The sequence below is a fragment of the Nyctibius grandis genome, chromosome 31 (genome assembly GCF_013368605.1).
Source record: "Nyctibius grandis isolate bNycGra1 chromosome 31, bNycGra1.pri, whole genome shotgun sequence".
NCBI classification, from domain to species: Eukaryota; Metazoa; Chordata; class Aves; order Nyctibiiformes; family Nyctibiidae; genus Nyctibius; species Nyctibius grandis.
Window position 1 is genome coordinate 822,570 of NC_090688.1, and position 71,599 is coordinate 894,168.

The 71,599-nt window shown below is 46.9% G+C and overlaps 2 protein-coding genes across 2 annotated transcripts; both read right to left on the reverse strand.

Moving 5' to 3' along the window:
- Positions 1-701: 701 nt before the first annotated feature.
- Positions 702-24,116, reverse strand: LONP1 (lon peptidase 1, mitochondrial). Its single transcript, XM_068420679.1, has 18 exons — positions 23,924-24,116; positions 21,020-21,108; positions 20,479-20,598; positions 17,442-17,670; positions 16,844-16,905; positions 16,178-16,307; positions 15,707-15,790; positions 14,600-14,820; positions 12,890-13,028; positions 9,618-9,796; positions 8,386-8,473; positions 6,824-6,946; positions 5,943-6,059; positions 5,524-5,664; positions 5,273-5,438; positions 4,092-4,300; positions 2,643-2,807; positions 702-1,087 (listed from the first exon to the last, which is right to left on the reverse strand). Exons 1-18 carry the CDS (start codon positions 24,026-24,028, stop codon positions 923-925), a joined length of 2,532 nt encoding a protein of 843 aa, XP_068276780.1. The 5' UTR covers positions 24,029-24,116; the 3' UTR covers positions 702-922.
- A 4,235-nt stretch (positions 24,117-28,351) lies between these two features.
- LOC137674891 (excitatory amino acid transporter 4-like) lies at positions 28,352-46,649 on the reverse strand. Its single transcript, XM_068420687.1, is given in 13 exon segments — positions 28,352-28,383; positions 31,927-32,030; positions 33,440-33,574; positions 34,025-34,219; positions 35,210-35,443; positions 37,702-38,042; positions 38,649-38,691; positions 39,555-39,759; positions 40,584-40,721; positions 41,591-41,812; positions 41,815-41,848; positions 46,522-46,631; positions 46,634-46,649. Coding segments are annotated over 13 exon segments (1,809 nt in total).
- Positions 46,650-71,599: the final 24,950 nt, after the last annotated feature.

A 71,599-nucleotide genomic window follows, 5' to 3' on the forward strand; every position in this document is an offset into this window, starting at 1 on the left:
CCCCTCCGCTGGACTCTCTCCAGTAGCTCCTTGTCTTTCTTGAACTGGGAGGGGAGGGCAGGGGGCAGAACTGGACCCAGTAACTCCAGGTGTGGCATCACCAGGGCAGTGTAGAGGGGGAGGAGAATCTCCCTTGACCTGCTGCCCACACTCTTCCTCACGCACCCCAGGACACCATTGGCCTTCCTGGCCCCAAGGGCACCTTGTTGGCTCATGGTGAACATGTCCACCAGAACTCCCAGGTTCATGAGAGAGAATTAGACATAAGAGCTCCCTGAATTTCAGCAGGATGATTCTTCATTCTCCACTAAGGGCTACCTTGCTGTGAGACAGGACAAGTGCTGTTCTTCCTGCACAAAGAAATACAGTTCAGCTAGACTTCATGGAACTTCTCTTTCCCTATTTAAACCCATTTTTTTCTAGCATCTGCCACAAAACATAGTACTCCAGCTCTCTGGCCCAAGCCTGTGTTTATTGATGTACAACAGCTTGTAAGCCGACACAGGGAGAGGTTTCTGAGAGCTACTCGCCTACCAGTACATCCAGAACAGCGTATGTGTGATCATAGCCCCAGCTCTGCAGAGTTAAATGTTTCCATAAGCACTACTCAGAATTACAGTGAAATAACTAAAAAATCTTTAATTAGAAGAGACTAGACTAGCTCTACTGCTGGTGGCTGATAACGTACTCAATGCCTTAGGTAAAATTTCACAATTTTATTGGAAATACTTAACATGGATCATAATTCAATATTAAAGAGTGAGAAACACTTTATTCTACCAAAGCCATAATTCATTTCAGCAGCTGCGCAGCAGCAATAGCTCCATGTCCCACTTCAGGATTGCCCCCAGGTCCCCCCCTTTCTGGGCAGGGACTGAGCATCAAGGGACAGACCACCTTCCAGCCATCAGGTGGTTGAACATCATCCTCCAGCAGCATCCAGCTTTGAAAATGCTATATCAAATACCTCGTTGTAGTGCTCAACAAAATGCACTTCGAGTCCTTCTGTAATGAATCCAGCAAGGTCGTAATAATCCTTTTTATTCTCTGATGGCAGAATGATACAGGTAACACCTGCCCTCTTCGCCTGTGGGGAAAATAAATTTATGCAGTCTGTTGAGTCCTAGAAATCCATCAATCCACTAGAAATGCTCCCATTTTAGAAAGCAAGAACACAAACAGTTATTTAGAGGCATGATCTGGCTTTACTCTGTTCTTTGGAGAGCAGCAAGGGCATTACTTACAGAAGATGTCCCTAAGGATGGATCATGCTCTAGCTCTCCCCGAGCCCCCAAAACACACCCTCTCCAGTCCCACCTTCTCAGCTGCAGGGACAGCTGAAGTGGGAGGTATTTTAGGAGGTCTATGTCAGCACACTGGGGGATTGTTTAGACCAATTTATACTATTTTAGAGTTTAAAAACATCTGTTCCAGCTTGGGTGAGGATAAACCCTAGAATCGAAGGAAGAATTAGAAACAGCTTATCAGACCAACCCCCCACATCAATATGCACGACCCGTAGCACCATCCTACAGAACCGTTTGATAAGGACATCTGCATCGGAAGGAGCACAAAAGTGGAGCCCCCTCATCAAGTGGCAGGTTTGTGCCCACTCACTTTACGGGTGATCCTGCACTTACCCCTGTGTGGCTACTCACACTCCTGCAAGTGCAGCCAGTCACCAGTGCCACAGACATCCCTATCATATGCTAGTCCTTCTGCAATGACTACCACAAAACAAAATGCAAAATTACCCATTTTAAAGCCACGTGAGGAAAAGGAATCACGTTGCACACAGCTGTAGCCCAAACAGATTTGGGGACTGAACACTGACGTGAAGCCCCAGCTCAACAGGCTACCGAAAGAGCTAATACCGTTCTTGAAGACAGAAAAATGTGTGTGATGCAAGGCTGATGTAGGGAGGAGCTGTGCAGATGAAAAGTACAGAGAAAGAGTCAATGCTTGGAAAAGAATTCTGAAAACTGCAAAGGGCTGAAACCAGAACGGCAAGCACCACTATAAATCCAGTGCTTGCAAGTGTGTTTCAGAGAACTCTGTCTATATAGCTTATTATTAAAAAAAAAAAAAAAAGGGGTTAAGGAACTGGATTATGATGTACAAAGAAACTTCACAGGAGAAAATGCAAGACACTAAAAGTAAGTTCCATCTAAACCAGAAAAACATAGGGATATCTGTGTGAAATTTTGAGTCAAATTCAAGCTGGAACCAGGGAACAGAGCCTTAATGTTAAGGATTATACCTTACGGATACCATCAAATCTATACTGGATGCCCTCCTTAAACAGCACTTCAGCCCAGCACAGATTGCTGGACCATACCAGTCTGTGATAGAGAAGACATCTTTAACAGACAGACGATCTCTTCCACCCTTAATTCTGCCAGTCTAGTAACTAGATCAACACAGATGCCCTGGCACAAAGCCTGGGGTCCCAGCTCCTTCCTTCCAGCCAGAGACACAGGCAAGATCCCGATGTTCCCCCCGCAGGATTCTCCACAGTGTGTATTGAACCACTTGCCTCTCCCACTACAGGAGCACTCACTCTTCTCATCCCAGCCCCAGCTGAGCCGAATCCAGGGCTCTCTCCCACAGATGATGTACAGAGACAAGATAAGAGCTCTTACCGCAATAGTCTTCTCCTTGATTCCACCAACAGGAAGAATTTTTCCAGTTAATGACACCTCTCCAGTCATGGCCACGTTCTGCCTCACTGGGCAATTCATGGCCAGCGATAGCAAAGCCGTTACTATAGTACACCCTGCACTTGGTCCGTCCTTTGGTGTTGCTCCCTGTTTAAAAAAAAGCACAACCCCCCTGCCTTTAGCTCAAAGAGTAGCAAAGCCGGACAATACCTTTGTCATTGCTGTTTTAACACGGCCCCAATTTTAAGGGGTCTCAAAGGTTTTTGTGAACGTGCCACTGATGGAATCTTGCTGTTTGAATTGGTCCATCTATGAACAACAATGTCAGTCCTCATCTTATTAATGAGGAATAATCCATGAGTCTACAATTTGGTTTTTGGCCCGATGCCATGACAATACTCATCAGACTCAGGACTTTGAATAAACAACATGAGCAAAAACCAGAGCATGAATATTTGAAGCTTTTTGTTGACATAAGCCAACCATGGAAACAAGTAACAGAGGTCAGCATCGCAAGGGAAGAGAGCAGCAGGAGTCACAAAATACTGGGGGACAATACTGAAAATCATTCAAGGCAGAAAAGATCATTCAGTTTAGAAAGCCCAACAAAATCCAGGCCTAAACTAGTGACAGTCTGGATTTATCTGAGATCAAACAGATCTTTGAAGTAAGAGCAGAAGAAATGAATGTTTGAGAGGGAATAGAAGCAGAGATGTCTGCTGTTTTCTGATCCTCCAGGAAAGGAACACACAGATAACAAATACTTCAACAGACACAGAGCAAGCTGCAACAAGGAGACTGTGGACTGAGTTAAAGCATGCAATAGTTCAGCAGCAAAGCTTGGGTACAGTGACAGTACAAACTTTGTCTTCAGTAAAGCACCTACCCAAAACCTGTTACACAGCGTATGAGCCCCTCTGAGCATTGTTTGCATTTATTTTCAGTCCCAAACACTGGAAAATGCAACCACTGCCATTATATGGAGTAGGAACCATGGCACAGAGACCAGGAGTAGTGTTCTCAACTATGTATAAGTGACCTGAAGCCTTTATGAAGGTCTAGTAACAGAGAGACCTAAACTTTGGATTCCTTGTAGCTGCACACAAGCTTTTATCTAAATCACTTATCTCTATGCCATGGTTTCCCCACCGGCACAACAGGACCAACAGCTACAAAAGTCAAGGATTCCTGACAGCATTATCCAAGCCCCTGTATTCTCGCCACATGCCTGCTGCAGAAAGGAATGGAAACATAGCTCATAAGACGGCTTTCACAGGATCCTGAGGAACACACCTTCTTTTCTAGGTTTTACTGCTAAAAGAGGGCATTCTGCACAACATATGGACAAATGAAGTGCTTTCCAGCTTCACGTCTAGGGGAGCAAACCAGCCTAGCTGCTATGCATGCTCTGTGAATTCTGCATCAGTTTACCTCTGGCACATGCAGGTGGATATGGGAAGCCATGAGAAAGTCGTTGCTGGGGTCCTTCTGCATCAGAAAGGCTCTTGCAAATGTGTAAGCTATTTTGGCACTCTCTTTCATTACATCTCCCAGTTGCCCTGTTACTTCAAGGGACCCATCCTTGTTCTCCTTGTCTTTGGGTCGCCTCAGGGATGTTTCAACAAACAGAGTGGAACCTCCTAAGAAAGAAAAGAAAAACAACATCCTGAGAAAAGTTAAAGGAAAATCAAGCCAGGAGGTTTGAGTGATGCAGAAATAATGTCAGGAATTTGGAAGTGGGGCTCTCTGATGACACGAGCTCTTAGGTAAAGAGCAGTAGAAACCTGCTCTCCAAATCCCTTCAGGAAAGGCAGCTAGAAATCTCAACAGCACTGCACTGACAGTCTCCATTCATTGCTTCTTTGGACTTCACACTCCACCAATATGGATGGAACCCCTAGTTAGTGGAAATAATCAGTTTTTATAATGGTTTCAGGCTCCTCGTAGCCAAAAAGTAAGAGAACTCATACCACAAACACACTTCTACCCACTTCAGCTTTCCAGTGTCAGACATCTATTCACCTTCTCCAACATACTGATCATTTCCCTCTTAACTACTTCAATTCTGCCCAAGGTCAATCAGAGTACGCAGGGGTCACACCCTTTGCTGTATTTCCACACTGTGGTGCAAGCCCACAAGTTACTAGGGGAGTAATCCAATGAATGGTAACCAGCCAACTGCACCCATCCCAACAGAGTGCTAGAACACCTGTATCTGCCCTTGACACTGAAGAGATGCAGCATGCCTCAGCTGTGCTGTAAGTCAGAACGGCACCTCCTGCTTTTAAGGAAGCAGACAAGGTTTTGTCCTCTCTGAAAATGCTTATGCTTTTAGTCACTGCTGTTCCTAATATACGTGGTTCATATGGGATATGGAGCATAAAGAGAAAACATGCTGGCCTGAAGCTAAAATGAGCCTGGGTAAGGGAATAAAAAAGGGTCCCTTCTTCAGGGAAGAAGTAGTCAGGATCTAAAAGGCCACAGAAGTTAATTCTACTGGTGCCAGTACAAGAACTTCACTGGACTCAGCAGCAAAAACTTAGTTTGACTATCACAATTTCTGAAAATTATATGGAAATGTAGATGTTAACCCAAAAGTCATTTTGTCTCACCCATAGCTGTCCAGGCCAGACCCATCACCACTCCTGGAGGGGTAGTTTCATACATGCGATCCACAGTGAAGATGGGCTTTCCTACAAAGTCTTGCAGGTTTTCAGGTGTTACTTGGACTGTCTCTGCTTCTCCACTCACAATTTTATAGGCAGATTTCCTCAATACCTGAGTGAGAGAGTAATTTGTTTCTGTAGAAAAACCTGAGACGGCCAAAGCACAGTCGTCACGGTTCCACACAACTTTCCCTCACCTTTTCTACTTGTTTCTGCAGATTCCTCACCCCACTCTCTCTGCAGTACTGCTTGATGAGAACAGTCAGGACATCTGATGTGATTTTGGCTTTGTTTTCATCCAAGCCACACAGAACTCGTGCTTGAGGGACCAAATACCTCTGAAAGAAATCATCCCCCACATCCTTCTGTTAGTATTTGGGACAGAAGCATGGTGGTTCCAATTCACTCAATTTCATTCTGCTATGAGCTCAATGCCATTTTCTGGAGGCCACAGCCTAGGGAACACTGGAGTTACTTTAACTGAGTGTTCAAATCAGAGGAACTCATGCCATGTGCCTAATTTTTTTGGACACAGTTAGATGTAAATATGTAAGCCTCAATGTGCCAAAACCATTTTATCAGATGTAATTCACAGCGCATCAGTGGTTTCTCTTACCTCTGCAATTGCAAGTTTCTCTTCTGCTACATATCCTGATACATTGATCACTTCCATTCTGTCCCGCAGTGGCTCTGGAATGGTCTCCGTTACATTGGCAGTACAAATAAAAAGTACCTAGAAATATTACAAGATCCTAATAAGCATTTTCATTAACCTGCTGCTTTACAAGCAATAGTTCCTCAGTTCTGTGTTTCTCTGTCTGAAGGGCTGGAGCAAGATCATCTTTGTGATATCTAGTTTTTATTACAGGAAAAGTTTTGGATTTTAGAACCCTGTAGTAGAATGTTCCCTACGCCCAAAATAAATGTTTAGAAATGCACATAGCCCAAACTGGGAAATTGGAATGGTCCAATATACACCAGGAAACTACTTGCCTGGCGAAATCTAGATCTCACTTCTAAGTTATTTTTACCTTCTACGAAGTTAACACAGAAATGAACAAATTATGTACATGTATTTCTTAACTATCAATTCTGCAATTAATGTAAGCTGCACAAAAAGTGCAACAGTGTGTGAAGACAACCAATTTCAAAAGCTTGACAGCAGCACGAGGCCACCTCACTTGATAGCAACTCTGCCAGTCATTACGTAGAAGAAAAACTCCTGCCTTTTCTAGCTGAGACAACACATCCTGCGTCCCCAGCTCTACAAGGAGTTAGGGCTATCGGACACATGCTGGCGATCGTGTTAATTATGTACAGCCACTTTGGTTAAAGCCAACTCCTGCAGAGACAGCCCTACACCGCTTGTGTCTCAATCCCATCTATCTGACTTTCCAACTGACTAAAACGTCAGTATCTTTTCATGGACAGGAAATCTCCTCACTGATACACATTCATACATTCCAGCTCTACAACCTCTGCAGAAGAGAGAAATACCTTTGATAAATCCACAGGAACATCAAGGTAATGATCCAAGAAGTTAGAATTCTGTTCTGGGTCCAACAGCTCTAGAAGGGCTGAGGATGGATCCCCTTGATATCCTCTTCCTATTTTATCCACCTATGGGAGAAAAACTTTAACTGCTCTAAGTGTCACCACAACAAATTCTCACACAAAGATTCTTTAAAGGCTCCATCTGAAAATCTTCATGTGTTTGTTCATAAACAGCCACTACCAGTCTCTCAGTTTTCTGTGCATTCACCCAAGTCCCCACTACCCTACTGCGTGAGCATGACACACCTGACAACACACAGGACCTCAACAGTGTTGTAAGAAGCACCATGAAGTCTCAGGGAGTGTGCATACAATCAAAAGCAAGTGAGTTATCATGGATTAGGGGGCTACTACTCGTTAAGCTAAGTTAAACAAAGCTATAGTCACAGATGAGAGTACTTACTCCACAGTGGTGGGGACTACAGGGTGCTAGCTTACACCATTTCCCTAATATGTAAGCTAAGACACTCCTTACTCTGCCTCAGGTGCAAAGTGCCTACACACAGCCACTCATGACAGCTCAGCCAGTGACCTTTGCTGCTTTCACAGAATCATAGACTGATTGAGGCTGGTAGGGACTTCGCGAGGTCATCTTGTCCAACCCCACTGGCTCAAGCAGGGCCACCTAGAACTGGCTGCCCAGGGCCATGTCCAAGGTTGTTGTCTCAGCATTGTTCATGTCCTCAGAAGAAGACGTCACAACAGGGCCGCTCTCCACTGCTTTTTCCCTTTAGAGAGTAGCGTTAACTAGATGGACATAATGCAATTTGCTGCTACAGCCAACACAAGTCTCCTCACCAACACCACTTAAGTGCCATGACCTACAGGTTTAATTACCTTTCAGATCAAGATAATCATTGGTTACATTACACTGCAACTCATTACCCAGTTTCTCGGTCCCCCATACCATTCCCAAGACATTTGCTGTTGGGTCTTTCCCAGGCATGGCACACAAGGAGGCTAGAGAGACCTTTAGCCTATGCTGAACTCCTGCTATTACATCCTGCCCTTATTTGCTTTTCCACAAAGCAGTAGCCTGGTAGCCCTGTCTCATTTATTCTCAAATCAGACCACAAATTGACTGTAAGCATCTTATTCCTTAGGGTCTTGCTTTAGACCTGCTGAGAGAGTGACTTTCTAATAATCATAGGGGCAACAGTGGTTTTGTGCACAATGATGTACCCACACCTAGGCAGGGAACACAAGAGCTGCTGAAGCCTCAGAATATCCAGCCAGCTCCATGAGGATCCTCATGATCCAAATAGCTGCAATTTAATGAGAAGTGCACAACTGAAATATTAAAGTTGAAGTCTGTTATAGGAAGAGAAAACAAAGGGTCTAAGATATCACTGTCACCCAAAGAGCTTGAGAGCCCACCCTCATTTAAATAAAAAAAAAAAACCCTGGGATTTTTAGAAGAGTTACTGCTTCACCTTTCCTATTGGGGTAAAGAATTGATATATGTTTTTCAGAGCAAAAACTAGAAGAAAGACCAGATACATCACCTCATCGATCAGTATAAGTGGATTCTCTGTCTTGGTCTTCTTCAGACACTGGATGATTTTTCCTGGCATTGCTCCAACATACGTCCTCCTGTTTTACCAGAGACTGTATTTAGGGAACCATTGTAAAGTACAGCACACATCACACAACATAGCACGCAGCTGACAGAACAGGTATATCCCGCTGGGAAACAAGTCTATATTTCTTCTACATCTATGAAAAGCATTCTCCATCATCATACTAAGCTCCAAGAGCCATCTAGTCTGTTTCTAGTAGAGATCAGACGTGGATTTTGGCAGAATACACCTGGACTTCTGTTTTTATCTTTAGTTTTAACCACTTTTAAATTAGAGGGAAGTAAGGCTGAGAACAGAGATGTCTGAATAGCTACTTCTTGGTTTTTTGGGTAAAGAAACATTAGAAAAGTGAATGTTTAATTCCCTCACTTGGTGGAAATCAAAAGATAGACTGAAGGAATAAACTGCTAAGAACAAAATAGAATCCTTCTGCTAGAGGGACTGGCATCCAGGAACACGCAGAAGCAGAGCAAGAGGGTAACAACAGAGTGAATGCCAAGAGGCACAGAGCAGAGAGCATCCTGGAAAGTATATAAAATATTTCTCTCTGCCTCTGGGGCAGAATCTCGCAGGTTCCAATTCACCCTGCAGGACAGATACTCTTACTGTGTTGAAAACACTGCTAGTTTTGTTTTCAGGTGTACGTGGAAGGAAAATAAACCCATGGCAGGGTCAGATTTACTGATTGTTGTATTCACATCTTCTTGTTCTCCCCATGAATACTCTTCTTCCCACGTTTGTCTCATGCAGCACCTCCCTCCTGGTTATTCAGAAACCAAGTCTCAATCACACCTGAACATGTGAAAGACCCTGTTCAAACTGTCACCATTCTCTAATGCTGGCATTTATAGACAGACATGAATTAGCATTTGGCATCAGTCCAACGCTTCTGGGCAGCTCCCACAGCTTTTCAAAGCTGTCCCATAAGCATACACAAGAAGCAGGGAGCGACTGCACTTAGAGACACAAAATACGACTATGCTCCACACTCTGCCCTTTGCTATCCTTCTCATCTCTTCCTATATCCCAACCCCCATCAGCAAGGGTTGGCAGAACAGAGACAGAAATTACACACATTGTCCAACTTCAGTTAGCTTCCTATTTTGACAACATTAGTAAGAACTAGCGGGTAGAGAAACTGCTCAAGTTACACTGACCTGTGTCCTTTTATTTCTGCTACATCAGTCATCCCTCCAACACTGAAGCGGAAATACTCTCTGTTCAGGGCTCTGGCAATGGAGCGGGCAATGCTGGTTTTGCCAACCCCAGGGGGGCCATAAAAACATAGGATCTTCCCCTGGGTGGATCCTCGCAGCTGGCTGACTGCTATAAATTCCTGCAGAACAGATGAAGCACCAGTAGTGAACAGAGGGCAACTGCAGCAACACCAACACATATTTGCTATCAGACAAAGCAATGATTACAAAATGAGCATCAAACACAAAACTGGTCCTCAAAGGAGTTTGGGAGGGCAAGGGGAGAAGCTAAGTAAGGATACTGGTGCACCTCTTTTCCCTCTGGTTATTGATACACTTGGTTGTCCCTGGGTTTTGTGTTCTGTACTCATCTCACTGGCAGCAGAAGTCTCTCCCTCCACTGTCTTGGAGTGGGAAGACAGACTTTGAGTTCTTCTCTCAGCTTCCCTAGTTCTCACCTGAGTCTCTCAAGCTACACATTAGCATCTCCTACTGTACCACTTCTTCCTTGATAAGGTAAACTTGCATCTTTTCACAATCCTATGCTAGGCACCCCTCAAATAACACTCAACAGTTAAAAAATCAAAAGATCACAGTTCAGAACTGAAGTCTCAACTGCTCACGTGCTTACAGTGGAGAAATCACTGAGCAAGTGGGCAGAGAGATGCGGTTCCCTGCAACAAGCCAGTTATTTAGCAAGGATGAGCCTTGAACTCTTCCACCTACAGCACTGAACTCCACAGCAATACTACCCAAGGACAATAGCACCAATCTAATTAAGGCTCAGACCTGTGTAGACATTTCTCAGTACCTTAAAATCATCAACCTCGCCTGCACTGCTACAACTGGGGAATCTCCTCTGCGTGGAATTAATCACATCAATAATCAAAGCCACAGACCTGTATGATGCAGATCAATCTATTTCTGTGTAAAGGCTGGGCCTAGTCAGCATGAATAGCGCTGACAAGCAACGTAAGAGACTGATACCTAAAAGGGATTATCTGCTTGCAAGTGTGCAACAACAGGCTTACCATAAAACATTCAAAATAATAAGTCAGATAGATTTAGTCACAAGTCTTGGGCACTACTAGGGAAAGAAGCCTGCTTCAGCTGTCAGCCAGGAGATACTTCATAACCTTTATCTTTTTCTAGAAGAGACTGAACAAAGCAATTTAATAAAAGCAAAATCCCAAGATGTCTAAGAATTTGCTATTCATTATATATAACGACCCCGTACTTTTAGCTGAGGAGGTGCCCGTACGGTTTCTACGCACAAAAATTACTGAGGTGGCCTAAGTACCGTCAGTGCTGTCCCCAAGGTAACACAAAGCTCTGCTATACACAGCACGAGGGAACAGTAAGAGAAACTGCCTTACTACACTCTTTGGAAGGAAATGGCCAAGTTGAAGGCTAACTCAACGGCTTCACCACATCTGCGAAGCTCTCACCACGATTTGTTAAGGCAAAGTCAGTATCTGCACCTGTCTCCCCTCCACTGGGCACTTTCATGCACTTGCCCAGTACAATACAAATCCTGCCAGCACTGGGATTGTCTTTCACTGCTTGACTGCATTGGCTGGCTACAAGGAGGAGCCTATTCCTGTCTCCTGGAAAGGAAGGCAGTTCCCACAGCAAGTTGTTGAAGTTGTTGCAACGTGTTGCAAGTATCTACTCTCACCTAAAACAGCTTTCCTTACCACAGCAAGCACAGGCAGGACACAGAATCACAGAATCGTTTTGGTTGGAAGGGACCTTTAAGATTGTCAAGGTTTCACTGGGATTTGGTTTCAGTTTGTGGCCAGCCATGGTGATCAAGGCCCTCAGCAGTTAAATGCAGGGCAGCTGGCCCTGGCTGGCCCAGAGGTGTGTTCTGTAGCATTGACATCGAGCTCACTATAAAAGGGAGGGCTGGCTGGGGAGACAGGGGCTGTTTTTGCTTTCCTTCTCATTGCCAACATTGGTATTCCTGGAACATGCTGAAACTCTGTAGCTAAGTATACTTTTGTGTGTTTTTGTGTTATTGCTGATACTGATTTCTTTATTTTATTAAATCTGTTCAATTTTAACCCATGAGCCTCCCTCCTTTTCCCAATTTCCTTCCTCAGCTGGGGAAGGGACATTGGGTGAGAGAAAAACTGTTATTGTTTAGCCCCAGGTGCGGGTAAATGAAGACAAAGATCATCAAGTCCAACCATTAACCCAGCACTGCCAAGGCCACCACTAACCCATGGCCCTCAGCACCACATCTATACGGCTTTTAAATCCCCCCAGGGATGGGGACTCCACCACTGCCCTGGGCAGCCTGTGCCAGTGCTTGACAACCCTTTGGGTGAAGAAATTGTCCCTGATCTCCAATCTAAACCTCCCCTGGCACAACTTGAGGCAGTTTCCTCTTGTCCTGTCACTTGTTACATGAGAGAAGAGGCCAACCCCCACCTCACTACACCCTCCTTTCAGGCAGTTGTAGAGAGCAAGAAGGTCTCCCCTCAGCCTCCTTTTCTCCAGACCAAACACCCCCAGGTCCCTCAGCTGCTCCTCATCACACTTGGTCTCCAGACCCTTCACCACCTTCGTTGCCCTTCTCTGGACTCGCTCCAGCACCTCAAGGTCTTTCTTGTAGTGAGGGGCCCAAAACTGAACACAGGATTCGAGGTGTGGCCTCACCAGTGCCCAGTACAGGGGGACAGCCTTAGGCAAAAGTGACAGAAGTTGTGGAACTAGGCAACACTGAAAACTACCCTGTCGGCTTATATGAGACCTGTATTGCACAGACTATAAACCCTTCAGCATCCAACACAACTCTGGGGATGGGTAAAGGTGTGAGGCAAACGTGCATATTAGCTAACTTCCCCCCGTCTTAATTTTAGAGGTGTGAGTAGAGGTTCAGTGTGTTTTGGACAGGCAGTAACTTTGCCGGTCAATCAGAAACATTTTAATAGTCTCTGAACAGACTGATTAAAATCCAGAGACTGCTTCCCCTGGACACTTATTCACTTGCTCAGCATTAAGTAGCAAACCAGTATATTGCTGTTTGAAATCAGAACATGGCATTCAACGCCACGAGTAATTAAACATATTAACTGATCACCACAACATTCTGTTCCTTGATTCAACTTTCTGTTTGATCCATGAATTAACACAAATCCAATGGGGAGCTGCAGTCTGAAACACAACCAAAACACCTGACACTAAGCAGAGTGTGAAATGGGACACACTGCCTGTTCCTGCCTTACCAGAATCCGCTTTTTGACATCATCCATTCCATAATGATCCTCCTCCAGAACTGCTTGGGCTCTGGTCAGCTCCAGGTTCTCCTCACTACACTTACCCCACGGGATGGATGTCAGCCAGTCCAAGTAGTTCCGTGTAACACTGACAGAAACACACAAATGAGAGCGATTTGACAACAACCAGTTCATGTCATCCTGTAGTGCCTTCCAAAATAATCTCATTCAGAACAAGTGGGATATAAACTCATGGAAGGGAGCCTATGAAAAGAAGATCATTATCTGGGCAGTCATTGCTAACCTTTCATCATGGTCTTCATTCCCTTGTCCCTTCCCACTCCGAAAAAATCAAAGATTTTTTCCACAGCTTTTGCTTTCCTGAGACAAAGAACCTCCAACATACCATGCCAAGACCTAGATTCCTGCACACAAATCCCCTGTATGATTTTTTGGTGTGGGGCTGGTTCCTGTCTGAAGACAAACAGGGTTGTTTGTAAGCTCTGCACTACTGTCCATTGTTTGGATCAGGTCACGAAACTTAGAAAACCAGTTTTCTCCGTTTCCCCAGTGGACCAAGACAAAGTAAAGAAGAAAGATTCCTGTCTCAGAAGCAAGGAAAACCAGCTGGATGTACCACATGACAGGGGAAGATTTAAGACTGGGAGATGAGGATGTTAGTGTGGAAGCTAACAGTAATCAGTTTAAACAGACTGCCACTGAGGAGAACACAAGTGTGTAAGAGCAGCACTCATCTGTTCTAAGACTCTGGGGGCTCAGATCACAGATTCAAATCTACAGGGAGGTCTGCAAGATGCAGTAAACTGCGTGCAGTCATGAACACGGAGAAGCACAGCCTTCCCATGCTGGGCTGGCTCGTCCCTGGATTCACTCTATGGCAATCTCCACATCAACAGAGCTCTGGCTTTTTCCTCCCAAGTACTTCCTTTGCAAACTTGCTACCGCTGCTGCTACTCTGAGGGAAAGGTACTATGCTGGCTGTGAAGCCCGGTGTGTCTTTCCTACCTTCCTCCCTCCTTCTCCTAGTATATGATTAACAAGATGTTTCTCATCCAAATGACAGGTCTGCCCTCAAACACTGTCTTTTACTCCATAAAACAGACTTTGTTTCAGAAGGAAAGATCCAGGACATTAAAATGCTGCTGAGTACACTGACTGCTGCACTGTAGAGTACACACTGCACCAACAGACAAGAAGTGTTCAAAGCAAGCTCAGTTTCTGACAATCCATGTCACGGATTATGTGGTAAAAATCTATTCACTCCTCTGCAATTCCAACCCTGTCCCAACACTTCAGGGACCACCTCAGGTAGCTCAGTCCATGTCATGTGTTAGCAACTAGCTTTTTTCCTCTCACATCTAATGAAAACACCTAAGTACAAGAGAGAAGAGCCAAAATTAAGGGCTGAAGGAATCACTGCACATTACACGAGGGGTAAGGAACTACACAGTTCTTATCCACAGCATTAGGCTGCAAGAGAAGACCTACAATGATCAAAAAAAGTAAATTACAGTAAAACATAAGAGATGTGGAGAACAATCCTATAGCTAGGATGTGATCATGTGCTACATTCAGGGAAAAAAGAACTATGACAAAAAGAGAAAATAAACTCTTAAGGTAAGAGCTTCACCAAATGGTATTGATTTCTCTCATTCTCCCAACTGACCCTGATAGCAGAGGACACAGCCATGCACTCACTTGAATTCTGAGGAGTGATTATCCAACAAGCCCAACTTGTTCAACTCTTCGTCAATCACATCCATGACATGTTTTGGCACTACCAGCTCCTTTAGTCGCTCACGGAATTTCTCTTCTATAGCATCCTTGTCCTCTTTTTCCAGACCTAGCTCTTTCTTAATGATCTTCAATTGCTCTTGGAGAAGATACTTGCGATGCGTTTGCTTGATCTTCTCCTCAACCTAGACACAGCAACAAATACAGTAACTGTTCTGTTCCTGGTACAACCCATCGAACATCCAATGCTTCCAAATACTTCTGTTATGACCTTCTCAGCAACTGAAAATGCTACTTAGAAATCATTTGTAGCATGTTCTAATATAAAAAGTGTCTCTATGACATACTCCAGCTCCCTCCACATCTTGGTGGCCTCTGCTGGCCATGATTCAGTACTTCAACATTTTCTTTATGCTGGGAAGACCAAAAGCTGGGCAGAGCAAGCCAGATGTAATCTCCCTAGTGCCAAACAGAGGGGAATAACCACTTCTCTTGACATGTTGTCTACACAACTGCAAATAGAGCCCAGTATGCAGCTGGCCTTCCTTGCCACAAGGACAGACTGCTAATTCATGGTCAGCTTCCTGTACATCAGGGCCTCAAAGTCCTTTTCTGCAAAGCTATTTTCTATCCATTTGGCACCCAGTCTGTCCTGCTGCACAGGGTTATTCCAACCCAGGTGTGGGACTATGAATTTCTCTTAGCTGAACTTGAGGAGGTTCTTACTGACTCCCTGAGGGACACTACTAGTAGCTAGCTGCAGTCAGACTTTATTAGTGCATTATGCTGTATATTGTTACAGTCCTCCAGGATTTACCTGCTTGCATGAAATTACAACTTGGACACATTTTAACAGCAGATGCCACAGCCTCACATCTTGTTACTTTTACAATGTGCATGAAAAACTGAGTTTCTAACAGAAGAAGAATATAAAATCTTAACTCTAAAATAGCCTCCCTTTAGAGTGCATACCATTGTCTTGCTTTAAAATTCTTCATTGGCCATGCTAAGCATCACAGTGGTGGACATGACATAAACCCATACAAGGTGTGTGTTACTCGAAAAACTGACCTCCCTTCCAAGCCGCTGCTGAAGTTTGCTCAGCTCATATTCCTTCTTTAGAAGAGAAAGGGCTTTGTAAAGTCGTTTGGGAATCTGGAAAAGACAGACACAAAATGAGTTTTCAGACACTGTACTCTTGGCAACTCCCTGTGAGAAAGGGAGAATAAAAAGCTCCAAGAGGTTGCCTGGGAGACCTCTCCAGCATCTGCAGATGTGAAGAGACAAACCGTGTAGCAATTCCACAGCACGCAACCAATGTGCAAAAGACAATTATTTGCCATCAAAATGCAGAGCATCCAGCCTTTCCCTGAAGGCAAGTTATTCATGAATTACCATATTCTTCAACAGAAACCTGGTCACTGATGTTAACCTATCATCAAAAACAGTACTGAGGTACTGAGGCTGGTAGAGAAACCATGACATATAACAGATGCACTTTTGACTCAGTTAGCACAGCTTTAGTTAAAAGCTTCATCTTACACTGGTTTCTTCCAAGATGTCTTGAAGTTCTTGCGACTCTGCCCCTGTTAGTGCTGCACCCATGTCACTCAGATAGATAGGGTTATCTACCACACGTTGTCCAGCCTGCATCATCTGAAGTACAGACTCTCTGAAAAAATGGTAAGAAAACCCAAAATGCTCAGTAAACTTTTACATTCATAAGGGATTATCCTTATAGACTTATTTACTTGTTATGACAGAGTAAAGAAATGAAACACAGCTCAGTTTCATAGCAAACTAATTTTTTTAAATTTGACCGAGCCAATACTCAGTAACAAACACAAAAATCACTTGATAAAAGGAATGATTGCTGCTAAATAAAACCAAACACAAGAAATGCTCTCTTAACAGTTATGAAAAATTTTTGCGTGCCAGTATGCTAAGACTCTTACTATGCTCATATTACATGGATCAGACCATGGTACTTACTGCAGTGAGCTTCACTTAGACCCAGATCACCTGCCATAGGACTTATTGTCCTACATCACATCTAAGTTTCACATCAGGTTTTCAAAACTTCCTCTCTGTTTCCAACAATGGAGGATAAAGCTTGCATACCCACAATTTAGTAAATATCTCTTCTTCATTACAGCAGGACAAGTGGAATGGAAAATCTCAGCGTACTCCAGCACGGGAAATACATACCTGTACAAGGGGTTCAAGGCAATGATGTCCCGGATTGTTTTCACAATTTCTGCAGTAAGTGCCTAAACACAACAAAGATTTAATCAACAAAAAGAGTGGAAAACGGACAGACAAGGCCAATGACATTCCCCAACCTCTTGAGCATGGGAACACAGAAATACAGCCCATCTGTAATGGTACTTGGCTTTAGGGCAGTTATTCCTCCTGGGGGGCAAGGAAAGGCAAGAAGGGCTATAGGCTGGCTTCCTGCATGCACAAAACTTAACTGGTTCTTGGCCAGACGATATGATCAGGTTGACCACTCAAGTCACCTTGGAGCAAAGACTCAGTTTGATAGAGGATATTACACAGATTTAAGCACAGCCCAACCTCTTCATTCAGCAACTTTTTGAAGTGACCAGTTCTAAGGAACTGAGCAGTTGTAATGAAAAAAAATCACTATTTTCATATAATCCCCTCATGCAGTGACTGTGAGAAGGAGAAACTGGTTTCTGAGGCCTGAAATTAAGAGCCTGAGTTTAGAACTCTTACTTTTAAGCAAGAAAAGTAGGTGCAACTCTACAGGACAAGTCCAGGCTTGCACGATTAATTCACTCACTTTAACCTCTTCTGTGATCTGAAAATCTTCATGAACCACGTTCTCCACTTCTACCATGAGAACTTCCTGCGAGGAAGCAGCTACAGGATCTAGTACCACTTCCACAGCTTGGTCCTTTGCTCCAGGCTCCTCTTCACTCTCTTTCTTAGAGCGCTTCTGTTTCCTTCTAACTTTCTGTTTGTTCTCAGGCTCCTCAGGCTCAACCTCTAGTTGCTTGTTTATACGAATCCTGAAAGCCAAAATAAAGCAGCTACAATCAGTTCTCCTCTGTTATATGGAATCATAGAATGTCCTGAGTTGGAAGGGACCCACAAGGATCATCAAGTCCAACTCCTGTCCCAGCAAAGGACAACCTCAGAATTCACATCATGTGTCTGAGGTCATTGTCCAAATCCTTCTTGAATGCCATCAGGCTTGGTGCCATGACTGCTTCCCTGGGGAGCCTGTTCCAGTGCTCCACCACCCTCTGCGTGAAGAACCTTTTCCTAATACCCAACCTAAACCTCCTAAATATGTGATTTCAGCTCTTCAGCATGAAAAGGGAAGAGTCTAAGTTGTACTTTGAGTAAACTAAAATTTCAAACTTTGACAAAGGTGACTGAGCGTACATGTTTTGACAAGATTTACCTTTTGGTTCATTTTGTCAAAATAAGGCTTGATTTAGTAAAACAGTAATAATCAAGTGGTAGACACTGATGGAACTTACTAAGTAAATTCACAGTAGGTAAACTGCCATACAAAAAAGTTACCTGACCACTGAATTAGCCTATTGGTTGTGTGAATGAGAGGTCAAGGGCACCTGACAGCACCTCTATCATAAACTGTGTTAGCTTAAACCAGTTGCAGAACTACAAAAACAGATTTCTAATGATTAAAAGAAAAATAATCTAAATAATGTTGGTGAACATACACATGCACACAAAGCTCAATATCACAGACTGTCTGACTTCTCAGTGACAAGTTGCAGCACATGAACAGAACTATTAATAAGGCATCATTGTTAGTATGTCTGCTTGGGAGCTAGTTTCTCCAGCTATGTGAACCAACAACTCTGATGTAGATTCATACCCTCTTTCTTGTCTCTCCTCAAAAGCAAGTTCACTGTTTCACTTCAATTCTGAATATAATGTTCTGCTTTTTCTGTTTTCTGATGCTCAGCAATGAATCCGTTACACGTGTGTAACGGACCTTGAAGTCATTCCATACCTCGACATTTGAAATTTTGGTCTATTGCACAAAGAGATTTCCTAGATTATTATCTTGAAAGAGATCAAACCCACAATATATTCCACAATAATTAATTATTAATCCCTAAAAGGGACAGGCTAGATCACATGGCATAACCACCTTCCAAAAAATTAGTTTCCCTGTTACTGGTTTTAAACTTTTCTGAATTTTGCCTGCTGTGCAACCTCACAACCTCACATCAGACATTTCCAATACAGATTATGACCACAGTTCTCCAGAAAGGGATCAAAATCTTGCCCTCCCAACTGACTTAAAAGGTTTCCCACTAAAGATGAGTGCTAGACAAACACTCAGGAACTGTAATAGTCTTTGACAGTCTTTGTCTTACTAGGCTGCATATATGGAGTCAAAGAAAAACCTTGTGGTGTAGCAGACTCCCAGCTCACGGGATAACTACCATTATGTGCATGGTGTAGGTCTTATTTTCCATGTGATCTCCTTCATAAAATAAGACCTCCTCACCTACTCTGACTGTCTGCCACTAGCAACTTTTGACTACTTCTGACTACTCTGGCCAAGAGAATAGAGTCACAGACAACTAAGTTAAAAAACATCTTCTGGAGGATGGGGTTGCTGCTGGTGGAAATCAGTTGCTGGGTAGAAGAACACCCCACCCCCTTGCAGGGCAACTGGAAAAGAGTTTGGCAGCAGCCAGCTGGCCAGTCAGCACGTAGATATCTCTGGATTGACTACAGAAGCTTCTGCCCTGACCCAGAAGGCATGCTAGAAGGGGTATGGTGAGAGTTAAGGGAGGGATTTAGAAATGAGAGGACCCACACTTGCAGGACACCACATTTCATTATTTTGGCTGCTGATACAAGAGTTTCCTTTTCTATATTTTTTCCCTGTAAATGCAGCGTGCTTCTCAGATCTGATATCCAGTGCGGTTCTTGTGGACGTGACTGACCAGTGCTCTGTGTCTCAATCAAATAAATAAAGACCAATTCCCCACACCTTCCAAGTTATAGAAAAATATTTCTATTTCAAGTAAACCAAAACCAATAGCTGCCTATTTCCAAACTCTAATCAAACAAGGTTGTGCTTTGATAATGCAGCAGATGTCCAAGACTTCATTTGGAAAGGAGCTGACTTGCAAACTCATGCAAATTCAGCTTCAAGAACTACTGCCCATTCTTTGCTGTCCAGAACAAATGCAACTGAAGCAAAGTGAGTGGGAGGAAAAGAGCAATGCTTCAAAGCAAAACCCACCCTGAATCTGTCTCCCCGCCATGTTTCTGTACTTGTATTTTCCCTTCTAATGGAAATGAATTATTTGGTGCTTTTAAAACCACATTTTTATATTGTCTTAGCTCAAAATACTTGGCACAAACAGCTAAACCTATGCTCCCAACAATAATCTTATTTTCTTCAATTCAGTTCTGGGACAAGATTATGCAGACAAGACACAACTACAATTCTGGACCACATTTTTTTTTTTTTAAGCAAAAATACTGGCTTGAATTAGTTCCAGAGAATTTCTTTCACCATTACTAAACTTTGTTGTACTTGTCAAAGAAACTGCTAAACTTCAGCTTAACGAATGCTTGCCTGCATCACATTACAGTTTACATAAGAATGACATGCACTAGCTCTTCCTTTTTGGGGCTAACCTGTCGCATTCTGTACACCGAATATTGGGACTGGAGCACTATCAGGACACGTTGTGGTAACAAAACTAAAGCTTGCCATACACTAGTTGTGTATGAAAATGCATATATGTAGCGAAAACAATAAAGGGATATATCTGTATACAAAGAAGTCTGGTGAGGTGCAGTGGAAATACAATTACCTTCGGTGCCCCATGACTATCATACGCAACTTGTCTCCAAGGTCCTGCATTTCATGAATCTGTACAAAAGTTCCCATCTGGTAGATCTCATTCAGATCCTCCACCACGTCAGATTCATTGCTATTAAGGAAAAAAATTGGAGTAGATATTCAGAATCTTGAGAAAGCAGGCAAGATTAAAAAAAAGAAATAAACAGTCACTGGCTGCAGAACTTTAAACTGGACTCAGGAGCAAAGACACTCCACTTTATCCCCACTGTTACCACCACGTAGCCCCTTTCCAAACCACCCAACTACCTGGATGATTCATCTCCCTCCCAAATAGTAACAGCCTTTTCTAAAGCAAGACTCAAGCTCCTAGCAGTGCTGGCAGTGGCAGTGAAAACTGTCAGAGTAAGAGGACGGTCCAAGCCTATACACTGATTTCTGTAATACTGTTCAAGGTAGGGAATTTCAGATCATAGCTTGTAATATAAATGCAGCCTAGTCACAGAAACAGTTTATTTTAAATTTTTTTTAAAGGATTAAGAGAAATGACTTACTTATCATCCTTTTTAAGAAAAACACCAGCATAAGGCTGGGCAAGACGAACTTTCCTCCTCAGCAGCTCAACCAGCTTCTTATTTTTTACCTAGGACAACAATAGGTATGAAGTCAGAGGTGGACTTTCCGTAAGCTTTGCACCCTCAGCGTGTAAGGCTAGGCATGAGGAAAAACTATGACTGAATGAAGTCTAATCTTGGAGTTTTCTAATCTTGCCCCCATTAGAGGACAGTAATATGGAAGAATATTAGAGAAACATGAAATCTGAGTATTTAAAACAAGTCACTTAGTACATGAGACAAACTCAAAGACAAGGGGAGAAGCTAGACCAAATCTGTACAAGTCTTACGAGCAAGAAACCTCTCAGTCACTTGAAAACACTTCGTAAGAGTTTCTGTTGCTATTACTGTTCCCTTCTCCTTCCATACCTGTATGTCCCAGTTCTCCACTCCCACTGGGGAACTAGTCCAACCTTCACCATCAATTGCTTGACTTCTGCCCACCCACCCAAGTTTAAATCCTCTTCTCCAAAGCCCTCTCTGTTCAATTGCTCTCCTACACCCACCAGCCTACCTGAGTCCCTGCTTTGAATCCCAGCCAGTATTTCTTCCTGCTTTACCTTCCTACTCCCCTCTGCTCTCTGGATGCCAAGCATCTGGCCCTGGCAGATCTCCCAGCACCACTGTAATTGTTATCACAGCAGGCTACAGCAGGCTGAACCCTCAGTGACCAAGAAAAATTCCTCCTCATGAATTTTGCTGTTGCATGAAGTCACACAGATGACCACTGAGTGTTCTTTCACAGTGACGGACACAACCTGCATTGCTTAATGCTTCTGACAATAAACAGCATGGTCTTGACAGAGCAGCATGAGCACCGCTGTTGGCCTATTCTAATCTTGGCACACCTATTCTAATTTTGTACAATGTCTAGCAAAACTATGCTTGCCAGTGTCACAGACACTAACAGAAAGAAGAAAACTAGTAACTCCATATTCACTGTAGAGACTTCACATTGTCAGGAAATAAAGTATTAAATGGCAGCACAATGAATTCGCAGGATAAGAGAAAGCATTTAACAATGTAAGACACTGTTGACCTATGCATTGAAACACAGAATCACAGAATGGTTGGGGTTGGAAGGGGCCTCTGGAGATCATCCAGCCCAACCCCTGCCCAAGCAATGTCATCCAGAGCACGTTGCACAGGGTTGTGTCCAGGCGGGTTTGAATATCTCCAGAGAAGGAGACTCCCCACCCTCCCTGGGCAGCCTGTCCCAGGGCTCTGGCACCCTCACAGCAAAGAAGTTTTTCCTCATTTTCAGATGGAACTTCCCGTGTTTCAGTTTGTGCCCATTGCCCCTTGTCCTGTCACTGGGCACCACTGAGAAGAGTCTGGCCCCATCCCCTTGACACCCACCCCTGAGGTATTTGTGAGCATTGATAAGATCCCCCCTCAGTCTGCTCTTCTCCAGCTGAACAGCCCCAGCTCCCTCAGCCTCTCCTCATAAGGGAGATGCTCCAGTCCTCTATGACTTATATGTATAAGTGTTATACGATTGTGTGCCTAAAGATCATAATAATATATAATCTTCTCCTTCCCCCAACACATCTAGAAAGACACTAAAAGTTGCACATATTAGATTTAGACATGCAGAAAAATAGTACAGTAGAAATAACATTATAATAAATAACACTAAAGGAACAGGAAACTATTGATTCAGTTATTGTTCAGGATGAGGGGGAACGGTTTTAAACTGAAAGAGGGGAGATTGAGATGAGATCTTAGGAAGAAATTCTTTGCTGTGAGGGTGGTGAGACCCTGGCCCAGGTTGCCCAGAGAGGCTGTGGCTGCCCCCTCCCTGGCAGTGTTCAAGGCCAGGTTGGATGGGGCTTGGAGCAATGTGGTCTGGTGGAAGGTGTCCCTGCCCGTGGCAGGGGGTTGGAACGAGATGGTCTTTAAGGTCCCTTCCAACCCAAACCATTCTATGGTTCACTCCAAAATCAGATTGGTAAAATACTAGTGAGGAGGAAAAATCTGAGTGCTTGTTCCACAAGGGTTGCATTTCAGGATGAAAAAGTATTTCTGACCTGTGAGCACAAGTCACATATCAAAGATCAAATTTATGGCTCTTAAAAATACATATAGAGGTGCAGAGGGGAAAGATCACACTCTGACATGCTGCGATTACCATGCCCATCTCTCAGCACCCTCTCCCACCATAGCAGTGTTGCTCGATACTGAATTCACGCTTTTCTTCTTGCAGCTCACAGTTTTCTGCCTTCACAAATATTGTTCGTGCTGCTACAACACAAGCCCACGAAGCTAAACCAAGGACACAGTTGCTTAACCTTCAGAAAAAGAACACGGAGAAGACAGCACACTCTGAAAGAGTTGCCGTGTAAATCACTGACCTTCCCTGTCAGAAGCAGCGTTACTGACTCTGATGCAACACTTATGAAACCCGAGGTCCGTGACTACCCCAAAAGCAACCCCTATTCCAACAGGGTCGGGCTGTACAGATAGAAATAAGCGCTAAGCAGCAGAAGGCCGTAGAGTGTTACACACCTTGCTACCCTCCACGGTACTCTACAATTAAAAGAAACCTGTAAAGACAAAGAGCACGGCTTTGAGGAGAAAAGCACTCCTGGTGTTACCAGCGCTGCGAGACAAGCTCACGCCCCTGCGCGCACGGACAAGGACGGCTGCACCGCCCACCGCACAGCCCCGGCCGCCAGACCGCTGTCCCCCCTGCAGGGCTCTCAGCCAAGGCCAGGCAAAGCCACACTCGGCAACCAACTACCACCCGTCCCGGAGCCGCCGCCCGCTCACGGCCCCGGCGCCTCCCGGCGGCGGTCAGCCCCCCCGGCCGGCCGGGCCGGGCCGCGCTCGGCGGCCCCTCACCTCGATGATCTTGATGAAGCGCGGGAAGACGGGGTTGCGCGTCACGGCGATGAGAGGCACGTTGGGGAAATGCTCCGGGACGAGCAGCGGCGTCAGCGCCGTCATGACCGGTCCGGCCCCGCCAGCGTCCGCCCCGCCACCGCTCCCCTCCTCGCCGCCGCCGCCGCCCTCCAGCGCGTCGCCCCCCGCCAGGCCGCCGGAGCTCCGCTGGTGCCATCGCGGGCCAGTGCTAAAGGAGGCGCGAGCCGGCGGCGCGGGGCCCAGCGGGGCCGGGGGCACCGCGGAGGAGGCGGCCGCCAAGAGGCGGCGCCGCGCGGGCCCCAGCAGCGCCGGCCGCCAGCGCCCGCACAGCCGCAAGCAGCGGGCGGCCGCCATGCCTCCGTCGCGCGCCCCTGCGACACTTCCGCCCCCCGCCCGCCCCGCCGCGGCGCGCAGGAGCCGGGAGCGCCAGGCCCCGCCCTGCGGGGGGCGCGTGGCGCCGCGCACGTCCGCGCGCTGCAGGGGTGCGGGTTCGCGCCCCCCGCGCGCGGCGCTGGGCGGGGCTCGGAGGGGGAGGTGGCGGGCGCGTTCCCGCGCTCGCTGAGGTGCCGCCTCCCCGCTCCTCGGGCAGGGGTGGTGGGTGCTCAGAGGCCAAACCCTCAGGGGTGAAGCGAGTGGAGGGACGCGGAGGGACAGGGGTGTGCGGCCAAAAAGCCAAAAACGGGAGAAACGCCCGCTGGAGACGGGCCCTGCTCAGGGGATCCTGTGAGCGTGGCTTTGGCCGCTGCCCCAGCCTTGCCCTCGGTGGGCCGGGACCTCGGTGGTCACCTAGAGCTGGTTGCCCAGGACCATGTGCAGACAGCTTTTGAGTATCTGCATGAACAAAGACCCCACAACCTCTCTGGGCAACCTGTGCCAGTGCTTAGTCACCCTCACTGTAAAAAAGTGTTTCCTTGTGTTAAGAGGAATCTCCTGCGTTTCAGTTTGTGCCAATTGTCCTGTCACTGGGCACTACTGAGGAGAGCCTGGCTCCATCTTCTTTAAACCCTCCCTTCAGGTGTTTATATACATTGATAAGATCCCCTTGACTCTTCTCCAGGTTGGACAGTCCCAGCTCTCTCAGCCTTTCCTCATGGGAGATGCTCCAGTCCCTTCATCATCTTCATGGCCCTTCCTTGGATTCTCCAGTGTGTCCATGCCTCCCTTGCATTGAGGAGCCCAGAACTGGACACAGCACTCCAGGTGTGGCCTCACCAGTGCTGAGCAGAGGGAAGGATCACCTCCCTTGACCAGCTGGCAACACTCCTCCTAATGCAGCCCCCATTAACCTTCTTTGTGGCAAGGGCATACTGCTGTTCTGTGTTCAACTTGGTGCTCACCAGGACCTCCAGGTCTTTTTCTGCAACGCTGCTTTCCAGCTGGGTGGCCCCGGCATGCACTGGTGCATTGAGCGATACCTCCCCAGGTGCAGGACTTTGCATTTCTCTTTGTTGAACTTCATGAGGTTCCTGTCAGCCCATTTCTACAGCCTGTTAAAAGAATAAATTATATTTAAAGATTCAAGGGAGCCTTGAGACTTGTCTCAGTATCTGGTGAAAGGACAAGAGGCAATGGGCACAAATTGAAATACAAGAAGTTCAATTTAAACAAAGAAAAAGCTTTTTTACTGTGAGGGTGATTGAACACTGGAACAGGTTGCCCAGAGATGTTGTGGAACCTGCATCCTTGGAGATGTTCAGAATCCAACTGGACAAAGTCCTGAGCAACCTGCTGTAGTTGACCCTGCTTTGAGCAGAGGGGTTTGACTAGATTATCTCCAGAGATCCCTCAACCAAACTACCTGTACCACACAGGAGAGTCTGCATGGCTGGGAGGGCAAGAGGTGTGGACTGGTCTGCATATGCACCTCAAGTACACTAATAGCCCTTAATGGCCCTGGGCAGCCTCACTTGGGGCCCCTACCCACACTCATGAGCCCAGCAGCTCTAAGCTCAGCCCTGGGCCTTCATAACCTGAGCTATATCACCGGAGGACTACAGGTCTCTAGCTCAGCAACAGCTGTGACCATGCCTGGCTGTGGGCCCTGTTGATCTGAACCCCAATCCCTGGACTAATTTTTCAGAGCTATGACAAGGCAAGGCTGAGGTTAAGCTCTGTGACTGTGACTGCTCAGCAGTCACCAGACCTGGCTTGACCTCAGACCTGCTTCATCACCATGCTATTGTCTTATGGTCTGGACTCTTGGCTGGACCTGACCATCATCTCTGAGTCTGTGCTGCTTGCCTTTCTTGGGTACTGTGGGACTGGGCAATGACTGGTGATGCTCTTGCCCCATCAGCTGTGTTATTCACCTCGGTTCCTGTCCCTTAGGGAACAGAAGACAAGAAAAAGGGATATAAAGCAGAGAAGAACTAATAGCTTTCACTTTGCTCTAATAACACGCCATTAATGCAACATTTCCATGAGTAATGTAAACTCATTATTGTTTAAGCCTCAGAGACTTCTTCCACATAACCTTTGTTTGAGGTTGATTTCCTAGATGGAAGTATGTGCTTGTGTGCTATGTACTGCATATGAATTAACCCTCCTGCAGTTTTGTCAGTTTATGGACATATGCAAAAGATGGCATCAAAGAAAATGCTTTAGGGAAAGGCCTTGTAAAAATCTAAATTTAGTATTTGACCCATGACATAGGCACATGGAGATAAGGAAGTGTAATACACAATGCTAAAAGTAACATCCCTAACTTTGTAAGGCCGTGGTCCTGAGGAAAAATAATAGAAAAAAACACCACGGAAAAGCATAGTGGAAAAAATTCCCTTTATTTTTCAAATATGCAAACTATCTTTATTAACACTGAAACTCACAGCATGAAGAAAAAGCCCTCGGGATTAACATAGGCAAACTGCCAGAATGCTACGAACACGCTGTACAGCACTGATTTCCAGTTATCTCTTTCTTCCTTGGGCAGAGCAAAAGAAGGACATACAATTTCAGGGCATTTTTCATGGGCAGATCTGACTCCTGAAACAATGTGCACGTGTCACATACGTAATGTGACACATGGCCTATCATCTGGAAATCCATATTCTTCATGGATTTTCTCTCTTAAAATTAATTTTGAAGAGATGTGTCCTAATCCAAGAGCTCCTCATGTATGAGTGCATTGAGATAGCTCTCTGTTTCACCCCAAATGTTGCCAATCTAATCTTTAGGAATAAATCTGTTTGCAAATAGGAGAAACTCGGAAAGTTTCTGCAAGTAGAAGCAGCAGGACTGCAGTAAAGACTGCATGAACTCTTAAATATCTGATAATTTTAAAAGACAGTTGATAAAATTATTTAATACTTTCAGTTATCCGGGTTTGAAGGCTGAGTTAGTACAAGGTCAGCATTGGGTTTGGAAGGAGTACGAACACTTTTGTATTCTTGGCTGAGCTCTTAAAGCCTGCCTCCTTGCCAGGTGCAGTGGGGATGTGAGTCGTTGGGATATGTGCAGGGAAGTCAAAGACAAAGTGGAGAATTTTCTCTGTACATCGAGAAGTTCTCATTATGTCACCAGCAGGTACAACTCAAAATTGGCATGCTTTGAGCTCCTTCCTGGTAAACCTTGCTTTGGAAGACTCATTACTGGAACGAAGTAAAATAGCCTCTGGTGTTTTAAGGATGGGATTGGTTGTGTAAATCAAGGTGGGTATCAAAATGAAGTATGCAGCTTTACAGAGTGAGAGTTTAGTATTGCCTTTCCTTCTTGGATTAGCAACAAAAAAAATAACTCTGTGTATATGTATGTATGTGCACATGTGCCCCTTTCATATATATAGAGAGAGAGGTGTGTGTGTGTATATATATATATGCAAATTCATGGCAATACTTTACTGTTTGGGTACTGTAAACAGATAGATAATCCCCATCATAAACTCGTTAACACCAGAGCTAAAAGCTATCAGGTGAATTCTGAAATTCCCATGGGAGACAGGTTTGCAGTATTTGAAAATGAGGCTTCTACTTGTTTGTTCTCCATTAAACTTGTGTTGAAAGCAGGAAATCACAAATGGCAAGGCTTTGAGTGTGCTACTTCGAAGGAACATCTGAGATTACGTGGGTGCAATGTGGTATGGAGAGCCCCTTTTGTGATATGTTTACATGTCTGCTAACAGCAACTGAAAACAGGTCAGACTCCTGCTGAGTGGATCCTTCCAGATAGCTTTTAAAAATGATCGGGCTGGAAGGACCCTTTGCAATATCTCTAAACCAGAAAGCACGTGCATATATTATAAAGCCAGAAGGGACCGTTATGGTAATCTAGTTTGACTCTCTGTATAACCCAAGCCATAGGACTTCCCAGAATTCATTCCCATTTGAGCTAGAGTCCAATGCAACAATCTTTTCTTCCAATTCATCTGTCAGTTTGCCCTTTATATACAGGAAGTCTCCTCAGGATTAGAATTCAATGCTTTCTTGAAAAGTTGGACAAATATTCTGGGGGAAAAAAAAAAAAGAAAAAAGATGCAGTTCAATTTGGACAAATAAAAATTACTGTACTTAGGTAACAATAATCAACTGCACAAACACAGGCTGGGAAATTACTAGCTAGGCAGCAGTTCTGCTTAAAATGATGTAGGAATTATCATGTATTACCACTGGAGTGGAGTCAATGCTATGATGCTGTTGTGAAAAGATAAAGCATTTTATTAGGTTTTATAAGCAGGTCTGTTCTTTATGAAGGTTTAGACTCATGTCAGCTGAGCTGTGTTAATGATAAGCTAGTGCTGTCTTAGCCCACTGTAGATACAAGTTAATGCAGTGTATCTTAAAACTCTTCAAGATCCAGTCTTTAGATACAGCCATCTCATCAAACTAAGAGTCTAACCTCACTAAGTTTTAAGATGAACAGACTTGAATTTGCTGTATGTATGCATCATGGACAGTTACCCTGATCAGCTGATGCGTAGCATGCTGTTAAACTATGGTAACTTGAGTCTAAGATCTAAATCTTAATGTACATGAAATATTCTTTCCTCAGTGCTCAGCACTAATAAATCTTTAGTTGGATTGTTGTCAAATTTTAGTTACTCCACTTTAAGAAAGATGCGGAACAGCGAGGAAAAAGTCCAGAGGAGAGGAACATGAATTATTATTACCTGTGAGGGTATACTGGGTCTGTTTAGTCTAGAAAGGAGAAGAGCAGACATTATAATAGTATTCATACAAGATTAAAAAAATGCTGCAAAGAGGAGGATAATAATTTGTTATCCTGCTCACTTGCCCCCTGCTAGAGCAGATCCCTTGTCAGAATAAGCAACCTGCCTCCCACAGTCAGGAAACAGCCTGCTGCCTTAGGGTCTGGGGCCAACTACTACTAAATGGAGCTACAATCCACTTCTATTTACCCTGCTCTGTTATCCACTTTCATGTGAAAGAGATGCATTTGTCCATTGATCTCATATTTCTAACAATCCTCCAGCCCATAAAAATAGAACTCTGCCTACAGGATGTGGAATGTGGCAGCACCAATATAAAATCCTGCAATTCCTGAAGGACCAAAAAAAGCCTCAGAATCTGGCTTTGGACATCTCAAGAAATGTGTTTTAGGGAGCTTTGTTAGTGCTGGGGAGCTAAGCATGGGCAGTTGTGCAGTTGTGGTTGGCAAAGTTGACTACAGCTGATGCCTCTGAGGTCTTCCTTCCTGAGGTCCACTTAGGTGCACCTCTGAGTGTATGACTGGGGCTTCTGGATGAAAAGGATCAGTGCGGAAAGCCAGGGTAGAGGGGTTTAAGTGATATACTGGGTTTGGAATAATGAGCAGACCTCAAGTAAAAGCTGCCCAGTTTAGATAGTTGTGTAGTTGTGCGACAGGAGGCCACTTGCTGCTGTTTCTGGGCTTTGCCATTTCTAAAGCAGGACACCTGCACTGTAGTATCCCAAAAACTGTGGATTCTTTCCGTCTTCCTGGTTGCGTCTAGACATTCATTTTGTCTATGTTCATGGACCTGGAGTACTGCGTCCAGCTCTGGGGCCCCCACAGAAGAAGGACATGGAGATGTTGGAGCGAGTCCAGAGAAGGCCACGAAGATGCTCAGAGGGCTGGAGCACCTCTGCTCTGGAGACAGGCTGAGAGAGCTGGGGCTGTTCAGCCTGGAGAAGAGAAGGCTCCGGGGAGACCCTAGAGCAGCCTTCCAGTACCTGAAGGGGGCCTTCAAGAAAGCTAGAGAGGGACTTTTTACAAGGGCATGGAGTGATAGGACGAGGGGGAATGGTTTTAAACTGAAAGAGGGGAGATTGAGATGAGATATTAGGAAGAAATTCTTTGCTGTGAGGGTGGTGAGACCCTGGCCCAGGTTGCCCAGAGAAGCTGTGGCTGCCCCCTCCCTGGCAGTGTTCAAGGCCAGGTTGGATGGGGCTTGGAGCAACCTGGTCTGGTGGAAGGTGTCCCTGCCCGTGGCAGGGGGTTGGAACTAGATGGGCTTTAAGGTCCCTTCCAACCCAAACCATTCTATGATTCTATGATGACATTATGGAGTAAGCCCTGCTGGTCCTGTTCAGAGTGAGAGATACGTGCTGTGTTCCTGGCCACGGCAGGGAAGGGGGATAGAGCATGGATGAAGCAGGTCCATACTTCTTGCTTGAGCCTCTGAGGTCTTTCAGATCTTATGTGGGCTTATGCCCTAGGGCATTAAACAGAAGCTGAGCTCCATTTGCTAGGAACTGGGAAATTTATCCTGAATTTCTAAGTCTGGGGTCTGGCAAAATTGTACAAGTGCTGGGAAGTGATTGGGTACTGCCTATAAAAGATAAGGATCTGTAGAAAGAAAGAGATATTTTGAAGGACATTCTGGAGTAATGTGACTGAAGGGAAGTCACTTCTGAAAACAGCCAAAGATGAGCAAAGGATCTGTTTCCTTAAGAGTCTTATGATGAGGAGTGAAACTGTTTTCTGAGCAAATCTGGGGTGGCAGGGAGTCATTCCTGGCATGGAGGTACCACCCAGCTTCTCAGGTGGGGAAACTGTTCTTAAATTTTGCATTTGCCCTTCTGGATTCACCAAGAAGAGAACAGCTTGCTAAAGAGAAACGAAGTTAACTGGTGTTTGGCAGAGCTTGGTAGACAGGAGAGCTGTTTCAGAGGCTGAATAATGGATATAATAAATTCTTTAATCGTTCATGGTTTTCACAGTCCTTTAGCAGCTCCCACTAACGAAAAGCCTATTGACCCCTATTTGTGCTACCAGCCAGCACAGTAAGCCCTGTCCCTGCTGTATGGTCCCACATTCCTTCAGGACCTGGGTGACTCTAGTATCTGCAGCCAGAAGGGTTGCCAGAGGAGTGAGAAGCTCTCAGGAAGCATCAACCGCCTATCTGTGCAAACACCGGGACTGTGAGCAAGGAGGACACTGTGTTTATCGTAAACACTCTTGCCAGTGAAGAGCTGAACAGGAGTGCTGGGAGCTCTCCAGACATCTCCAAATGGCCAAAGCTAAATGCTTTACATGCTTGGGGGAAGCCACTGACCAAGTGAAGGCTTTGCAGGGTGGAGTCGTCATGGCAACATTTTGGTGCCAGTCCACAGGTGGTGGTGTCCCCGACCCACCATACTACTTAGCTATGCTCATACTTTAGCTCAGAAACGAGGGAGCTCCTAGTCCAGCTCATTCACTGAGTCTTCTTTACTCAGGTCTAACTCTTGGACCCCATAAGAATGACTAAATCAGGCTTTTGTGGAATAAAACTTTCTTTGCAGTTTAATTTTCTCCTCTTTAATGCCAGTCAGAAAGAGATGGGGGAGAAACGGGATCAGGGAAGAGTGCATGTGGCAGAGCAGGGAGAAAAGTGTGCGTCTTCAAGAGTGGATCTTTCTCTGTCCTCCACTATGGACTTCTGTTTCAAGTCTTGGCTTTTTACAGCGTTAATCTGCACTCTGCTGCCTGATTTCACAGTGCTGTCTCACTCTTGGGGTGCCTGTGGGTGTTGTTCTGTGGGCAAATCAGGTGGGAGAACTGCTTTTTCTCCTCTATCACGGAATTACCAAGTTCGCAGTCCTGTGCATCTAGCTCATGCCGGGAGAGGTGCTCCACAATGCCAGCCCCCAGAGAATCCCCCAGGACATTGGTGGTCGTTCTAAGGCGGTCCCTGAAAAATCAGAGAGAAAAATGAAATGTAGCTTCTTAGAAACAGCTGAGGGGTGAAGACTATTTCAAGAAACACCTTCAATGAAACTTTTTCTACATTTCAAGTCACTCTAACAATTGACACTTCAACGTTGACAGGAGAATGACTCCCAGAGAGCCTTCCTTGATTGATAGCCCTGAGCATAGGCTTCACATTCATTCCTGCTCTATTGCGTTCCCCGTTTCACACAGAAAAGTTTTGGACATGCCACAAAACGAGGGAAATGTTATTGTGGTTCCACATGGACAGTTTCCTTTCCTAAGGCTGCAGACTCAGATGAGCCTCGCCACATCTGTTACACTTGAGCTGCGATTTGTTTTACAAAAAGTGCAGAAATTCTGGTGCAAACCTATGACTTAGTGCTGCTGTGGAGCCAGATTTCCTCAGCATGGACAGTACACACTAAGACAAGGCACCAGATCCTTTGTGCAACATGGCAAATCTAAAACACCCTTTGCAATGAGAGATTCTCCACAACCACAACTGTACGTAAGAGCTGAAGCTATCACCAGTCCAGCAACCCATCATATCCTTCAGCAGTAGCAACAGATAAGACTTTCGGTACCTGATTGAAACCAACCTTTCTGGGTAAGTACAGAGGTAACCTGGTCTCTTAGGAGGCAGGGTCTTTTCCAGCTATATCTGTTCTTATGCACAGTTCACAGAAGAAGTGGAGGTGTTGGGCAAGACTGTACCAACTGCTCAGCCATGGCTGGGAGCAGACTTTGGCTGCTTTGGCTACAAACCAGCAATACAAGATACAGAAGAACAGAGGAAACACTGACAGTGTATCCCTGAGTCTGGATTTTGTTGTGTTTGAGAAGACTGAGAGAGCAAGGATTGTGCACAAATGCATTCTTCAATCTAGTTCCTAAGATCACTCCTGTGAAATCACTTGTCCCAAGGCTTAAAAGGGAAAGAAAGGTGAAATGGAGCAATGTAGCTGCCTAGCTGCACCCATCTAAACACTCCTCAACTTTGTACAGCCCAGTCTCATCCCGCTTTCCGTGTTTGGTAGTGCAGAACCATCACTCTGCAGTGTGAATTTGCTTATTATTGGCAAAACCTGTCCCTGTTGGTCTGGAGATAGTTTCTGGGTGCCTTTTAAGATAGCACAAACTAAGGACATTCTGCTTGGTGACCAGGCTGATCTGCAAGTGACCTCTGATGCCTTGGGTCACTGAAGTACATGGTGGAGACTCCAGCATGGGCAGAGAGGGCTACTGTGTGAAGGTCTCATGGATATAGGTGTGTTTTAAACTTAATGATACAGGTTACTGAGACTGTAGCAGAGACATTGGGAGTACAGATGAACTCTGAGCACTGGCAGGGAGCACAGAGCAGTGCATGCTGCTGAGCAGAGGACTTACAGAAACCAGTCCACAGCGATGATCAGTGTAATGTCTTCAGTAGGCAGCCCCACTGATGTCAACACTATAACCATAGTCACCAGTCCTGCCTGGGGAATCCCTGCGGCTCCAATGCTGGCTGCCGTGGCAGTGATGCTGGAGGGAACAGGAAAGCACAGCTATCAGCAAAGGGAAGAAAAGAGGTAGTCACGTTTGCAAAAATGTCAGGAAGTAGCTCAAACTCATCATCTACAAAACATCTAGGCAGCCTTTCTGCCCTGGTCACCAAGCAGGATGGTGACACATGGGACATGAATGCAGCAGTGAGGCTGCCCCCCTGCCAGGCACCCATCCATAACAGACTGCACACTGCAGCTCTAGCTAAGGGATAGCCCAGGCCTGGAAATGCAATAAGGGCTCAAGGGGAGCCTCCAAGACATGGTGCCCAGATCATATGTGCTTCTACACCTGGAGGTGTAGTACACTCTTCTTTTCCATAATTTTTTTCATTGTATCTTCTGAGCAGAAGAGGAACCTGCCCACACCTCAGATAAGCCAACAAAACTGAAGCCCTTCCTGCAGTCCCATAACTCTTTCAAAAGTCACCTTATTGTGATGATCTGCCCGAAGTCAAGTTCATAGTTGTTGACTTGTGCAATGAAAATGGCTGCAAGGGCCTCGTACAGAGCAGTGCCATCCATGTTAATTGTAGCTCCCACAGGCAGAACAAACCTCGTGATGCGCCTGTCCACACCATTGTTTTCCTCCAGGCACCTGAAGGTGATGGGCAGAGTCGCTGAGCTGAAAGGAATTTGCAAAACAACATGAATTGGGTATATGCTGACTTTGGAAGAGGGACTAAGCCTCTGCCTGGTTTATGACCTTACCCACCTGCTTTTTCACCCTGCCATGTGAGCCAGAGGCCAGAAGCTGCTAGGAGAAAGAACAGTCTAAGCAAGGCTTCCTCAGATATGGTGCACGCTGCAGTTGCACATTCAGACATGGCTTTCCTCAGGACAGGGGCTGTGTAGCCCTGAGGCTGATGATGCTGGTATAACACCAAAAGAAGGTGATGCTGGAGGATTCAGGGTACATAGGACAAAGCCTCAAGACCAAAACTCCTTTCCAGCTGTTAAAAATACTTGAGCCCTTTCTCACCCCCCAGTGCATAAGACAAGAATGACCCATGTGCGAGAATATATCTGGCAGAAAAAACAGAGGATTGTTTCTGAAAGAGAACATGAGCAGGAAGAATGCAGTGCATTTCAGTGTGAGAAAGCCTGTGGGAGAGACTGTTACATGCTTGCCAGGGAATGAACATAGCAAGAAACACAGCACTTAGTGAAACAACAGCTACGTACGATCCATTGCTTGGCAGTGTGAGTCATTGGACATCAGGGTGTTTATGCCTTTGCTGAGGCCTCCTGAGAAATGTGCAAATGCGTGTGAGTACACGTGTGTGAGAGGTATGTGCATGGGCAATAATGCTGCAGTTCAGTGGGATTTGATATTTGTCCTGAGCTCAGCGCTGCAAGTAGAGTCACCACTATGTTTGGTAAGGAGGAATATGGATCATGCACTGATGGTTAGAGGTGGCCACATGATTAGGGCTCCTGAGCAGGGGAGTGGGAATCTTTCCACTCTCGAATGAGCTTGGCTGGACCAGTGCAAAAAGCTGCTAGTGCTAGAAATTGTGAGACTGCAGTGCTGCACTGAGGGCAATGGAGTGCTGAGAAGCAGCCCCAGAGTATTCACACCAGCCCCAACCCTACCTCTATGTAGCCATCATACCTTGAGGAGGTGCCCAGGGCTGTGATGAGGGCCTGCAGAAGCCCTGCAATGAATACCCAGGGGTTTCTGTGAGTGACGATGAAGTAGAGCAGTGGCAGGATGCAGAGGGCATGAATGAGGAGTCCAACGATGACAGTGAGAGTGTACATCCCCAGCTGGCCTCCCATCACTGCTAGGTCATCCATCTCCAGGATTTTGCCAGCAATTAAAAACATGATCCCAACTGGAGCATACCTGTGGCAGAAACATGAGGCCGATGCTCAGAACTGGCACCCACACTTTCACACCAGCTTTAATGCATGCTGTCTGGACAAATCCCCAATAAGCCAGCATACCAGAAGTGCTCACTGAGCCTAATTTTGGGGTGATACTGCTGGTTTATTTTCTGGAAACCTAAAAAGAGCTGGGACTTGTTCACCATATGGTCAAAAAACAGCACTTGTTGCACTGTCGGGGACCCCAGCACTCTGTTGTGCACACAGCTTGGGCACTGGTGGAGGCTTCCTCCTCCTTCTGGGTTCCCTACATGTTTCCACAACACTCCTTGTAGAATTGGTAGGGAAGGTTATGTAGAGGAGTCTTCAGAGTCTCTTCCTTTCCTAACAGAGCTTGGGATGAGAGTAATTTTTACTGAGAGGCACAGAGAACTACAGGGGAAACGGGGAATCGGAGAGTAAAAGCAATAGTGTCCTATAGGTTCTGGGATGTCAGCCTTGCTATCTTCAGACGTTCACATTTAGGGAATAGGCACATATAGGGAATCCATATCTGGTGTAGCAAGAACTGGGCACAGCAACACCTGTGAAAGCAGCCATGGCTCATATAAAACCCATTTTGAGGTACGCTGCTGTCCTTTCCATTCCTCATGGCTCTTTTTCCCCTCTATAACAACGTGTCTCATGAGCAGCGGTGAGGCTCCACAGAAAGGAAGCCCTAACACAGACATGGAGAATATCGGCACTAAACTAAATATGGGCAAATAACTGGACCAAAGAAAATCCCAGCTCCGTGGCCACACCTCTCAGGGCTTGGCCTCTACAGCTCAAGAGCTCACATGCAATTCATGCACAAGGCTCAGAGGTCCACATGCCAAACTCCAACTTAGCCTGGGAGCTTTGGAAAAGTTTCAGGAAAGGATTTCACAAATATTTCATTTCCTCTGACCTTCCTCTTAGAAGACATTCTTGGTTGCAGCTAGTGACCAGATCTCCCCAGGAGAAACAGGCTCCTGGGAGATGCTCTGCAGACTGTGGCTTCAGGAAAGAGTGCTGGGCTGCAGCTGACAGTCCTGCCTTCTATACCAGCAGGATTTTGTGAGTCAGGAGGTCTCTCCAGACCTTACCTACTGTATGCACACAGGCAGTTTCCTCAGTGTAACCAATGTGCTACAGACATCAGCACCCTGCCTTCCTTCACTGGAAGGGGGAGCTGAAGGAGGGGGTGTTGAAGGCACCTTGAAATTGTCTCTGGGAGTATTGTGCAGGTCTACTTGTTCCACTGTGCTCGTGCTCTCCCTTCTGTGCCCTCAGGCAACTCTTATCTCTTCTTAGGAAAGCAAGGACCCAAGTTCTGGCCCATCTGTGGAGGAAAAGATCGAAGAGGGGCTGGGGCTCCCCAGCACTCTGCTATGAGCTCAGCGTTGTTCTCCTTTGTGTCTTTCTGTGTAAGGCCTGTCACCGTGTGCCCAGGATGTTGCTCTGAGATAAAAGACTGTGACTAGAAGACCGGGGAATGGAAGCTGGAGTGATCTAAAATGGGAGAGGGTGTGGGGCCTCTGCCAGCCCCACATCTCTCCTGTCTCACAGTACCTACCACAAACTTCTACTTAGACCTTGAGCCCTAGATGGGTAACGAGCTTAAAATAAGAAGATTTGGTAAAATGCTGCCTTCTAGAGAAGACTTGTCTCAGCAATGCCTTGCTTGTCTGGACCACATAGCACAGGCAGCCTTACACAGAAAGCAACAAGCAGCTGCACTCCAGAGGAGTTGGGATCTGGGAGACCTCAAACTGAAAGGCAGTAACCTTGAGCTGACCTTGTCAACCCAGCTCAGCTCTCAGAGCTAATGCATGCAGGTGCCACCCTGAGTAGCAGGAAAGTGGCGACAGGTTATTGTGATTTGTAGCTAAGTCAGACTCCTGGAACATAGCTGGAAGGAAAGCTTTTGGTGGGGAAGCCTCACACTCTACCCCTGTTGGTAAGGGTAAGAGATCTTCCACTCCAGCTCTCTGGTCTTCCAAGGATGTTTCCAGCAGCCTCAAGGAAAGCAAGTCCTGGTGTACCTGATATTTCTAAAGTAAAAACAAAAAAAAAGGAAATGAAATGTGAACAAATATCCCATCCAGACTTTTCCCTCCAGCCTGATGGAGCCAAAGGAGAGCTATGCCCATCTGCTTTTCCTGTGCATGTCATCCTAAAAGCTACCCCACTTCTCATCAGGTCAGTGGAAACTGCACCTGCAGACCTTCTGCTCCAACCGGCCGTGCTCCTCACCAGATGATAATGGCCACCAGCCTCATGATGGCTTCGTTGAGGCAGTTAAAGAACTCCCGCAGGGCCCGTCCCTTCTGCTTCATGCTGCCGATCACCAAACCGAAGCACATGGAGAACACTACCAGCCCCAGCGCGTTCACCCCATTGGCTGAGCCAGGGATGGGAATGACTTCTTCAAAGGTCAGCACCTCGGAGATGGTCTCCAGGGCATGAGTGACGTTCTCCAGGATGCCAGTGAAGTTCTCAGGCACAGGGATCTGAGTGGTTGTCACCCCTGCTGTGACATTGCTGCTGTGGAGGACGGTTCTGGTGAAGACCCTGGTGCTGTACTGCGTCTTGTACTGAAAAGACACAGATTATCAGATGCACTTACAGGTCCTGATTCAGGAGCTCAGGACAAATCCTGGGCTTTTGCATCCCTCCCTGAAGAAAGGCAAGTACTGCAAGTTTACTGCTGACCTGTGTGGAAAGCTTGCCTTGCCTGTTCTCAAGCTCCCTAGCTTAGTATTTTCATCATAGAGCTGAAGGTCAAAAGAGACCATTGGAGCATCTCATATCCCTAGGACTGAGATATTCTGGCTTCTCTGATAACCCTTTATACTGCTTCCAAGGGCACTAGCACTACAGCAGAGACAAATCCTTGGAGAATCTGCTCCCATTTCACTGCCAGTCCAAGCCTGCTGCCTGAGATCACACAAACCTTTCCTGATTCTGAGTGTGGGATGGGACAGAGGTTGAAGCCCCCATCTACAGACAACTTGAAAAGCTTGCGTGGGGGATGCTGTGATACAGACTAATGACTGCAATGCCTCCTGGAGCAGTCAGACTTGGGGGAGTGTGAAGGCAGTGTAAAGCAATTGCTATTCCATCCCTCAGAGAACTAGGTTGGACCATGGTCCAGGGCACAGGGTGCAAAGGGAAGTGATAGGCCAGGTGGGATTTCATACCTGTTTGAAGCAGGCTTCTACCAGGTTGGGCGGGAACATATTCCTGCAGTAGATAAAACAAGGAAAGAGTTATTGTCCTGTTTGACTAGCAAGAAAACATGGGCTTCCTGGCCAATGCCTCTGTGCTGGAGCAGTGTCTCAGGTCACAGCTCTCACAATGCCAGCTCAGGCTACAGAGCAGATGGGCCCTTTCTGTCTGACTGGCAGAAGATGGGAATATGCTGATCTGGAGTCAGGCACCCTCCTGCATCTTTTCAGACTCCAGAAGGTTGTATTTCAGGTATGTGGAAAGAGACTACACACATACAGCACTGGGATATGGGTCCATTGTAAAAGCATCATCAAACCCAACTGAAACAATACCACATTACAATTTTTAATATACTGCCTTGCTCTCAGCCTCATCTCTACATCTGTCATTTGAGCTCTCTGTTATCTTGTACCTCAAAAACATAGCTTCATACCACTTGAGATGGTACAGCTTTGCAATTCACTGTGTAAGGTCACAGCAAGGGACGGAGACACAATGTCTCGGGAACCACTTCCTTGATTTCCTTGGGTCAGTGAGGATGGATATTTGGAGTAGCCTTTGCTGGGTGAATTTCTGAAGGGCATGCAGTCATTGATAGTTTTCATTACTTGTTTTGCTGAGCACGCCTTGGCCTCTTGCATTAATACCTCTAACAGAAGGGCTGGACTCCAGAGCTCCAGGCCAAGCATTCAATCTCAGAGTGGCAAAGCCAGTTAGCTAGACTGAGCTAGAAGTAGTCAGCTGGGCAAGACTCAGCCATAAACCTCTTTTCCTAAGAGCATATGCCTAAAGCCGTGACACTTCAAAAGGACATTCCGTGGAGGAATGTAATCTCACTGATATGGTCTCAACATGAGACCATCTTGTTCACCTACCTCACCAAGTCCATGAAGGCATCTGTGGTCTGCACCTGCTCAATTCTGCCTTCTCGGTGAAGCTTGTCTTTAGATCCTTTTCCTGGGTGGATGATGATCACCATGAGGATGCCAATGAAGACTGCTATGATCGTGGTCACCATGTAGTAGACAACAGCCCGCATCCCCATCTTCCCTGAGGCTCTGCCATCCAGCGAGGCCATTCCTAGGGAGTCACAAGGAGAGACAAGGTGTGAAGGTCTATTGTCTTAGAGGGAAGGGGGGAAGCCCAAGGAAGATTCAAAGTGTGTAGGGCACATGCGTGAGCTGGACGGGGAACCGGGGTCTTTAGGAAGCACAGAATACAAGAGGCAGACTTTGGAGCTCCAAGGTCATATCAATATGGGAGAATGTGGCTTGTGGTTATGAAGAAGCATAGCACTGGTGGGTCTTAGGCTGCTTTTGGGAATATAGCAATTTCCTCCTAAAGCTCTCAGAAGAGAAATAATCCCCTCCCAGTACAGTGGGCCTTTAAGTCCCTAATGGTGGGATGTTTCAGCAGGTGGCATGCCTTGCAGTCCCTTCCACTGTCTGAAAGCTTGTCTGGCTGGCACGTCTTCTGTGAGGACCTGGATGAAATAAGCTCTCCAGCTGGTGACCGATTCCAGCTCTTTTGGACTGACAGGAATTAACCTTCCCTAGGCGGGAGGAAGCCTGAAGCTGACTTGGGCAACAAACATGTTGACATTTGAGGTTACATAGGATGAAATCCTTGTTAGTGCTCAAGAGTTGGGCATTGGAAATATCACATTGTGTCCTCCTTAGTCTACTGGGAAAGCACAAGGCCTTCTGCTTCTCTTCCCCACTACTGAGCCAGCAGGGGTATGAGTGTGAATCATGTTCACTACAGCTGTAGGTTCAGGCTTGTCATTATTAGCCAAGATAATCCAAGCACCTCCACCTGGGGCACAAAGGGGTACTCCAACAACAGCTAACATCCGTCTTTGCTGGTTATTGCCTTGGCTGAAAGCAGCAGAAAACACCTCTTACCTGTAATCAAGCTAGAGACAATGAGAGGAAGAACCAACATCTGAAGCATACGCATCAGCAGCTCGCCGGGGAAGGAGAAATACTTGATCTGGCGATAGGTCAGCTTGTAGGGCCGCAGGGAAAACGCCAAGATGATCCCTGTGGATCAGCAAGGGATGAGAATGGAAATGGGACAGTGTGATCCAGTGGTCTGTCCCTCAGTCCTACAGCACGTTTTTGCTCTTTCTCATCTCCTTTCAGCTCCTCGTCTCCCCAAAGGAGCAAATGCTCTTTCTTTTTCTAAAAGGCTATGAGCCAGTTTTTACTGTATGCACTCTCTCTCCGACACATTTATATGCACAGGAACCTCCTGCTAAATCACAGGTCTCCTTGCGGGTCTGTCTGCCTCTCCTCTGGGGTCTGTTCCCAGAAAGCTCATGAACACAAAAATGCTGTGACCAGAGATACGATCTCCCAGCCTAACCTAAGTGTGACTACACAGTTCAGAGACTTTGTCCACCCACCTCTGAAAGCAGAGTTCAGCCAGTGAGTTAGAGACATATAGCCTGGATCAAAAGCTAGGGACAAGCCACTATCTGCTGGGCAGATTTAGTTTGCGTTGTATCGTAGCCCTTTGCATCAGTTCCCCTTCTGGTACTGCCAGGCTGAAGCTGTGGGATGAATCTGAAGAGCCCTTGTGCCTGTAGCTGCACTTGCAAGAAGTCTCTGAACAAACGTGGATGATTTTTTATGAGGATTGGTAGAGCTGGATCATCAAACCCTTTCTGTTGTAGACTGTTCCTAAGATGCAGCCAGAAAGAATCAACAAGGGCTCCCTCACATGCCCCCTGCAACGTCTGTTGTCCTTGCACACAAAGGCACTCCTGATTTGGACAGTGTTTTGAGCTGTCAGCTCATCAGCTTCACTTCCCCAGCCAAATCATTATGATAAAATAAAATCTTTGTAGAATAAACAAACTTTTCCCCACATTTCTAAATGGTGCCCGGTGTTGCCACCAGCTCCATACCTAGTAAGACTGCAGCAATGGTGAAGAGGACGAAGGCGTTTCTCCTGAAGAAGCTTTTAGCGCTGTCGGCGGTGATGCTGTGCATCCGCTTCTTGGCCCGTGCTGCCCGCTTCTGCACTGCCTGCCGCAGGCGCTGCACCCGGCTCTCGGCGTTGAGCCGCTTGGCTGCGTCCTCGTTGAGGAACAGGCTGTTGACGTGACTCTGCTCCCCCATGGTCAGCACGGCACAGCAGTCCCCAAGGCACAGCTCTGCCTACGCTGGGCAGGAGAAGCACAGGAGGGAAAGCATAAGCCGCAGTGCCCGACACCTTGCCTTCATTTTTAGGTCATTTCGCTGGAGCCCTGAGCAAGTTTATTTAGAGTTGATTAATGAGATCCTCTGCCCCTCTGCAAGGAGCAGACTGTGGGGAAAGGCATCTAAAGGGCTGCCAGGGTTTTGTCACGACTGTTCTGGTGTCTCTGGAGAAGCTCTGGCCTCTGTAGCACCCAGCCTGCACTGAGGAGTGGCTTGTGGTGGCTTGGGCAGCCAGAAAGGGCTCCACAGCCACCCAGGCTTGCTCTTAGGAGTTTTACCAGTTTGGACAGGAATGAGTTTTTATCACCTGGCAATAAAACCAGTTCCTGTACACAAACTGTTCCAAATAAGACCAAGCAGCAAAGAACATTTCTGACATACCTCCTAGATGGACAGGCCCCTACCAGAACAGCTTTCCCCATGACAGTGAGTGGCACCAGCTGTTTCTGCAGAAAGGAACATAATTCTTTTGCCTTCTGTGGAGCCTGATGATAACGCTTTACTGACTTTCCTTTGAAGCACAACAGGACTTCCAAGTAGTATCTCTTGTCAGACTTCAGTGATGGAGTTAACCTGCTGTCCTGTCTTCACAAATACTAAGATTGAGATCGAACCTACTCCAAAGAGGTAAATAAAGGATCAGTTCTGCTCTATTTAGAATCATAGAATCGTTTTGGTTGGAAAGGACCTTTAAGATCATTGAGTCCAACCATAAACCTAACACTACCAAGTCCACCACTAAAAAATATCCCTAAGCACCATGTCTACTTGTCTTTTAAATCCCTCCAGGGATGGGGACTCTACCACTTCCCTGGGCAGCCTGTTCCAATGCTTGATAACCCTTTCCGTGAAGAAATTTTTCCCGATACCCGATCTAAACCTCCCCTGGGGCAACTTGAGGCCATTTCCTCTCATCCTATCACTTGTTACCTGGGAGAAGAGACCAACACCCACCTCGCTACACCCTCCTTTCAGATAGTTGTCGACAGTGAGAAGGTCTCCCCTCAGCCTCCTTTTCTCCAGACTAAACACCCCCAGGTCCCTCAGCCGCTCCTCATCACACTTGTGCTCCAGACCCTTCACCACCTTCGTTGCCCTTCTCTGGACTCGCTCCAGCACCTCAAGGTCTTTCTTGTAGTGAGGGGCCCAAAACTGAACACAGGATTCAAGGTGCGGCCTCACCAGTGCCAAGTACAGAGGGATGATCCCTGCCCTAGTCCTGCTGGCCACACTATTTCTGACACAGCCTTCTTGGCCACCTGGGCACACTGCTGGCTCATATCCAGCTGGCCATTGACCAACACCCCCAGGTCCTTTTCTGCCAGGCAGCTTTCCAGCCACTCTTCCCCAAGCCTGTATCGGTGCATGGGGCTGTTGTTTCCTACTGGCTGCAAGGCCTGGAGCAGTCTGCTGTTCTTTAACTGTTTATTTTTTACTATTATTCCCATATTCCTCAGAACAAAAGAACAAGGGGCTACACAGGCATACCAGTCCACTCCGGAGTGCTAGAAGGCACTAGCAATCCAACAGTTCTTATCATTAGGAGGATTATTGCCTGACTGTGCAGGTGCCATTTTCCTACTGTCACTGTGCCTTGACAGATACAAGGTCTGAAAGTGATTCTTGTTCCCAGGAGTTTGCAAAGAAAATACAAGACTAGATGAAACCAAAGAAGAGCAAAGTCACCTTAGCACATCAGCAGGTGCTGAAAGACCTTTCTTTGGTGTTGCAAGTCAAATAAGAGCTACTCCATTTGCAATCCTAAATTTAAGTGAAAGAAATCATCACAACTGGAATTACATTCTATATAAAATACACATCTAGTGTCTGCTGTTTGGACCCAGATAGATGCCTATCATGAATTTGGACCCAGATAGATACCTATCATGAAGGCATTGCCTTAAAGAGGAATTGATTCATGGTACAACATTGCAAGGTCATTTCCAACAGACAGATGGAGGAAAACTTCCATTCTGATAGAAGATTTGTTTGCACGGATGCTAATGCCTTCATGAGGTTCAGGGCAGTGGAGAGACACCTGAGGTGGCCCAGCCAAGTCACTCTAAGCCCTCCCAAGGCTAAGCTGTGTGAAGGCCACTGGCAAAGATTCTGGGCTTTTGCTGCAGGAACCTTGCACTGCTGCTGTGGTCACCCAAGCTTTTGGATTAGCAAACAGCATTCTGTGGATTTTGGCCTGCTGATTCCAGATCGATCACACATTTACTTTCTTATTACACCACCCTGCTTTTATCTCTTGATGGAGACAATATACCTCAGACAAAACTTTGCCTGCCTTCCTCCTTTTCACTGCCAGTCCTCCTACTTTTCATAGCTATGCATGAGAGAAAGAAACTGCAAAATACATATTCCTTCAGTTCATTGAGTTTGTGCCTCCTGAACTCCACAGTAGGTCAAGAAACTATGGATTCAATCCCCATGTGCCCTAGAATAGACTTGCGTTATTTATTTAGTAGCCTCCCAGATATGGGGTTGGACAAACAAAATTATTAGCTGTCAGGTTCTAATGAGCCAAGATTTTCACACATCTTGCATCGTCCTGTCTTGCCAGTTACTGGCATCACTGGCCCTGCAAGGAAGAGGACACCTCTCAGATCTCACCCTTTGCCATCACAGACTCACTGAATAATCCCTTTTGTGATCCATCTTACCTTCTTTCGTCTGCAGGATTTCCAGAAGTCTGTCCCAGAGCTTACTGCCCTTATGGTGAGAAAAGTAATTGTCTGCACTGTCAGTGGCTGGAGGGATGGAATAGGATAGAATAGACTCTTTCAGTTGGAAGGGACCTACAATGACCATCTAGTCCAACTGCCTGACCATTTCAGGGCTGACCAGGTTAAAGCACGTGATTAAGGGCATTGTCCAGATGCCTCTTAAACTCTTACAGGCTTGGGGTATTGACCACCTCTCAAGGAAGGCTGTTTCAGTGTTTGAGCACCTTCTCAATAAAGAAATGCTTCCTAATATCCAGGCTGAACCTCCCCTGGTGCAGCTTTGAACCATTCCCATGCATCCTGTGCCTGGAACCCAGGAAAAATTGATCACACCTCCCTCTCCACGTCCCCTTCTCAGGAAGCTGCAGACAGCAATGAGGTCTCCCCTCAGCCTCCTTTTCTCCAAACGACACAAACCCAGAGTGCTCAGCCAGTCCGCACAGGACATCCCTTCCAGCCCCACCAACTCCTTGGTTGCCCTCCTCTGGACACATTCGAGGACCATTCACGTCCTTCTCAAATGATGGGGCCCAGCACTGCACACAGTATTGCAGGTGATGCTGCACCAACACTAAATGCAGCGGGATAAACCCCTCTCTTGGCCGGCTGCTCATACTGTGATGCCCCCCAGGATGCAGTTTGCCCTCTTGGCTGCCAGGGCACACTGCTGGCTCCTCGTGAGCCTGCTGCCGACCAGCCTCCCCAGAGCCCTTCCTGCAGTGCTGCTCTCCAGCCACTCCTCCCCCAATTTACACTTGTGCCTGGCGTTACTCCCTCCCAGGCGCAGAATCTGGCACTTGCACTGGTTCAGTTTCACGCCAATGATGATTACCCAGTGCTCCAATCTATCTAGGTCCCCCTGCAAGGCCTCTTGTCCCTCAAGAGAGTCAACAGCACCTGCCAGCTGGGTATCATCAGCAAGCTTGCTAACAGTGCATTCAACTTCTGCATCCAGATCATGGATCCAAACATTGAACAGCAGCGGCCCTAGGACTGAGCCCTGAGGAACACCGCGGGTGAGCACTCGCCAGCCACATGGAGCCCCGTTCACGGCAACCCTTTGAGCCCTGCTGTCCAGCCAGTTCTTCATGCAGCACCCTGTCAACCTGCTCACCTCACAGCTGGACAAGAGGTCCAGAAGGATGCTGTGAGGGACAGTATCAAAAACCGTAATAAATCCAGAAAAACTACATCCACTGCCTTCCCTTCATCCACTGGGCAGGTGACTTTGCCATAGAAGGATATCAAATTAGTTACACAGGACTTCCCCTTTGTGAACCCACGTTGACTGTGCCTGATGATTGCATTATTCTTTAAATGCCTTTCAATAGTACTCAGTATGATCTCCTCCATAATTTTTCCAGGTGCTGAGGTTAGACTCACAGATCTGTAGTTCCCTGGGTCTTCCCTCTCACCCTTTTTGTAGATTGGAATGACATTTGCCAGCTTCCAGTCAGCAGGGATGCAGTGCAACCTCCTACAGCAGAACGGATTACCACTTAAGGCAATCACTTCTAAAAGCAGAACCACCAAAGAAAGTTTAAAACACCCAAACCTCTCTTTCTTACTCCCAAACCACTCACTCCTCATCAAACAGCCCAGCACACCTTGGTAAGGTGAAGTGCTACCTTACTTTGACGTGCAAAGCTCCGTCTCTTTAGTGAAGTGAAAACAGTCACACTGATGGCTCTGAAATCACCCATCACAGGCTTCCCACATGCAAACCAGGCTTCCCATTCACCGTGGTGACCTGAGGAGGCTTGCATTGAACCAGGAGTACAGAAACACAGACTCACCTCTCCTCCAGACCTTGCCTTTCTCAAAGTTGGACCATACCACAGCAATGGCATGAATTCCCGTACAGGGAAGGTGGGAGCAGAACCCACGCATGTAAAGGGACTCACCTGCTCTTTTCTCCAGATGCCTCCCCATCCACGTGCACTGGAAAACGTATTTTTGTGCAAACAAAATGAAATTTCTATTTTGATATGGGAAAGTTCAGGATTAATCATTTGATCCCATGTTCCACCATATGCTCAGCAGCCTTCTCAGAGCAAAGCATCGCACAGAAGGAACTCACCAGCAGAACTTGCTCCTGTGATCTCCCCACCCTCGTGCTGACTTGCTCCCTTTCTCCATTTGCATATTTTGCAACACAGCGGCCCCCTCCACAGCACATTCCCTCTGCATCACTGGCCTGAAATTGTGTAAATATTCTCTATTGCATCAGCTGGAAGGTCTCAGACTGCTGCAGTAAGTCATCAAAATACTCTTGAAGATTAACGGTCTCTCAATGGTTTGGGTTTTCCTTCTTGTGAGGAAGAAGGTGGCTTTGCTGTCTTGGTGAAGGTTCATCTATTCATGGCTGCTTTTCCAGGCTCTACTCTGCCAGAAGCACTGAGATATTTGAGAGAGCATTTTTGGAGGTAACTTCAAGGCTAGAACCAGGAAGCACAGGATATTTTGCAAGAAAGTTCATTGTTGCAAAACTAATGCCTAGTTCCTGGCAATGAGGTTTCACATAAACCGTGGAATTTTGGCTGTTTTAGGGACATCAGTCAGATGGTGAAAGTAAAAAATGGGGAAGGAAGACTTTTGCACTATATTTTTTTGTCCTGCTCTTTGCAGATTTTTGTGTGGTTGTCTTCCCATCTACCCAGGGAGAAGATTTCCAACATGGGAGGAGGAGGGCAATAGTGCTTAAGAACCTATAAAGAGCTAGAAAACAGGAAATCTCTGATTCAGCTGAGATGCATCTGTTCCAACTTGTACTGTACGTTGAAGAACACCCCTCCTCTTTATGCTTGTCTCTGCTAAAGCAGCCAACATCAGAAAAGCTGAAACCATCCAGTGTGCAGCACCTTTCCATGAGCATGTCTTAAAGACAGAAGGTAATAAAATCCTGGCTGAAGGGAAAGAGGAGCTAACCATTGCACGCTCACCAGGAGGCAGTTTCGCTGGAGGGCATATTTCACAGAATCACAGACTGGTTTGGGTTGGAAGGGACCTTAAAGACCATCTAGGTCCAACCCCCCTGCCACAAGTAGGGACACCTTCCACCAGACCACGTTGCTCCAAGCCCCATCCAACCTGGCCTTGAACACTGCCAGGGAGGGGGCAGCCACAGCTTCTCTGGGCAACCTGGGCCAGGGTCTCACCACCCTCACAGTCAACAATTTCTTCCTAATATCTCATCTCAATCTCCCCTCTTTCAGTTTAAAACCATTCCCCCTCGTCCTGTCACTCCATGCCCTTGTAAAAAGTCCCTCTTCAGCTTTCCTGTAGCCCCTTCAGGTACTGGAAGGTGCTAGAAGGTCTCCCCGGAGCCTTCTCTTCTCCAGGCTGAACAGCCCCAACTCTCTCAGCCTGTCTCCAGAGCAGAGGGGCTCCAGCCCTCTGAGCATCTTCGTGGCCTCCTCTGGACTCGCTCCAACAGCTCCATGTCCTTCTTCTGTTGGGGGCCCCAGAGCTGGACGCAGCACTGCAGGGGGGTCTCAGGAGAGCGGAGCAGAGGGGCAGAATCCCCTCCCTCGCCCTGCTGGCCACGCTGCTGGGGATGCAGCCCAGGATACCGTTGGCTTTCTGGGCTGCAAGTGCACATTGCCGGCTCATGGTGAGCTTCTTGTCACCCATCACCCCCAAGTCCTTCTCCTCAGGGCTGCTCTCAATCCATTCTCACATTTGCATCCCCTTGTCACAAATTGCATACTTTTGGCTCCCATGTGCACCCTTGTCCTTATGTTGTGGTTTAACCCCAGCCAGCAACTAAGCTCCACGCAGTCGCTCACTCACTCCCCCCGCAGTGGGGTGGGAGAGAAAATCGGAAGAGTAAAAGTGAGAAAACTCATGGGTTGAGATAAAGGGAATTTAATAAGTAAAGCAAAAGCCACGTGTGCAAGCAAAGCAAAACAAGGAATTAATTCACTACTTCCCATGGGCAGGCAGGTGTTCAGCCATCTCCAGGAAAGCAGCACTCCATCACCCGTAACGGTTACTTGGGAAGACAAAACACCATCTCTCCAAACATCCCCCCTCTTCTTCCCCCAGCTTTATATGCTGAGCATGACGTCATATGGTATGGGATATCCCTTTGGCCAGTTGGGGTCAGCTGTCCTGGCTGTGTCCCCTCCCAACTCCTTGTGCACCCCCAGCCTGCTCGCTGGTGGGGTGGTGTGAGGAGCAGAGAAGGCCTTGACTCTGTGGCTCAGCAATAACTAAAACATCCCTGTATTATTAACACTCTTTCCAGCACAAATCCAAACTCTAGCCCCACACTAGCTACTATGAAGAAAATTAACTCTACCCCAGCCAAAACCAGCACACCTGAAATACCACTTTGTCGTAAAAAGGACGTAAGCAATGTCAGGACATGAAACTCCTTTCATTTTCGAAAGGGTCTCCTAGGTCTTCTCAGATCTGTGACAAGGGGATGCAAATATGCCCATATGCTACAACCTACTGAGTGGTTTTTTGCAAGTTTTTCTGACATTTGCACAATGGGGAGTGCTGGGCACAAACCCAAGCCTGCCCATCCAGTGTGGTGGTAAGGACAGTGATGAAACAGCCCTGGCAGATGGGCTGAGCTCTCTGCTCTGCCTCCATCACTCCGCTGCAGCCTGGTGGCACGTGGGGAGAGGGTCATGCCCTGAAACACCAGGAACCAAAGAGTTCCAAAATCAGAAACTGAGAGTAAAATATTGCACATAGTAGAGAAACTTATTGAGATATTATCTTGAATGTATGCTTTGACTACAGACTCTTTAAAGGCGCACAGCCTCCCCCATCTTTATCCATTCCCCTCTCCCAGAAGAAAGGCCAGCTTGTTAACTTGGACAACTAGGGAGAGCAGTAGAAGTAAAAGGCAACCTTCACATGCATCTAATTGAAGAAAAAAACACATCAGTAAGGATACAACCTCAGTGTCAGATCAACTAGATATTTTTAATAACTTTTGGCAAGGACCCTGTATGAAAGGTTTCTAAAGTAATGAGAGGGCAAGTGGCATCCCCAGGCCTGCCCTCTTTGACTTGCTCCGGCACCACATGGCTACGTCCTTGCTGGCCAGACCCTTCCCTGCCAGCCATCTGCTTGTGCTTGGCTCCCAGTCCCTTTGGGAGCTACGAGCCCACGCTGCTCCCTGACAAGGCTTTCTTGGAGGCCAGGTATTTGGAGTTGGCCCCTGAGGGTGTAGGGTTGACATCTCAGACTTTGTCTTGTGATGAAGTAAAAGTGCCCAGGCAGGAATTACTCTTGTGGGAAATAACACAGCTTTTATGTTGCAACATTAAATGCTACAAACCATTAAATGCTCAAAATTGAAATTTTTTTTTTTTAGTACTCAGAAATCCACATGCACATCTGCGATGTCATAACAACAGAAAAAAACGAAATCGTTGGGGCAAATTTTAAGTTGTTGGTTAAAGGAATTTTGCATTTAACTCAGATTCTAAGAAAGCAACTGCAAACGCGTTCAATTTCTTCTTACTTTGTTTTTTGTGCCGGCTGAGCTTCAGAACAAAAACCACCAGTGGTTGACTTCTATAAAGCTGCCATCACCGAAATGTTCCTGCACTCAGCAGCGTTACGAAGCAGGCTGTAAGTATTTCTTATATGGGCTGCATCTGCATTTGCAGAGCTACACAGCTGAGAGAGGGGCCAGTTCCGTGTGGAAAACAGCTCCCAAGAGGTTAAGGGCAGCCGTGCTGGCCAGAGAAGGTGAGTTCTGCGTAGCAGCGATGCATTGAGTTTCTGCCAGGGAGAACAGACAGAGTTTGTGCTGCCCATAGAGAACCTGGTTCACTGTTATGTTTGTAGCCAGTGGGGGAAACTCACTGTTCAAACAGAGCTTCGCATGCCTTAGCAGCCCTTCACACCACAGAAACTACATTTAAGCCTACAGGAAATAAATCTACTCCATGCCTGCGCACAGCTCTGCCCTCACTCCGTTCACATGCAGCAGCCTCTGGGGTCGTGGTGCTGTGAGCTTTCTGAGCACGAGGGGAAGCTGCGGAAGATCTTTGGTCTGGTTTTGTCCAGGCAACGGTCAGGGTTAGGCTGTGCTGGGTGAAGACGAAATGCATTTGACTACTTTACACAGTCCAGATGAAACTAAACGCTTGCAAACTACTAACAACAGTGCAGCCTTTTCTTAGGGTCTCCATCCAGTACATCACCCTTGGGACCCCAGAGCTCTCTGGAGGTCCCAGGGGGACCAGCACCAGGGTCCAGAAACTCTGCTGTGTTTGTGCCAGCAGGTCAAGGGAGGTCATCCTTCTCCTCTGCTCAGCACTGGTGAGTGCTGTGTCCAGTTCTGGGCTCCTCAGTACGAGAGAGACATGGACACACTGGAGAAAGTCCAACAAAGGGCCACAAAGATGATGAAGAGACTGGAGTATCTCTCATGAGGAAAGGCTGAGAGAGCTGGGACTATTCAGCCTGGAGGAGAGAAGGCTCGAGGTGATTTATCAATGTATAAATACCTGAAGGGCGAGTGTAAAGAAGGCAGTGCCAGACCCTTCTTAGTGTTGCCCAGTGACCAGATGAGAGGTGGTGGAAACAAACTGAAGTACCAGGAAATTCTTCTTAAGCATAAGGAAAGGCTTTTTAACTGTAAGGCAGACTGAACACTGGAGCAGGTTGCCCAGAGAGGTTGTGGGGTCTCCATCCTTGGAGATACTCAAAAGCTGACTGGACATGGTCCTGAGCAACCAGCTGTGGTTGACTCTGCTTTGAGCAGGGGGTGTTGGACTTGATGACCTCCAGAGGTCCCTGCCAACCTTAGCCATGCAGTGATCCCTCCATCTTCTGCTGATGTGCTGTGAGATAAAGCTTCACACGACTTTTCAGACAGCACTGACACACCCCATCCCTGGCAGTGTCCTGGAGCTAATTTACATGTATAATTAGTACAGGGCCATGGTCTGGTTCCCCACTCTTCTCTCACCCTCTAACCCCTGCACAGCACTCTTGCACCACACTGAAAGATAAACAAGAAAATGCTACTTCATGGAAAAGGCCGTTTGTGGCTATTGGAGAGATCATGAGGACCCCAGGGGTGTCTCAGCAGAGGGGGAGCTATCAGTCGAGTGGATCCACTGTGAGATACTCCTGGAAAGTCCTGACCACTGGCAGGATACATCATTACAGGGCACTCTTACCGTGGTGTGTGAGGTTGGAGAAAGTAAACGAAAGGTTCACGTGAAGACTTTATCTGCCTTCTTGCCCTGCACTTGTGCTCTCATGAGGCAGAGCATCATCAGTCAGCCCATGCCCTGCTCCCTCTTGTCTACATATAGCGCACTGGCATGGTTTTCTGATTGTTAATGTGTCCAAGAGTTGTCAGCCGATTATCACATAGCTAACCCCAAGGAAGGCAAAAAACTGTGTGGTCAAGACAGCAGAGGAGAGCTCCTGTCTCCAGAGGGTTCAGGATCTGGGCTGGAACAAATCCAGTTGTCACTACTCAGAACAAATGGATGGGAGACAACGATTGAAATGCTGGTGCTTTACATCATTGTCCCACTATTGCTAATGTGTGCGTAGAAGAACACACAAGGGGTTAATCTAATTAGTCAGTTTTACTCCTGGGACTGACAGAAGTCAGCCAAATTAGAAATGCCCACGGCAAAGTCTCTCCCAGGTTTACCAACCTCCAGGGACTGGGGGAAGAGTGGCAATACAATCCCAAAGCAGCGGTGTTAGTACAGCATGTACTGTCCCACCACTGCCACGGGCACGGAGCGTGGCCCTTGGGCAAGCCTTGCTGCTAAAGGGAGGACACTGGGAAAGCATGTCAGAGTCAGCCATGCCCTCCTCAACAACAGCTACCCCACGCTCCCTCTTCCCTCTGCTAATGCAGAGCTCTTTTTTTTGTTGTTGCTGAAAGCCAGCCAAAGACTGAAATAATCAGCACTTTGGAGCCCACTGTTTCTCTTGTCTCCAAGGAAACTCTGCACTTATGTTCAACATCAAAACCAGCAGGATTTTCAAGGAGGGAAGTCTCCACAGGTAGCAGCAGGGAAGCACCCTGAGGGGCAGAAGAAGGAGGAATCTCAGCAGGAGGAGAGGGGTTGGGAAGAGCTTTGCACAAGCTAGGCAGATATGGGGGGGCAAGGCAAGGGGTCACCGAGAAAGCTGTAGTAGTCTTTCCAAGGTGGACAGCTTCTGGTGCTGTGTCACCTGGTGAGAGGGCAGAAATTAAATAGCCCATCCTTGCGTGGAGGGAGGGAAGGCTCAGTGCTTGCGAGGAAGGATGTGCCAGGCTGTTCAAGGGAAGGCAGGCAGGACCATGCTTTGCCCTCAGGACTCTGCTCAGCGGCCTGACAATTGCAGTTGGCAGCTATCAAGTCCTACTTGCTTCTGGGCAAATCATTGGCACTCCAGTGCAGGAAGCTACAGTCCCCCCATCACCAGCTGAGTAAAACAGGTGCTCTGCAGGGACTGTCTTTGCAAGGATGGCCAAGGAGGAGTGGATGTCTCCACTCCCACCTCACTTTCTCCCATCAGTAGCTCAGTGCCTGTGGTCAGGAGCATTGAATCCAGCCACTGTGCTATTAGCTGGGTTTTTTCAGTCCTGAGGACCAGGATAGAGAGGACTCACAGACCCTCTGGCTGGAGGCATCCTCACCCCTCATGCTGTTGGATCCTTTGCAGCCTGGCCCATTGCTTGCCCTTGGGAAGGGCAGTACAAGCTGAAAGCAATGCAGCCAAAGTGCCTATGCTGAAAATTTCCATTCACAAGCTCAACTGGGGTGAACACAGACATCTTCGTGTTGCTATAGCAGCCCCTGGCAGGGCTTTCTGCTCAGTGAAGTGCTAGGGCATTGCCATTTTCCACTTGCTACCTGGCAGCCAGCTCCCTCCCAGCCAACTCCTACCACGACAATGGACCCAGGAGGAGAACGGATCTGCCTAGGGTCCAGTCGCTGACCCATCTCTGTGAGAGAGCACCAGCTAAGGGGAGAGGAATCTGCAACGGGCAGGAATTTCAGCACAGCTAAGCTCTACAGTGACAAAGTGATCACCAGCTCATCAGCTGGTTTGGGGCCTAAGTCCGACACCGGGAGGACAAGTGCTCCCTACTCATGCTAAGGTCCTCTGATAAGGTTGTCTCTCTCTAGCTGCCCACCAGGCATTTCACCCCAGCCCAGAACACACAGTCCCACTTTTAAAGCACTCCCCCCTGGGCAGTCCCCTGTCTTAAAGCAGGGTGAGAGCTATCCCTGCTGCTCTCTCATGCATATGCCCAAGAAAATCTCCTGCCTTCCTCTTGTCCTGCTTCAGCCCCTGGACCTGGCACCGCTCGTACTCATGCATTCAGATTTGCTGACGAAACCACTCACCTGGAACAAGTGCTGGTCGTCAAGCAGGAAGGGCAGCGGGTCTTTTTCGTCTTGGGGGATTATTCTGACTTGTTTCGTTCTTTAATTCTTTAAGCTCAAGGGCAGGATGCGGGATTTTCTCCTTAGAAAGGTACAGCGTTAGTGGAGAGCTCTGAGCAGTACCTCCTGAGAGAGGAAAGGAAGACTGTAATATGCTCAGGATACATGGCAGTAGGGGGTGGGGGAGTGGCATGTAGGAGGAGACTGAAAAAATCTTCGATGATTGCAGGATACCAGAGGACAGAAAGCACCTGTCACCATGATGTTGCATATAGTCCACACTGGATTTAACACTACCAGTGATTTTTGCACTTTCTTCTGCCTCCTCACACAGTCTGCAAAGAGAGTTAGCAGTAACAGAGAGCAAGGCAAGCTGTGAAATGAGAACCAGATCTCATCCCCATCCCACTCCTGCCCCTCAGTCTGTTCCTTCCACGAGGGTGGCTGCATGCAGAAATCCATCCAGCAGCAACAGCTGGATACCCTGAACAGGCAGGTCCTTCACCAGTCCAGTCTGTGTAAGCAGGACCTCAGAGATCCACATCAGCCCAAGGGGATGGACATGTGTCTGTGCCTCAGCTGAGTCGCTGTAAGTTCCCGTTAGCAAATTAAGCAAGTCACAAGGAGGAATCAATTCACTGAGTGTGCAAAGGAAATCCGTTAGCAATACTGTCTGTCAGGGAGCCAGACTCTGCTTTCAAGGAAGCAGGCAAAACTTCCGCTGTCTTTACTCATTGATCTCTTAAATACTGATTACTGCTGCGGTTTCTTTGATAGAAGTCCCGCATGTCAAAATTTCCATTAATGCACTCTGCCAAAAACGCAAGTCAGGTTGCAGATGTGAGCACCACACAGCCAGTGCTGGCCTCTGAATGGGGCAGAGTGAAAAAGTATGTCCAAAAAGCCCCAGCACCAAGGTTACAACAGCACCTGTTTTTATTCCTACCAGATACATGACCAACAGGGACACATCAGTTGTTTCCTGACAGTAGCCTTCTCCGTAATTCAGGTGGCACCAGTGCAGGGGCTTTGCTGCATGCTCCAGCTTCAGCAGACCAACGGCGATGTGTTGTGTCTGCAGCTAGAACTTGCCACAGAGTTTGAACTAATCCAGCAAGAGGTAAGTCAAAGCCAAAGTGTCAGGCTCATCTGACAGAAAGTCCCGGAACTGGAACACCCCGAGCCCTATGTCCCCATCAGACCCTGTGGGAAGGGGAGAGCTAGACCTCTTCAGCCCAGGTTACAAGGAGCAGCTCCCAACACCAACTAGCTTTTTGCTGACATTATAGAATCGTAGAATCATTCAGGTTGGAAAAGACCTTTAAGATCATCGAGTCCAACCATAAATCAGGACGGTGATTAGATGGGACTTTGCTGGACAGGCCATTTTGAGCCTGGAGTCCTGACTATCTCTGTTATTCTCCCTTGTTTTGACTTGTTCCATCTGCCAAATGATCATGGACACAGCCCATTGCTGCATCAGGAGACAAGGACACACTGTCTGCGCCCAACAGATTGCTTGGTCTTCAGGTGACTCGGTTGCTCACATGTAAATGGAGGAAACGGCACTAATCTTCCCGTTGAAGGCTGCACAAGTTCAATGAGGTCTCAGGTTGTGCAAGTGTCAGCTGGGGACTGGAAACCCAAGCCCTCTACCCTGCAAAGCTTCAATCGTCTTTCCAGAAAAGCACATATTGGAACGGGCTACACAAGAAGGTAATTTTATTCCAAAATGAATGTCTCTGGTTATGGGGAAGAGACTCCAGCGCTCTGCCTGCACCGTGCACCCGAAACACTCCTGCAGAAACATGGCTGAGAGCCAGTCCAGCCACAGAGGAAAAAGGAGGCGGATCGTGGCAGCGCAGCCTGGTACACGGCTGATCTCCTTTGCTCCTTCTGTTGGGTCCACAACAGCGGTGGGGCAGTCACAGAGAGAGGACATCTCTTATTCCTCGTGCTCCTGCTTCTCTCATTGGCTTAGCCAGCAGCTGCTCTTACAGGAGGATACCCAACTCCACTGTTAGCTGTCTGCTGGAGGCTCGGGTGACCTGCATCAAAGAGCACTCTCTGCCTGGACAAGTGCATTTCTGACACTACCCAGAGAGGGGCAGAGCTGCCACACACTTGGCCACCCCTCAACTGCTGCGCATTTCTCCCTGAACCTACCTCAGGTTGAAATGGTTGGCTAACAGTGAGTAATTGTCCTTTTCCACTTCCTATGCCTGAAGTTCAGCTTGGCTCCTAGAATCTGTACTAAGTCCTACCTGGTTTTTTAATCCCCAGGTTAATCCTCCTAGGCCTGTTTTAAACATAAACTCACAGTGACGAACGCCTTAAACCTTCGCCTTCAGCAACTTTTTCCATGTTTCATTGCAACTTGCACCTGTGGCAATTTCCAGACACCTTCGAGTTATTAAATAAGACACAGAGCAGCAGTCTGACGCTATGGAGAAGGTGAAGAGTTCTGCTGCCTTGGGATGGAGGTGCCTGATGCCCAGGCAGAGTCTTTCCAGGGTGGAGCAATCCTTGGAGAACAAACTCCATGGTGAGCTAACCCCCCGCCAAGCCTCTCCTCTTTCCACAAGTGCCAGGCACACTTGATCATCCACATCACCCAGAGGCTACGTGATACTGTAAGTTATCAAGAACAGGTAAAAAGGAAACTCACAATGTCACGCTTGTGAGAGGCAATGAGAAAAGACATGTCAACTGTGTCTCATGTCACTTAGTCGGCTTATAAAGGGTCTTCTGATGATATCCTTGCATAGCCACTTGATGATAAAGGAAGGGCTTGTTGGGAAACAGCCTGGAATAGCTTTCCCAAATCAGCTCCCTGGTGATTTTCTCTGCAAAGAGCCTTTCAAAAATGATTTATGCTAATCTCACAAGTAGACTAAAAATGTTACATAGGGACAGGGCAGTTTGTTTTGCACCCACTCCCTCTTTAAATATGCCCTCAGTCTGGATCTCTGCCCAACTTGGAAAGACCTCAGTCCTAAACAAGTGAAGTTCTGGGCAAAGGACTCATGCGATAGATAGATTTTTGCAGAGGGTTTGTGTGTCTAAAAGAGAGGTTTGCAGGTCCAGTAGAACAACTACTTCTTTACCATCTCCTTTTTTTTTTAAGACAGACATTGATAATCTATTTGATCTTTAAAAAGGAAAACACCTAAAGATGGGCTAAGTGTTGATTCATAATGTAATGATAAGGAAAAAACCCACGTGTGAATCTCTGCTGGCATGCAGTTATGGCAAATTCAGTTTGCTGTACACAACCTAGACGAGGCATTGAGGCTGCAGGGCTGGGTTAGAAAACCCAAGGAGATGGCTGTGTCCACTGTCTCATCGTTTCACTGTCTTCCAATAAGCACTCACTGCAGTAGCCTTTTGAAAGGGCTCAATTTGTCTGAACTGCTGAAAAAAAACCCCATTAAGGAGCATGTTGTAATGAATCACACGTGTGAGCGTGCGCAGCCCTGTCACGTGAACGTGCTGGGACTGGGAGGACGTACGTGAACCATCCTTACCTAGACATGTCAGAGGAACATGGATGTTTTCTGTATAGAAAGCCACTGGGATATTCCCAGTTGCTAATTGTCATGGGGAAAGATGTGATTTTCTGTATGTTAAGCAATCCTTCAACCCTTCCTTCCCTCGATTTTGCAATTCTGTGGTCTTGTTCTCCTTGTTACAGTAACCTTAATTTGGGGGTTGTGATTAATTTTGTATCCTGCACTGCTCACTTGGCCCAGGGAGCAGAGTCCAGTTCTGCAGCTGTGACCTTCATTCCAAGTTCGCAGAGTTTCTGCAAACCGATCTCTGTGTTTCACAGAGCTGCCCAAATAATGGAATTTCCTTCCTATGGGAAATGCCAATATTTCAACATTTATTCTTGTCCTATTTTGGAACAAAAAGTCAAAATTTCAAGTCTTGTAACACATGAAGTTCAGGAAAATTCAGAATTGTAAATAAATGTTTTGGTTTGGATCAGACTGATGTAAATCTACTCCCACCTGAGCTGTAATATTTTTTCATGTGAGTGCCTGTCATGATAATTTTTTTACCTCGTTGGATAGACTGCAAGTCTCACGATACATTGCAGTGTCCCCCTGTAGCCAAGATGCTATGGTGCATCATCCTTGATGCAGCCTGGAGGGTGAGCAAAGGCCAAGGAGAACAGAAGAGGAAGAGCATGCGATGCAGTTCTCACTGACAGCACCCTCCAGGACGTTTTGGTTAGAATTTCTGATGGGACAACAAAACAGAGAAAGTGATAGTTTAAGAGTGGTACATCTGATGACAAAAATTATTACCCCAAATTTTTGACTGAGTAGTTTCAACTGATGAGTGAGACAAATTTTGTGAGCTCCTGAAGCTTCTGTCATTCAAAAGTGCCTCATTTTCTCCTTGGTTCAGTTGACAGTGTATGTGATTGAGATGTTTCGGCTATTTTGAATCCCAGCTCATGCTCCCTGCTTCTCCCAGGTGCACAGGGGACTCGTGCTGCACACTTCTAAGGGGAGTTCTGCTTTGGGAGTTTCTGTGATGTGTTTTGTACTATTTTTTAGAAATCTCTGTATATCGCTATACAGGCCCAGCCAGTGCGAACTGCAGATGCCTAAGGTGGGTGCTCCGGTGGTGCCTGAAGTCTTAAAAACACCATTTTGTCAAACAGTTTAACAAACTTTACTGATACTTCCACTGGAGAATGAATTCCCTTGCTCCCTCCCTGAAAGGTTGCCTGGTGGAAACTCACCCGCATTCCTCCAGCATGACAATAGGTGTGAGGAGCCATTTAGCTTTTTTCCTCCCCTAATCCACCTCTGGCTCTTCCTTCAGCCCCACGCTAGGCGCTACAAACTGCCTAGCAGTTGTTCTCCCTGATGTATTTGAAAGAGGCTTGATTTGGGTTTCATGCCATGAACAAGTTCTTTCTAAAGACCCTTTTTTGGCTTGCCTTATTGCATTTTTACATTTAACTCTACCCTATTTTATATTTTATCCATGAGTTGGGAATGGAGCTTTCTTCCATGGTTTGTGCAGCATGGAGAGTTGCAGTCTACAACTACCTGAAGGGAGGTTGTAGTGAAGTGGGAGCTGGCCTCTTCTCCCGGGCAGCTAGTGATAGGACAAGAGGACACAGCCTCAAGCTGCACCAGGGGAGGTTCAGGTTGGACATTAGGAAGAATTTCTTTTCGGAAAGGGTTATTAGACATTGGAATGGGCTGCCCAGGGAGGTGGTGGAGTCACCATCTCTGGAGGTGTTTAAGAAAAGACTGGACATGGCACTTAGTGCCATGGTCTAGTTGACATGGTGGTGTCAGAGCAACGGTTGGACTCAATGATCCCTGAGGTCTCTTCCAACCTGGTTGATTCTGTGATTCTGTAATGCCTACATGGCACTGCTTTTTCATTTCTTTGCTTCCATGAGGACACTGCATCTGTCCTTTCCCACCACTGCTCTGCCTCCTGCAGTCTGTGCTTGGCTGTACTTTGTGCGGCACAAACAGCTTCCCCACTTCTCACGCTCCCAGGTTTTTCAGCTCTCTACCTGTTCACGGTTGCAGTTTCTGTGTGCAGTAGAGTTTCAGCACGGATGCTCACAGCCATCAGCTGCCTGGTTGTACATTAGCACAGAGCTGGCACTCTTTGTTAAGATGGCCAGAAAACCACCTTCTGCTTCTGCAGTAGATCAGTCATAAAAAGCATAGTACCAGAGCTGTCTCTCCTATGCTCTACTGGCATTTTACCTATTAACCAACTCTTTACACATGCTATGAGATGCTTCTTTTTGCACTAGGCAGTTCTCTCACAGTCACTTACTCATAAGTTTTGACAGCTGAATTCCAGATGTGCCTAATTGCTCTGGCTGCTCTAGGGACAGATGTGCACTGCAACTTCACAAGTGAATTCACAGCAGGTAGAAGCATTTCTCAGGGCCCATCTTCATCCGCCAGTTGAAGCACTATGAAACGCATCCTACCAGAATGAGGGACAGCACCACTCCCAGGGATTGCCCTTACAAAGGTATTCTTTCTTATTGAAACTCTCACATGCAAATTCATTCAATGAGAATATTTCCTGCTGTGGAGAAGGGTAGCGTTTAATACAGCACATGATGGATGTGCCTTGCCACAGCTGCCCTGGGAGGAGGGAGAAGCCAGGGTAGATACGATGGCTGGGCCTTTCCCTGTTCCCTTTCTCCACACCTTTATTTCTGAAAACCACTATCTGCCCAGCAAGAGGCAATGCAATTCAGGTTGGCTGAATGCCCATAACAGAGTGAAATGAATGTGATCGGTTCTTATCCCTTCATCTCCTGCCTTGTCTGATCTCACTCCATTCCTTCTGAGTGATGCTTTTCAAATAGTGAAGCTCCAATCTGAGGTGGTTTCTTTCATGGTCCAGGGTCGTTTCTGGGGATATTCACCTTTGCAGAGTTTTTCTCGCTTTGCCCTTTCTCTGCTCTGTTCCCTCCCCAGCAGCTCTTTCCTGCTGCTCTTCCCCAGCCTCCCTGCTGCCGCAGCTGGGTGATGATGGGGCAACGAAGAACAGCTGGGGAGAGGGAATCCCACCCAATTCAGAATAAGAGTTGGGGTCTCAGGAAACACAAGTTATTAGGTTGGAAGCAATCACTCCTGAACAGTCTCTGGCTTGAGTGATGTTAACAGGGGCCAGGGAAGCCATGGAGGGGGAAATTTAATCTTCAGTGCAGGGTGCTGCCATCCCATAGGACAGCCGTGGCAGCAGGAAGACCGAAATGGAAGAGAAGCTGTGTTGAGAGGAAGCTGCAGAGCTGCGTGTAGGGTACACCATAGTGCTTGACTGCAATTTTTTTGTAGCCAAGCAATACCAAAATAGTAAACAATATTTCTTGGCAGCAGCAGCAATCCTGTGGACACAACTATGACTTGTTCTGACCGTGGTTTGTTTCTGTGGATGAGACACTGCGATACAGCACCTTTGTGTACACCCTGCTCCATATATAATAGAATAGAATAGAATGGTTTTGGTTGGAAGGGACCTTAAAGATCATCTCGTTCCAACCCCCTGCCACGGGCAGGGACACCTTCCACCAGACCAGGTTGCTCCAAGCCCCATCCAACCTGGCCTTGAACACTGCCAGGGAGGAGGCAGCCACAGCTTCTCTGGGCAACCTGGGCCAGGGTCTCACCACCCTCACAGCAAAGAATTTCTTCCCAATATCTCATCTTAATCTCCCCTCTTTCAGTTTAAAACTGTTCCCCCTCGTCCTGTCACTCCATGCCCTTGTAAAAAGCCCCTCTCCAGCTTTCCTGCAGGCCCCCTTCAGGTACTGGAAGGTTGCAGTATTTTATTAATAACCCGAAATGTCTGAACTGGCAATTAATTACTTCAGGGCAATGGCTTGCATGGCTTTCCAACACCAGCATTCAATTCTCTTTTGGGCATCCTGTGTTAGTGAGTTGTACAAACTGGAGAAAGTAAATAATCCTTACTGTTGTTTCAAGTAGCTTGGTCTGACACTCCTGCAGGCTAAGTCTGCCTTCTCTGAGCTGGGAAAACAGGATGGAAATGCTTTACTTCTGCTGCTCTGATGATATAGTTGTCCAAATTTAACTTGGCCCATTTTCTTTGGCATTCTCCGCATGGTATTACCATTGGCATCGTGCTCTTCTCCAACAGCTCCCAACGCTGTATATGTGTATATGTATTACAAGGACAAAAGGGACCAATTGTGATCATCTAGTCTGACCTCCTTTTTCAGGACAGGAATAGCCCTGTGTTAATTAATTTTCTTTTAAGTAGAATATATAGAAAAATTTCTGAACCTGCATTACTCTCTTCTGGCAGTGATAAATTCACCACAATTCCAGGCAAATTATATAAGCCTGGGTCTACCTGACCCTGGAAATTATGCATGATAATTAGGAAGAAGCAGTCAGCTGCTGCTGTAGAGGAGCTGAACTGAACTTACTAGTTAATGGCAATACTGACATTCACACACCAAGAGGCTGTAGCTTAATCAATGTGGATATGCAAACACATGCGTACAGCACCTGCACACACAGTCTTAGAGGCTAAAATGCAAATGAGATCTGGTGTATGAAAAGCTTAGTCAAGATGGATGATCCTGCAGCAGCCACTAGGACAGCAGCACCCCCAAGTTTCTTCTAGATGCCCCTTCAAATCATCGCTTCCCTCAGTGTAGATTCATGAGGTTCCTCCTCTTCTCCTCCCAAGTGAGATCTTGGACTATAGACCCAAGTGTTGTGTTGAATTCTGGGGTCTGATTTTGCAATTTGCTTTCCATGGGGAGTTTATCCAGTTATTCACTGGCTTTCTGGAAGGAGAAGAATTCAAATCTACAAGACTCCAGAGAAAGCAGAACTCTAGAGGAAATCTTCACCCTTGGCTTTCCTTCACTGAATTGCAGAATCCCCTAAAACCAGCTGCTTTCAGCCACTCCTGATGGACTTTGTCTTTCATTGTCTCAAGTTCTCTCTCAGAAAAGCATGCTCTACCTCTCTCTTCTTGAGAGACTTTATTTCACACTTTTTATGACACCCTTTTGTCATGTTTCTTAGGCTCCTAATTTTGGCAAAACATCTGTTCACCTTGGGATAGAGCCTTGCCGTAAGACCCCCAACTGGGGAACTCAAAGGTTCCCAGATCCAGCAGGAATCTTTGCATCTTCCCAATGTGGCTCATCTCCTGGAAGCTGTACCAGAAAGATACAGAATCTCCTCTTAACGACTGCAGGTGATACTAGATGCATCTCCTGGCCTATCTGCCTTTGTAAGCAGAGAATAGCATCTTTTATCAAGTCATATTTAGCTATCTGCCTATCTTTAGATCTTGTCCAGTCAGCAAGATCTCTACCAGGACACTCTTTTATATATGTAAGTACATTAATGCAGTGTTAAGTCAATAAACCAGCTTTCACATTGACAGTTGAAGAGGCTGAGCTTCATAAGCTTTTCCCCTCCTGTTACATCTTTGATCACTTTGAGGTATATCACGGGAAAGTATGGCCTTCCCTTCAAAGAGTTCTCCAGAGCTGGTGTCTCAGTGGTAGTTTTGCCCCATTCAGTGCTACAGAAGGGTCTGCCAGGCACCCTTCGCCCACTGAGACTGCGTGGATTTGGTGCCTGGGTCTCCCTGGGACACACAAGCAGCATGCACACACAACACTGGGCTGTGAGTCAGGTGTCCATACGCGGGGAGGGTGCTCCGAGCTGGCTGTCCCCTGCCAGCAGCAGCACAGCCGTGTAAGGGCAATCACACCGCACGGGATCCCTTCTGCCTGTAACCCAGCATCCTTGCTGAGTTGCCAGACAGGGAGTTTTCTCCCCATCCCCTGTCCTGGATCATAAAGCAGATGGGTGAAGCAGTGGCCCCACATGCCCACGGGTGTCAGGCTGAGCTCAGGCGGGCATGCAGGGCCCAAGTCCTTGCACGGAGAAGCTTGGACTGGTGCTGGCTGCACCAGTTGTCAACAGAGGCAACGCAAACTGTCTCACAGCTCATTACAGAAACTGAGCCAAAGGGAAGGCACGTTCCCAGCTTATCAGGCCACCTCCTCTGTGAGCTCTCTGATCTACTTTTCCAGTGATTGTTCCTGACCTAGGAGAAGCCCCTGAGAAATCTCACAGTTCGTAGCCTGCAGCTAAACGGGCATCTGCAAGCAGCCACGGTGGGGAGCCGGGAGCGTGGCACACGCAGCCTGACTAACCAGCTGGAAAATTCCACTCCTCGTTGTTGCAGCAGACCACGCTGAAGCGCTTGGGAAGCAAACCTTGCCAGCGGTGTGTTTATCTGCTCGCCGGGCTGCTGAGCTGCTTTGCTCCTGTGAATTGTGCCACATTTGCCAGGATACCTGCACTATCTGCTCAGCCCTCGTTTAGCACTGCGATAAGCAGCAGCTCTGGAACAGCGTCGTGCCTCCTTTGCTCTGCTTTATCATGGGAGGTTTTTTTAGGACTGCTGACGGTCAATACAGAGTGACACGACGGGTGAGGCTCCAGAATGGGGATGCCAGCAGAACTGACCTCTCCTCCAGCTTTGGCCAAGCCGAGCACAAGAAACCAGCTCCTCTGATGCTTTCACTCCTTGCTAAGCAATCAGCTCTAGACAACCTCTCCTTGCCCCAGATTAACTCAAAACCTGCTAACTTGTGTAAAATTGGTCAAACAGTTTACAACAGTCTCATCTTACTTGAAGACTATCAATGATAAAGTAATACTAATAAATGCGAACCTTTCAACACTGAAGGAATCCCGACTGGCTGAGGATCTGAAAGCATTCACGTGCTCCCCGCTCCCATCTCTCTGCCTTATTCACACACATGTTTCCCCCTTCTTGGCACATTCCTACCCACACACACGCTCTTACCTTCCGAATTTGCAGCTGTGATCGCTGTAGGTTTGTTTAATCCCCTGTTAGGAGGTGAGAAAAGCCTGCGAGTGCCTGGGCAGAAAGCCTCATGCTACAATGTCACTCAGGTCACCAGCACACACCCAGTGCTAACCAATGGGAATAAATCCCACGGGAATTAGACAGCTGTAAATCCTGGAAACTATGCTTCACACTTTGAATGTGCTATTGCTGGTTTCCTTGCAATACTTTACAATGAAATAATACAGAAACCTTCGGATTTAAGCAGCAAGTCAAGAAATAAATATTATTCAGACTTTTTCCTGTAACAGTCCTAAAACACGGAGTGTCTCGCTTGCTAATGGCCACAGGGCACCCCGCTGCCTCTAATCATGGGAGGCACAAGGAAATGCAGAGCCAGCAGCTCCACAATTATCCAAGGGATGAAACGTCCACCTTGCAGCAATAACCTGCTCTTGGCGCTGACAAGAAGGGGAGTGAGGGGCAGGCAAGAAGCGCTCTCTGAAGGATTTTACTTAGGTACTCAGTACAAGGTTATTTAATAAGGCTTCAATTCCATTATATGCTTCCCCTTAAACAGTTTTTTGGATGCATATATAAGTTTCATCCACATGTTTAAAATATTGCCTCAAAAAAGAGTTGATGGGGGAGGTCTGTTATCGCTTTCCAGGTCAGCTAATTTAAAATACGGTATCAGAAAAGGGACTGAAATTTAAAGAAGTGAAGCTTGCTCAGTCTAACCAACATTTCCAGGGATCTAGCACAAAAATTACTTCTTGAGTTCTGGTTAAAATGTGTGTCTTGCATAGTTGTGGTAGAAAATGTGAAAGACTAGCCTGAACGAAGAGACACAGTCAGTATCCTGCCTTTACTTACAAGAAGCCCAAAACCAAAGCTGCTCCTCGAAGGTCAGAAGTGTGTGAGCTTCTGTTCACAAAACCTGGATTTGCGTAAACTCTGTAAGAACAAATTATATTAGGGAGATCCCATACCCTCATCACCTATGTGACAATGGGAAACGGCACAAAATCTCTGAAAACCAGAAATAAGAAAATGTATTTCCTGGTCTTTGAAAGTCCCTTAGCACCTTTAACGCTTCCCCAGATCAGGAGTTCTGCCCACATTTGGGACCTCCTGTATGAATAACAAAGTCTTCATGCAAAATTGAGCAGCAATCTGAGTATTACCTTTCCAGGGTTCTCACCATACCTTCACGCTGTGGACCTGGAGTAAAGCCTGTGAAGGGCTCAGGAGGCAGAGGGGAGCCCAGGTTTGCTCAGGAACCAACCCCTGCCTGCACAGGTTGAACGACAGCATCTGCAAACTCCCAACGGCAGAGTAAAGCCACCACCAAGCTTCTGAAGATGGAAAGAAATCCTTTGGAGAGGAGCAGTTAGACACAAGCATCACATCCACGGCTTGCTCCTTATTCCTTCTTGTGCCTGTGACTTCTGCTGGCCCCGTGTGCGAGGCCCCGCTGCCACCCCGTCCAGTGCCCGGCTGCTGCCTGGGCCAGGCTGGGAGCCGGGGCCAGGACAAGCTGCGGTGTCACACGGGTGTCTCCTGGCTGAGCGCCATACACAGACGGTGGTACAGTGAGAGCAGACGGTTGGCTCAGACGCCGTTCACTGGCTGCTGGGAGATGTTGGGCAATGATGGCTGATGGCAGCAGGAGCTGCTGGAGGGGAGAAGCAGAAAGGAGCCAGGAGACCTGAAGTCGGATCTTGCAATGCTGAGAGCTGAGGGAGATAGAGCTTGTCCTGGGGATAAAATTGACTACAACTGATAATAATGCTGTCTGCTATTAGTAATGAACCATTTGCAAAGTCAACACACAGGAGGACCTTCTCAGAGCACACAATCATGCACTGGTGTCCCTGGGAAAGGCCAAACAAGCTCCGTCCCAAGCCCTTAACATAGAATCATAGAATCATAGAATGGTTTGGGTTGGAAGGGACCTTAAAGACCATCTAGTTCCAACCCCCCTGCCACAGGCAGGGACACCTTTTCTCTAGACCAAGTTGCTCAAAGCCTCATCCAACCTGGCCTTGAACACTGCCAGGGAGGGGGCAGCCTCAACTTCTCTGGGCAACCTGGGCCAGGGTCTCACCACCCTCACAGCTGTGAGAACACTACAGTTGTGTCTTGCAGCACAGGGACGGTGCTGATGCCATGCTTGCTACCATGTCTGCTGGCCCAGGCTGGTCCAGCTGCGGAGCTGCTCCCCGTGCGGTTGCTCTTGCACGGTGCGGTGTGGCATCCTGCAGAGGCACTGCCTGACTGGGAACGTGCTCCCAGACCGCTTAGGTGATGCTGCGTTGTGCAGTGCATTTATATGCCACATACCAATGTACGAGGGTGTTGCTTACTTTTCTTTCAAGAGATAGACAACTTCCCTTAGCTCAGGCTGCCTTGGCACCACAAGGGCCTCACTGAAGGCTATGGTGGGATCATTCTAGAAAGGTCTTGCTGTCCTGCAGGTCATCAGGGGAGACAGATAGCACATCTGACCTCCAGCTGAGTGTCCTGTACAACACTGTAAAAACGAGCTCTGCATCCAGCAGCCACAGCACAAACTCCCATGCACGGTATCACAGGGTGCTGCAGGCATCAATGCTTTTCAGCAAATGTTTCTTTTCTCCTTGAGTAAGAATGATCTTTTCTATATCTACAGTGAACAGTCACCTTAGAAAAATGCAAGAATAGTCTAAGATGCCAACACTGTTTCAACATGAAAATCAAATTCATTGTAATATGTTTTTGGGAAACAGCTTTATAGATCAATGATTTTTCTTTTTTTTTCCCTGCCAAAATAATAAATATTTTCCTGTTTTCTTCATACTTCTTATAAAGCTAAGTTTGGAAGTGCTCACGCACTCTGCAATGAATGCATTCACAAGAGCGATAGAAGATCTGGATTCAGATTTCTGCTCCATCTTGGCAGGGTTGAAACCCATGTTTCAGGGGTGTAATCTACCTAACAGGCTCTTCCAAATGGTGAACGTTCTGGGTCCCTTGTTGGGTCCAATCCAGTTTGTGTAGATACTATGTGGTAAAGAAGAGCCTGAAGAGAAAATTGAGGCAGGGCTGGCAGATGCAGGACACAGCACTGATGCAGCAACACTGAACAAGCACAGATGGAGAAATGCAATCACAGATTTGTACCCAGTGGACTTACTACTGGGGAAGCCACTGAGACCATCTCAGTTTGACTGAACAATTCAAAATTCTTCTGTGTTTCCTCATGGGTGATGTTTTCCAGCTCTTGCCTTCTCTGGACTCTCCAGTTGTTCCACGTCTTTTCTGAAGTCTGTAGCATCCAAACAGGGATGCAGTACTCAAACCAAAGTGGTGACTAGAACTTAAAAGCTTGCTTAAGTTTGCTTACTGGCAGCATTTCAGATCTACGTAGGATCCTTTTTTTGCAGTAGTGCCTCTTACAGACCACAGTGATGATCCTGTAACAAACCAGCAAGATGCAGGAATGTGCTAATTCTCAAGATCTCCTGCAGTACTCAGCAGGACAAGTAAAGAAAGCTAGGATTTTTTGGTGTCCATTATACACTAATTTGTCTGACTCTTACTACACTTTGTATCACAAAAGCACCAAGAAAAAGAAGGATGTGAAGGGCAGGTGGAATGAATTTGTTGTAACTCTAGAGAGGCAGTGGGAGATCACCAATCTTAATTGCTTCTCAGCTAATTTGCAGGAACCAGTTTCCACAGACCTGACCTCCGCTGGGTGAAAGCTGATGAGGCAACCTGTCGCGGTTACTTTGCACTTTTCATAACCTGCCTTCGTTACAGCCACAGCGTTTGCAGCCCTCCTCCCTGCACCAGGATCACACTATTAGCAAGGAAGGGATGGCTCAGTTATTCAGCAGCTTTGTATTTCTAATTATTTTCGGCTAGTGAGGTATAAGGCAGTCAGAAATGCTGCTTCACAGAGAAGAACAGTACCTGGGCAAGGTCCACCACTGCCCTGCGTCTTACACACATGGTTTTCCACTTGAGACATTTCCTTTCTGACTCTAGGGTTAAACAAGTATCACTGGCATGGACCAGCTCTACATCAGCTTTCATAAACATGCTTGATGTGCCTCAGATCTGCCGAGACCCTGAAGGAGCCATTTGTGCCTCACCGTCCTCATCAGCAGAATGGCAACAATGATCCGAAGACCCTTTGTAAATGATACTCACTTCTATGGGTTTAAAACAAGAAAAGTTTGACTACTGGAGACTGATACTGGATTTGTAAAGAGTATTCTGTGAAACTCAATGTAAGGTGGTTTTGAAAAGCTGAGGAAGGAGGTTGACAGTACATTTTGGTCATGTTTATACTGAACTTTAAAAGTTCTGCAAGTTTTTTGTTAAAAAAGATCAGCAAAAATGTGTTCTCTTTGTGTTTGTTTACATCAAAATCCGAGTTTTCGTCTTTCAGGAAACTCTTTTTGTTGTACAGAGACAGTTGCCTCCCCCACATAAACCTTGCAACTGAAAACTTGTGTCCTCCACCCTGGCACTTCATCAGTGAGAGTCTGCATGCTAGTGCTTAGCTTGGAAACAGGCTGACTGACCTTCCTTTGATCCGAGATGGCACCCAGCAGACGTGATGCAGAAGAGACTCAGATAAACAGGTGAGAGAGCTCATCTCCAGCATGTGAAGTGACACCCACCTGCACGTGTGGCTTTGGGAGGAAGGAGTGCTGCAGCTATGGGCACTGATTCGTAAAGTGTGTCACTTTAATAATGTGGGTAACTGTGATATTTACCCAACTGTTGAGATAAGGGCATCTTTGCTCCAGAATCAGTCTCTAGTTACAAACACTCTCCTCGCTCTGGGTCCCAGACAGGAGTGCAAAAAGCTGTGCTTGCACTCAGGCGCAAGCAGCTGCTGGGGTCTAACCCTGCCATCCTCTAGGGAAGCCTGTTCCATCCTTCAAAGCCTTTCAGGAAGAGCTGAGGGGCTCTTTGGTGCGCAGGGGTCTCTCTGCAATGACCCCTATGTTTACAGTCTCGCTGGGGCAGGTTGCAGAGGGGTGTCCAGTTCAGCTCCCTGAATAGTGCTGTTCTCTGGCAGAGGCGGCAAGTGCAGTGTCACTAGTTTCTTTGGTTTCCACTGCCCAGTCCAGGAGCACGGGGTGTGTTTTGACCAGGAATATTTGGTGTCATCACCCTGGTCAATGCCAAGTGCCTCCATTTTCCCAGGTAGTATATGCCTACTATGCCCCTGATTGGCCCCAGAGTAAAGTTTTAGGCATAGGGTGATGGAGATAGATAGTCCCAACTTGTCAGTGAGGTAGGAGTGTGTTGCTCATCTTGTGTCACTGCGGGAATCTACCATTATTGACTGTATCCCTTTCCTGTACAGCTCTGGTATGCTGATGTTTCCCCATAGCTTCTCCAGTGTGGTGTCTCTTGGGCTGTGCCTCCTATAATCTTTCTGGAGGAAAGATGTGAAGGTGTAAGCAGTGGAAGGAGCAGTGCTGAGGGATACTTCTGACAAGTTGTCTGGCCCCTCTGCACCTGCCTTCTCCTGTGGCCATAAAGAACATTGATTTGAGAAATGAGGGCAGGCATGCTGCCATCCCGGTACCTTGGGTCCTTCCCCCACACCCTGATCTCAGCATCTCCAGTGCCCTGGCCCTTCATGCTATCTGGTGTGAGAGCATGTGCCCAGCCCATCCACTTTGGCTGAGCAGAAAGTTGCTGTGTCCATGCCTAATGCCCTCCAGGAGCTAAATGGCACAGGGGTGTTAACCATGGAGAAGTGAGTTTGGGTTAGCACTGGGAAGGCAGAAACACATGGGAAGCCTGTGCTGACTTGCAGTTGCCCAGGAAGGGTCCTGAGAGGGGTCAGGGTTGCTGTAGTTGGTGGTTGACATAGGCATAGTGCCCTGGTTAACAAAGGTATAGTGCCCTGCTCAGCATGGCCAGGGGACCAAATAGTTATCCTGAGCTGGAGTCAGAGCTGAGCACGCAGGGCTCCTCTGGAGAGGTCCTTAGCCAGATGTCTTTATCTATGCTCCTCATGCTGTGCTTACTGCAGATTTTTCTGTCATCTCAAGTCTAGGAAGATGCCATTTAGAATAAAAATTGGAATTCACATAATCAGTGATTTCCCAAGAAAGCATTATTGGGAATGCTTTGGGAATTCTTGGGAATGCTTTGGGAATTCTCGGGAATATGGGGCTTTGAGCAACCTGGTCTAGTGGAAAGGTGTCCCTGCCCATGGCAGAGGGGGGTTGGAACTAGATGATCTTTAAGGTCCCTTCCAGCCCAAACCATTCTATGATTCTATGATTCTAACACGTTCTAATCACAAAATTGTTGTGGCAAAAGTCATGGTGGCTGATAACCCCAGCTAGCGACATCCTTAGGGACAGACACAGATTCTGAGACACATCAGCACCACACCCCAAAGCTTTTACTTCCTCCTTAATATATGCTAGAGTTTGGAATGTCCATGGTCTATATTTCTAATTTTCCCAATTGTTTTTGATGATATTTTTTCAGTGCTAGGTTTTGAAGCCAAGACAAGCCTCAACTGCTTTTGTTACAGGCAAAAATGTTCCACACTGCTAGAGAATCTTTAAAAAAATCATGGAGGTAAAGAAGACAGACAGAAGAGACCAAAGGTATTGACTGTTTGCAGGTGCATCAGCAAACTTGTCTATTAAATCGTTTCCCTGGAAGAGCCACCCTCCTGCTGTATAGCCTTTGCAGACCTGAACCCGTGCACTATATGCCTCCAGATTTATGGCCTTTCTTTTGTGGCCTAGTGCAACACCTCTAAACTTAGGTGGGCTGAAATCCTGTGGTGCGGCACTACAGCACAGGGTACCAGAGCAAGTAGCCATTTAGAGATGCTAAACAGAGAGGCAAGAGCACAGCGAACTGTATGAGCATAGCCAAAACCAAAGAAGTGAAATTTTTCAGTAAGAAATTGTGAAAAATCAAGTGCTTGCTTCCCCATCTAGTGGTTATGTTGAGAAGGAAGAATGCTCCAGTAAAAATCAGCTGCTGGTCTCTGGAGGCTGGAGCTGTGTGCATACACCTTTGGGAGTGAATCTCTAGGATGAAACACCACAGATGTGGTCTTACATGTCTTTGCACATTGATCCTGTTCAGATGGACAGGTAGCTGCAGTTATAACTGGCCACGTTCTTTTCCTCTTCTACCTGCACAGCTCGTTTCAGACAGTCTTTTAAGAATGAAAGAGATC

Excerpts from the sequence above, each read along its gene's own strand:
- LONP1 (XM_068420679.1), bottom strand. The coding sequence starts at position 24,028 with ATGACGGCGCTGACGCCGCTGCTCGTCCCGGAGCATTTCCCCAACGTG. Across the intron at positions 14,821-15,706 it reads AGCAGCGGCTTGGAAGGGAG|GTTGAGGAGAAGATCAAGCA; the intron begins GTCAGTTTTTCG and ends TGCTGTGTCTAG. Across the intron at positions 2,808-4,091 it reads TCCACCTGCATGTGCCAGAG|GGAGCAACACCAAAGGACGG; the intron begins GTAAACTGATGC and ends TTTTTTAAACAG.